We start from the raw sequence: 71,928 nt of genomic DNA, 5'->3' as shown, positions 1-71,928 counted from the left end.
CCAGTTTCTTCAGTATCATTGCCATTTGAAGGTTTTGGCAAGGGGCATGCACATGCTGTGCTGTGTTAGATTTAGAAATAAAATCTGACCAGAAGCTGTGGAATCCTTCTAAAACGTCCTGAGCAGAATCGCTCTGTGAAGCAGCTTGCAACTTGTCCCGAGTTTCATGAGGACAGGAATCCATGTTCAAACAGAATGTGCCCACAGGCAATGCACAGAGCAAGGGGACATTAAGGGTCCCATCCCTTCTCACGGCAGGCCACGGAGGGACCAGGGCAGGAGGGACCTGGACTTTTAGGAGCTGATGGAGAAAACAACCACATGGCCAGAGGCTGATATGAGAGGATGTGGAGCTCCCCAGGGGTGAAGTAGGAGCCTGTGTGGGCAGGTGCTCCCCAGGGTGAAGTAGGAACCAGACACAGGCAGGTGCTCCCCAGGGGTGAAGTAGGAACCAGACACAGGCAGGTGCTCTCCAGGGGTGAAGTAGGAACCAGACACAGGCAGGTGCTCCCCAGGGGTCAAGTAGGAACCAGACACAGGCAGGTGCTCCCCAGGGTGAGGTAGGAACCAGACACAGGCAGGTGCTCCCCAGGGGTGAAGTAGGAACCAGACACAGGCAGGTGCTCACCAGGTATGTACTAAGGTTTGGACAAAGTCTAGGGACCTTCTCTCATGCAGCAGAACCTCTGCTGAAGTGCTGTCTCCCACCTCTGAGAACTGGGAGGACCCCCAGCCCCCACCCCATGGGGTGCGGGGAGCCCTCACTGCTTGTCTCTCTGGGGGAGTGGGGCCTGGCAGCCACCGAGGGGTGCTGGACTGTCTCGGGACCATTTTCCCCTCTTGGTGGCTGGTTCTTTCTCTCCTCTGAGCAGTGTCTAGACCTCTTGGTTTGTAGCTCAGGCTTTTCCGTGTGAATCAATATATGCTTTTGACCCAAATTAAATGTAATTTACCTTGTTTCAGAGCCAAAAGGAGCAGCGTGGGATATACCTGCAATGTAGCAAAGGCAGTTATCTGACTCAGAAATTACATGGCGATTAGGCCTGCCTGGGAACGGGACGGCTTGGCCTCTCAACCCCCTGGGATCTGCTAACTCTGCCTGGCCCTTGAAATATTGCATCATCTTTGGATAGGAAGCCTGGACCTCTCTTCTCTCAGCTTCCCCTTGGCAGCGCAGTTTCCTCTGCCTGAGCCACAGTCCTGCTGATGGAACAGTCCCGACAAGGCTGCCCCTCCCACCTGCTGAGCCCTTGATGGGTCCCGGTCAGTTCCCCTTATTTGCTCCCTGACAGCCCGAGGGATTCCCGCACACCCTCACAGCTGTGTGTTCCAGGGAAATTAAGAGTCCACCAAAAAGCTCCCTGTGACCACGTCCACATCAAATGCCTCTCGTAGTTCCATGGAAATGGCCCATCGAGCCATTATCCACTGAGTTTATAAGATACGCCAGCACTTCACCAGGTCTTAAATGGAAGAGGAAAGTGTGCAGGGGGGCGAGGGTCCTTGGGGGGCTTCCACCTGCAATGGGGAGGCAGCGTCCTGGGTGAGCACAGGGGTGTGGATCCCCGTGTGTGATGCAGTCAGAGGGAGGTGAGCAGTGTCCATCTAGGAAGAGTTTAAGATGTGAAGCCAGTGGGCAGGGTGGAGAACCCAGGCTGCAGCCACCACGGAGCCCCCAGCTTGCCCTGAAATCCCTGCTGCCCCCGTGCGCCCGGGGAGGCCGCCCTGCTGCCCCCACCCCCCTGACGCTTTTCCATGACAGCTTCTCTGCAGTTGCTTCTGCTCCTGGGACGGGACACATGTGTGTCCGTCTACCTCCTACCCGGGGGGCTCAGGGCACATTCCGGGCGTGCGGGTCCTCCTCCTCCTGATGACCCAGCTCTTGAGAAGGACGGGGGAGAGGAGAGAGGGGTGGAAGTGAGAAGAACCCCGTGTTTTGTGAGGATAGTGCCCAGGCAGACTGTAAAGGAGGACAGGACCGGAGAGCTGCCACGCTGAAGGGCTGAGCCTGCTCGAGCACCTGGCCTGTAGATCTGGGCCCTGCAGCAGAAGCCGGTCGGCCCCACTAGCCCTGCTGACTCTCATCTGGCCTAAAAACATTCCTTTGTCTTGTGCTCTTGAGCTTGGTGAGAACGGGCTCAATAGTGGACCAGTTGTTCATTCAAAACACGTTGGTCAAACTCCCACAAGGTTTCGGGGTCTAGTGTAAGCAGCTGGGGAGACGATGGGACCAAGTCCCCTCCTGCTGGAGCTCAGGGTCCAGGATAGGGGATGTGTGGTGGACGTGGTGCAGACAGATGGCTCGTGTGACAGCAGAGAAGGATGTCTGTGGGGCTCTGAGTGCAGCCAGCCTCCGCCGAGAGGGGCCTCCGCATCGAAGCCTGACAGGGAGTGAGTGGCTTAGTTCTCAAGAATTCCATGAGGTCAGGCTTTTTGTTCATTCATTCGCTTCTCTATGCCCTGCACCCGAGACAGTGCCTGGGGGCATAGCTAATACTCAAGAAATAGTAGTTGGACGAACGAACGAGTACATAGAGAAGGGGGGGAGGCGTGCCCGCAGGCGGGAAGAGTTGACAAAAGGCGCAGAAGCACCTGTGTTTGGTAGCGGCGTCCGAGGGAGCAGGGACAGCCGAGGCCAGGGGCCGGTCGGAGGCCACAGGGAGCGATGGGAGGTTACTGAGCAGGAGATGGGAAAGACCAGAGCTGTGTTGGGGGTGACACAGGAGGTCAGAGTACCTGCCTCTGCGCTGCTGTCCCGGTCTGGTTAGAACTAGGGTGCCGGCTGCCGCGATGGAAAATTAGAACCTCCAAGTCCTGCCGCACAACGACCACCGCACCCTTCACCTGTATCTCGTCCAGCTGAATATTCACTGAACTCCCACGAGATGCGGGTCGCTAGTGCCCAAGGGGGTCCACTGGGTGTCCTTTCAGACCCCTGGGGGTGCAAGGCAGGTACCTCGCTGCTCAGGTGTGCCGCTCACCTGGAACAAAGGACCAGGGCATCTTATACTTTTGAAGGCGGGTAAGTGCTGAGACCAGGTGGGGTTGTATTTTCTTGCGTGCTCACAGTATTCTAAAACAGGACTTACCTGTTTAAGTGTTTGCGGGGCACCAATTTGCACACAGCACTCTATTTAGATTTTGCTGACGAGAGGTGGGGAAAAAAAAAAAATCTCTCCCGTTTCAGAAAGACCCAAAGGGCAACCATTTATGTAGCCTTCAGCTTCAATCGGGAGCTTTCTGGCCCCTGGCACCAGCGGTCACACACTCCCCAATAATCTCACCAAGATGAGTGGCTGACATTTATACACACGCTTACAGTATTATTGCTGCCAGGGAGCGAGGCGTCCTGAGTTCTTGGTGAGAAGTGCCCCGTACACCGTCTCCCTCCTTGTGGTCCACGGTGACGGAGGCGCCCCATTCCGCTCCTCAGCATTTTACTCGTTTGGAAAAACTTGGTGGCTCTCAAAATTATGGGGTAAAATCCCGTTATAGCACCGCACGCCCGCCACTCAGCTCACACGCCTGGGTTATTTTGGGCTCCCCAACTGCACAAGAAGCCACGGCGGCATTTTCTTCAGCGTCTGCCAAGTGTAATTAGGCGTAATTAGGTGGGGCTCTGGTTACCGCTTTTATGGGTCAATCATATTGAATCACCGCACGAGAGGCAGTGAGGAGCCTGGGGAGTGTGCCCACTATGCCGAGGTACGGAAATAATGATAGTAACAATGAATCTAATATACGTGAAATCCCTAAGCACAGGCATGACAGCTATGATCTCCTTAATCGCAAAAGCGATGGGGGGAGCTCAGGCTGGAGGGGTCGATGGGGGGGAAACGGGCTGGCATGAGGGAAAGCTCCCTTCGCTTTGTCTTTTCTCTTTTAGTGAGTTTAAATCCCAATGCAGGGGCTTCCAGAATGGTCCTCTAACCACAGCACCATGGTGACGAGAACCAGAACACCCGGGCGCCCTCTCAGGCAGGACTTGGAGCCACTGGCCGGTGTCTCCTGGGACGACGGAGCCGTTCCGAGGTCTGAGCCCGCTGTCGGTGTCCTGTCCGTGGCACAGATAGATCAGCTCTCGCGGCTCCAGTACGGGAATAATCAGCATTTTGTATGAATAAGAAAAATCACAAAATCAACTTGCCTTTATGTAACCACTTTAAAAATAATGATGGTCCACGCCTGCGAAGCTCGAGCTAAGTGCCAGGCACGTTTCGAAATGCTATTTTACATAAAAATAACTCTAGTCCGAGGAATAGTGTGCCCTGCAAAGACCCACGTCCACCTGGAGCCTCAGAAGGGGACCCTATTTGGAAATTTGGCCTTTGCAGACATAATGAGCTAGGATGAGGTTGCACTGGGTTAGTGTGGCCCTAACCCAGTGCCTGATGTCCCTGTATGAAGAGAGAAGACACGGAGGGGCCACAAGAAGACAGGCAGAGAGCGGGGCGAGGATGCGTCACCAGAAACCGCAGGACGCAGGAAGGGTCCCACCCGGACTCTCGGAGGGAACATGGCCCCGTGATGCCTTGATTTTTGGCTTCCGGCCTCCAGACCTGGGGGAGAGCACAAGTCTGCGGCCTCAGCCCCTATCCGTGGTGCTGTGTTCCGGCAGCCACAGAAGACCGGGAGGGTAACGCTGATCTTCACAACCGCCCTGGGAGGGAGTGACCATTATTCCCCTCGCGAGTGCTTTCCTGTTCTTTACCCAGTCGGACGTTCGCCGGTTCTGTGAGCGTGGTCCAGAGGGTCTTACCTGCTTCGTCTGGAAATGGACCTGAGCAGCCTCAGAGAGGCTCAGTGCTCAGCTCCGCGTTATGCAGCTTGGCCCCGGCCAGAGGCTGCCGTGAGGGAGCTGTTTGGGTCTTCCCACCCATCTGTGCAGACCGCTGTTGCCGGCAGTGAGCCCCCCCCCCCGCCCCCCACACCGTTGTCAGAGACCACAGGCCAGGCAGGACTGCAGAACGTGTTGTGGCTAGGCTTGGCTTTAAATGGAATTATTCACATAGACCAGATCTCATGGTAGCAAATAACAGTCCACGTTGCCTGGATGTTGGTACAATTTACCCCGAGGCAGGGCGGGGAGGAACGGGGGTGGGGGTGGGGTGAGCGGGTGGGGGTGGGGGTTGGGGGGCAGCTGCTTCCCTTCCCCAAGCATTTAAACAGCACCCACCTCTGCTGGAGTGTGAGCTTTGCTGGGTCGCAGAAAGCCTGTAATTATCATTAAAATAGTATTGTGTATTTGGTAAGGAGACCAGGCCCTTGTTCTAAGGGGAGCACTGCTAAGAAAACAATGCTGTTTGTGTAGATTAAGTAAGTGGAGAGAAGAAAGCATTTGCTTGCACAACCCGTGAGGCTTCTCCATCTCTGGCCTTTTGTGTCTGTCCAAAGGTGACCCGAAACGTGAAGGCTAAGAGGAGAATAAAGAACTTTTAATTCTCAGGGTCAGAGTCTGTCTCCCCAGGAAACCTAACTGGACATCTAGTCACACAGGGCAGAGGACACTGGCGGACAAAGGCAGATCGAGGGGTCTAGCCGAAAGTCCCGGGTCTAAGGGATGCATTCAAACAAGGCTGGAAGGCTGGATGGGCTGGCAGGCTCCTTTCTGCCTGCAGACTCAGAAGGAAGGATTTTCCTGAGCCGTCTTGCTGTGCCAGCCCGGGCAGAGATCAACAGAAAGTGACGAGGGTCTGCTGATCCCCTCTGGCCCTGCCTGCTCCCTTGTCCCCCCCCGCCCCCATTTTTGGCCTGCTGGCTTCCACATCACCAGATCCTTCCAGGTGACCTCCCATCCACCTGCAACACTCTCCTGTCCTCTCCACCTGTGATACCTGCCTTTCTCCTCTTGCGGCTCTTACAACAAACCCAAACTCCTCACCACCATCTGCAAGCGCTTGGACCATGGTCACCAGGATGAGCAGCATCAGCTCCCCCAGGGCTGGGAGAAATGCAGATTCTCACGCCCCTCCTAGCCTTCTGAGCTAGAACCTGAGCTTTCTCGTGGCCCGCCGTGATCCTGGTTGATGTTTGAGGACACTGCATGCTCGTGACCTGCTCCTCCAGCCCTGTCCCCCCGTGCTTGCCTCTCTCAAGCCACTCTGGGCCCCCTGACTCTTTTGGAAGCACACCAGCCTTCCTCCTGCCTCTGGCCTTTTTATTTACAGCTCACCCTTCTGTCCAGAGCGCCCCTGCCCCCTCTCCCCATGTCCCTGCCTCCAGGACCCTCATCCACTCAACAATGCTGGTGAAGATCCGGTCCAGGCACTGAGGACGCAGCAGGGTAGATAGACAGAGGGGGTTGTCATATCCCCCTTTACCCCCCAGCTAAATTTCTAGCATAAGAAATGCTTGGTAAATGTTGAAAAGCTGATCCGCTAGTGGGTTTCTCCATATCTGTTCTTAGACACACTCCGAAAGGAAAGCACATGGAAGTCCTATCCTTATCCCACCACGAGATTTCCAGGGCTGGACAGGACTTCCCTGACCTGGGGCAAAGCTGCCAGGGCCCGTGGCCGAGAGTGTGGGTCTGTGCGGTTGGCACTGGGGGGCCCTGAAGCAGGGCCCCACCCGGAGCACTTTTGTCCGCAGGCCGAAGCTAGGCTTCCTTTCTCTCAGGTTCCAGTTTGGGTTCATTTGATCATTTCGTTTAATTGGATTAATCGTGTGGTTTAGCCTGGTCTACTCAGACTTGCCTTTGTCAGAGCATCGAGTCAATTCTAAGTAATTATATTTCCCTGACTTCATTTCCCATGGAAATTTCAGCAAGATTTTCTCGTCGGATGCTGGCCTCGGAGTGAGGCATCTCACACAGTGGCTCCACTGGGTCCCACTCTGCTCTGCGAGGGCCTGGCATGGGGTCTCTTCATGCAGCCCCACGTCAGGCCACTCTGGGGTGATGCTGGACCTCTATCCCTCAGGGCTCGCTTTCTCCATCCCTGAATGGGGGTCCCGGTTCCTGCCTGCTTCCTCTCCCTCCTTCTGGGAAGTAGACCCTGCTCTGAGCCTCCCACCCCTTTCCTGGGACTGGGGGCTCCAGCCTGTCCTGCACCCCTCACGTTCTACTCTCAGCTCTGTTTGCTGAGCTGTGTTAATTCAGAGACACCATCCCGGTGGCATGATGCTCCTTGCTACGGATGAAGTCGTGTCCCCCAAACTCATAGGTTGAAGCCCCAACCCCCAATATGACTATTTTAGGAGATAGGGTCCATGGGAAGGCAATTGGGTAAAATGAGGTCATGCAGGTGGGCCGTGATCCTATAGGATCGTGTCCTTATAAGAGAGGGCTCTTTCTTCCCACCAGGTGAGGACACCGGGAGAAGGCGGTCATCCGTGGGCCAGGAAGAGAGTCCTCACCGGAAACTGCATCGGCTGGCAACTTGTTGTGGGACTTCGTGCCTCCAGAACCCTGAGAAATCACTGTCTGTTGCTTAAACCCCTGGTGTGTGGTGCTTTGTCAGGGACGCCCCAGAAATTAGAAGCTCTGCTCTGCAGCCGCCCAGGGAACCCCAGAGGAAGTCTGCTCTGTAACACCGGCCTTTCTGCTGTCATTGGTGCACAGGGGGACTTCTGTTCCAAAGTGAACCCCACAGTACAGGTGACGGGTGGACATAAGCCATCTGGAGCTGCCATTGGCACAAAAGCAGTGATAACCCCGGGTGTCCTGTCCCCCCCGGGGGCCTCCCGGGGTCACCCACGGAGCCGCGGTGCTGCTGGCCAGGGCGTGCAGACCCGTCTGGGGCACTCTGGTTAAATTAACTCTCTTTTTCTGTGCACACGAGACATCACCTTGAGTGCCTACCAGACAGAAAGCACATCTTCCTTTCCTTCCGGCATATGGTATTTTGTAAGGCGACAGGTCTGCCAAGGCATCACAGATCCCTCCACGGGCGAGGCAGCTTTCCCCGAGACTGGGGATGCCGCTCGCCGCCTAGGCCTGTTAACAGATGGCCTGGGGAGAGGCAGGCATTGTGAACCAAGCTCCGGTGGTTGAAGCGTAGCCGAGGCCTCATGTTCCTTTTCAAGTTGATGCTGATTTGCACGGAGCGGGGAGAGCTGCTCAGGCTGTGGTTGTTGCAGTTCTGGAACCTTCCTCCATCCATGGAGAAAGGGCTGCAAGGAGGACCGTGTGGGTGCTGGCGGGGAGGTGTGTGACGTGCTCTGCAGGGGAGGTTTGACTTTGCAAACACCTCCAGAGCCGGGTTTCAGCTGCTCATCCCAGTCCTTGGCCACGTGGCACCACAGACGGTCAGAAGCCTGGCACAGCAGACCGGGGATGCTCTGGTCTGGGGCAGTGCACTGCAGGAAAGGCTCCTGCTCAGGGAGTGGCGTATCCAGGTTTGGATGGCTCTGGTTTTGCCATATTGAGACATCATTTAAGAAGACAAATTCAGAGAGAGACCTGCTGGGCTACAGTGAAAATCCAGGTGGGAGGTGATGCAATTCTGAGCTGGGTGAGGATGGAGACAGGGGAATGAGAGGATTACTTATGAAGCTAAGCCAGCAGGTGGTAAGGATGCACATGGGGTGGTGAGCAGCGGGGCGGCAAGGGTGGCTCCTGGTTTCTGGCTGAGGTCCCTGACAGGTGGGACGGGGCCGGGGGAATTGACAGATAACAGAGGCAGGACAGAGGAAGCTAGCGGGATTGGCCCTGTCTGTCTCTGCAGCCCAGACCAGACTGTCTGGTGTTAAAGCCCTCCTTCAATCTGGGGTCAGCTGAGAAGGGTTGTCTCCCTCAGGGGAGCTAGGGAGGGTGTGTCATCAGGAGAGGACCAAGGTGCCAAAGAATTTATACCTGTCCTTCTGGGGGTTATTCAGTGATGTCCCAAAGGAGCAAAGAGATGTTATCAGGTGGAAACAGGTGTGCCTCTGGGAACACAGGGTAAGTCCCATGAAAGAATGGGGGGTAGATAAAAAGAGGTACATGGAGAGGGTTCAGGGAAGCCTTCCTAGAGGAAGTAATCCTGCCCCCACCTCCCAGTTCTCTCTGGCTGGGTATGTAAGGGTTGGAAGGGAAGGAAGAGAATTTCTTGCAGATGGGATGCTGTGCGTAGACAGTACAGTGTGTTTGTACGGGTGGGAAGGCAATAAGGGGTCACACTTGTTCTGTCCTCTCTGCAACTCTCAGGGCCCTTGTGGAAAGGGCTTCTGATTGGGCTGGGCTTCCCCACCCCAGGTCAAGTACAGACTGCTGAGCCCTCCTCTTTGGGCTGAGACACACCCTATTGTTGGGGATAATGGCTCTTTTTCTTTCTCAGCTTCTGAAGGCCCTTAACAATATCTGCTTCCAACCCTGTAATCAGAAATGAACTGTAGGCAACTTTCAGAGGAATTTTTCCAGCCTTGCAGACAAGCTAATTTATGGTGGAGCAAATGTCATGGATACACCTTAGACTTTCCATTTCTACGCTTCGAAGGCTGGGCTCAGAGACCTGGGGCTTAAGAGCAGGTGTGTGGAGGACAGCAGGGTAATGGGAGGGGATGATTAGGATGGTGTCTGAGAGGACAGAGGACAGAGGAGGACTCCTGTCTCATTTTCCCTCTAAAACGGTGATGGCACGGTCAGAGAGGAGAGCAGAGAGATTTCTGAAAAGTCAAAGTTACAAAAACAACAGAGCCTAATTCAGGGCTTTTGCTGTTTCTAGAACATATGTAGAAATCAAGAAGGGAAGTCTCCTGCCACTCTGGAGTCCTTTAGAACAAAGAAGCTGGGGCGCCTGGGTGGCTCAGGTGGTTAAGTGTCTGCCTTCGGCTCAGGTCATGATCCCAGGGTCCTGGGATCGAGCCTCACATCAGGCTCCTGGCTCAGTGGGGAGCCTGCTTCTCCCTCTCCCTCTGCCTCTCTCCCTGCTCATGCTCTCTCTGTCTCTATCTCTGTGTCTCAAATGAATAAATAAAATCTTAGAAAAAAATAAAAAAATAAAAAAAATAGAACAAAGAAGCTGGTGGTTACTTTTGGTGCCCACTTGTTCCTTTGTTCAGTTATTTTTCCATCAGGAGGCGGCCTTGTGTGGTGGTGTGACTTACGGGCTGGCCACTAACCATATGGCTCCTTAAAGTCCCAGTTTCCTTAGTTTTTCAACTGAGCTGATGGACTGGTTAACATTTTTTGAGCACTCACTGCTCACCAAGAGCCATGCTAACTGTTTCCTATGGACCATCTCTTGGAATCCTTATAAGTAACTCTTTGAAGTGAACACTATTGTTTATTCCAATTTTACAGGTGAGGAAACTGAGAAATATTGAGGTTAACTAACTTACCCCTAATGACACAAAGGGGTAATTGGCAGAGCCAGACAGCCTGATTCTGGATTTTAAGCAGCTAATCTCTCAGCTAATGAGATATTGTAAGATTAGGGCAATAATCAGAGATATGTGGGTGGATTATAGGAAATGATGTGTGTTAAGTACCCAGAAGAGGGCCTCGAATAAAGTTAATACTCAGTGAATGGTGGTGATGATGGTGATGATGACTGATGATAATGATGGTGACAATGATGATGGTGATGGTGGTGGTGGTGATGGTGATGATGATGGTGGTGATGGTGATGATGATGGTGATGAAGATGGTGATGATGGTGGTGATGATGGTGATGATGGTGGTGATGGTGATGAGGGTGATGATAATGATGGTGACAATGATGATGATGATGGTGATGATGGTGGTGGTGATGATGATGGTGATGATGATGATGATGATGGTGATGGTGATGATGGTGATGGTGGTGATGGTGATGATGGTGATGATGATGATGGTGGTGGTGGTGATGATGATGATGATGGTGATGGTGATGATGGTGATGATGATGGTGGTGGTGGTGATGATGATGGTGGTGATGATGGTGGTGGTGATGATGATGATGGTGATGGTGATGATGGTGATGATGATGGTGATGATGATGATGGTGATGATGATGGTGATGATGATGTTGATGGTGGTGATGATGATGGTGGTGATGGTGGTGATGGTGATGATGATGGTGATGATGATGATGGTGATGATGTTGATGGTGGTGATGGTGATGATGATGGTGGTGGTGATGATGATGATGGTGGTGGTGATGATGATGATGATGATTGTGATGATGGTGTTGGTGGTGGTGATGATGATATTGATGGTGGTGATGGTGATAGTGATGGTGGTGATAAAGATGGTGATAATGAAGTAGTGATAATGGTGATGACAATGATAGTACACATGAATAAGTATCAAATCCTCTGATCGTTGCCTGGGACACAGAAAAGGAAAATATAACCCTTGATGACAGGAGTTAAGGCCTAGTGAAAAAGAAAGAAAATTCGGTGTCCAAATGGCCTGTTGCAATAACCAAATGAGAGAGAGTGTCAGTCTGTACCAGGTTGGTGGCCATGGATGCGGAGAGAAGTTGTGAGATTGGGGTTTATGTCAGAAGCAAACAAATGGTGTATGTTGATGGACTAGGTCTCTCAAACTTGGCACTATAACAATTTGGGCTGGTCATTCTTTGTTGTGTGTGAGGGCTATCCTGTGTACTGTAAGGTTTTAGCAGCATCCGTGACCTCTACATACTAGACACCAGTAGCAGCCCTTTCCAGTATGACAACCAAACTGTCCCCAGATCTTGCCTAATGTCCCCCAGGGGAGAAATCACACAGTTAAAAGTCATTGGTGTAGAGAAAGAAAAGACATGAGGATGGCTTCTAGTCTTTTGGCTTGAGGAACTGGGTATGTGGTGTTGCCATTTTCTAGAAGGAATTATTGTCTTTTATTAAGTGTAGTATCCTCAGCACCTAGAAGAGTGCCTGCTCATAGTAGGCACTCAGTAGACGTTTACTGAATGAATGAATGATTGAATGGGGAAGGCTGGAGAAATAATAGTTTTTGTTTTGGTTTGGTTTGGTTTTCTTTGTGTGTATTTGGGGTGTGGGTGGAACTGAATGGTTTTGTTTTAGGCAAAGAAGTTTGAGATCTATCAGCCATCCCAGTGCAAATATTTAGTTGTCAGTTAAATGTACAAGCCTTGAGCTCCTGGGATAAGTCAGGAGATAAATGCTGGAAGTCATTAGCACATCTGTGGTATTTAAAGCCATGGGATGGTCTGAGGTCTCCTAGGGCAAGAGGGAAAACAGAGAAAAAAAGAGGTTGTACTAGCTCTGGGTAGTCAAACACTTAGAATTCAGGGGGACAGTGAGGAACATGCTTGGGAGACTGAGGTGGAGTGGCCAGGGAGATAGAGGAAGGACACAGATAGGGGGTTGTCCCAGGAGTTGAGACAATGTAATGTTGAAAAGCATGCATGCAACACCATGTTCAGTGCTGCTGAGTGAAGTGGCCCATGGAGTTGGTGACACGGAGTCTGGGGTGACTCAGGCAGAAGCCAGCTCAGCAGGACAGTGAAGACAGTTGCAATGAGTTCAAGAGACACCAGGGAGAGGTGCTAGAGAGGGCTTGTGGATTTTGCTATGAAGTTTGCTGAAAAGATGGGGTAATAAATGGAGGAAAATGGCGGGGGGGGAGAAAATACCCTGACCCTTGTTAAAATGGAAAGGAAGATTTTACTTGAGACTATTGCACCAGGGGAGAGAGATTGGGTTCAACTCTGAATACAGCAAGGGTGAGTGGGGTCTTCAGCCAAGGAGCAGCATGAGGAGCCATGGACAGAAAACTGTGAAGAGGGGCCATCAAGAGTGGTTTCTTGCTAAGCTGGTCCATGTGGATTCTTGCTAACAGCAAGCCACGGACTTAGATGTCAATGGTGGGGGGATTCTCACTAAACTGACTTGGTAGGATTCTGGCTAAAGGCAGGCCGAGGTCAAGGCCTATTGAGAAGAGGGATCAGAGGAGCCTAATTGAAGTTTGGTCGAGGAGGGAGTCTATGCCAGGTGTCACACCCATGCTTCTAAAGAAGGGAGACACTGCAGCATGTTGGTATGCCATTTGGCTCTGGAGAGAGACCTCTGCTGCTGTTGGTACTAGTCCCCAGTGGGCAGGGTGTCCAAGCACCTGGGAACATGCTCCAGGCTTTGGGCTATTGCTCTGTCCTGCTCTCAAGGTCACAGAGCTCTCGGCTCTGCCACAAGGGAGGTCACAGATGGGCTCTACTCCCTGCTAATCCCCTAATCATAAATTTGGCTTTTGGGACAAGCTGTGCTAATTACCACATTGCTCTGCCTTGGCTCCCCATGAGCCCAAGGCAGGGCTGTTGAGGGGTTTGCTAATCAGGCACAATAAATTGACCATGAACACTATGGCACAGGCCCAAATAAGAAAACAGGAGCTCCTGTCCCTTGTTAACATCTCTGCACCCTCCTCCTTCCAGCATGGTGGGTTGTATCTGGTTTCTTCTCTAAGGTGGTGAGTGGCCCCTAGCTGAGAAACATCTCTTGACTCATCCTCAGGTAAGGAGAGAAGGGCCTTAGGTGACCTTCCTCACAGTCAGGTCCGGACACCTGCAGGATCAATAGTCACAAGATTGAATTGACCCAAAAGTTGAGTCATCCCTTTGCCAAAGTTTCTAATAAAAACGTGCAGTTGGGAGGCTGCTTCTCGTCTGGTGTCTGGGGTGAGTGTGAAGCCCTTAGTGAGGTGTCTGGCATGTGACCAGTGCTTAATACACATCTGCTGCTGTTCCTAATTTTGTTTTTGTTGTTTCTGTGAGTCCATCAGCTGACTCCAATGGCATGAGATGGGTCATTTGTCAGCATGGTTTCCTAATATTCTGTAGCCAATAGCTTCAGTCTTTTTTTTTTTTTTTTTAAGATTTTATTTATTTATTTGAGAGAGAGAGAATGAGAGACAGAGAGCACGAGAGGGAAGAGGGTCAGAGGGAGAAGCAGACCCCCCATTGAGCAGGGAGCCTGATGTGGGACTCGATCCCGGGACTCCAGGATCACGACCTGAGCCAAAGGCAGTCGCTTAACCAACTGAGCCACCCAGGCGCCCGCCAATAGCTTCAGTCTTAATGCATTTTTTTTCTAGAACTCTAGAAGCCATGGTTAGGACAGTGGTGGGTGAAGTGGGGAGAGGGCATTGTTGGAAAGGAACCAAATAAGAAGAGGTATTTAGGGGAGGCTAGTGTAATGGTGGAGGTTGGGATAGGTTAACACAGGAAGGGAATGAAGCGGGAGGCTCTTCTGTTCCTGTCTGACCATTTCAAAGAATGACTTGGCTGAGACCTCTGTGTATTTAAGGAGTCCCACTCAAGAGGGACCATATCAAGGTGGATGTGCAAGGAGGATGTCACCGTGTCCTCTGTGGCACATGCACTTAGATTCAGTTCAGTCTCACCACTCCCATCTGTTCATTCATCCACCCACCCACCCACCCATCCATGCACCCCCTCCATCTACCATCCCATCCATTTATCCACCCATCCACCCACCCTCTTATCCATCCATCCATGCACTTACCTTACTATCTTTCAAACCACTCCCCTATCTTTCCACCCACCCCTCCATCTAGCCATCTAACCCCCCATCCATTTATCAATCTACCCATCCACCCATTAATCTACCCATCTACCCATCCACCCATCCATCTACCCATCTACCCCCATCTATCCACCCACTTCCTACCCACCCATCCACTCATCCCCTATCCCTCCACCTACCCCTCCATATACCCATCTACCCCCTATCTATCAACCCACCTCCTACCCACCCAACCACCCACCCCCATCTATCCACCCACCCAACCATCTACCCATCCACTTCGCTATCTATACACCCACCCATCCACTTTTCCATCCATCTATCCCAACCATCCCTCCATCTACCCATCCAACCCCTTTATCTCTCCACCTAACCCCCATCCACCCACTCACTCATCCATCCATCCACCCATTTGGCAACAATTATTGAGTCCATTTTGTGTGCTTGTTAGAAAGAGAAATGATAAGACATTTCCCTGCTCAGGAAAGGGCGCTCAAAAGATCTACTCAAAAGCTCACAGCAATGTACAAAGTGCCAAATCAGAAGTATGCACAATGCATTATGCAATGTGCAGTGCAGCCCAGAGTGGTGAGTGATTCAATGTGAGAAAGTCAAGAAAGGTGTCTGGGAGGAGACTTAACCCTGAAAGAGTAGCAATTAGTCAAGCAGACATGGAGGGGAGGAGCTTATGAGCATAGGGAGGGACATTTACACCTGTACTAGGGGGAGAGCCCAGGTCATGGGGCAGTGGGTGGTTGCAGGCATTTGGCTGCATGCTAGACCACAGGATTTGTGTGAATTTGTTGGGGCAATGAGCTGGAAAAAAGCACACATCAGATCACAGAGGGCAATGCCACTGTGTCTAGAATTCACCCTGAAGATTGTGGGGGCCACTGTTGGACTTACTGAAGGGGATATCATGATCAGTCTTATGTCATAAAAACAGCAGCTGGGTGAGGTCTCTGCCATCATCAGGACTAGGGCTGGAGTAGAAAGACGGGGGATAGGCTGTAATACAGGCGTAAAGTATAGGCGCTGCTGTCCTTGTCATCTTCACCGTAGTCACCGCATCAAGGCTAACATCTGCCTCTTGTATGCCCTGTGCTGTTCTACTCACTGGGTGTTTGCTCTCTCTCTCTGGATCGTCCCAACACCCATGAGGAGGGTGCTATATTCATCCTATTTCACAGCCAGGGAAACAAAGGCACAATTAACTCAAGTGACCTGCCCAAGGTCACCCAACCAGTAAGAGGTGGGGCCGGTTCTGGCCGGTCAGTGGGACCTTGGCCCAACCTCTGAGTTTGGATGGGGTGCAGTGAGGTGGGTGGAGAGGAATGGGGAGGGGTGGGACCCCTGGGCACTGGTTTCACTCCTGACACCTTCTCAGAGGGAGGTATGTCTACAGCCAAGAGCTTTAATTAGTCTTGACTGGAAGATGGACTGAATCCTGAATGGAAGCTGACAGAAAGAGAGCCCCACATTCTTGGCTCACCTTGTAGTAAGAATCTGAAAGCCCATTGATCTGTTTGTGGTTTGTCAGTCTCTTGCCCACTTCTGTGGTCTTTAAGACAACAAGACCCTGATGGGGCATGTCAGCCTTTACCAAACCCACAGGTTTCCTAGTGGGATGGTTGCCCAGTGTCCCCCTCACGGGGGCTTGTCGGTGTCACACAGGGAGCGTGGGAGCCTCAGCTGCTGCTGGGGGCAGGGTGGAAAGTACCACCACTCCAGAAAACCACAGGGTAGGTTTTATAAAGTCCACGTGCATCTTGTCTATGACCTAGCAACCCCACAACTAGGCATTTATCCAGGAGAATGAAAACATGCATCCATCCAAAGGTGCGCGTGAGTGTTCATAGCAACTGTATTCACAGTTGCCTCAAATGGGGACAACCCAAATGCCCATCAAGCAGGCGAGGGGACAAGCAGATGGTGCACACATGCACGCACGGGATATTCCTCAGCCATAAAAGAACAGCCGACAACTCACACGACAGGAACGAATCGCAAAAGCATGGTGAGCTGAAGAAGCCAGCGTAGAAGATTACATAGCATCTGATCCCATTTACAAGAAATTCTAGAAGAGCGAAAACTGATTCGTGGCGTCAGAAAGCAGAGCAGTGGTTGCCCAGGGTGGGGGTTGCTAGGCGGTACTGGGTGGAAGGATAATGCAGGAATTTTCTGGGGTGCTGGGAATGCTCAGTATCTTGATGGGGGTGATATTTACATGGTGTGTTTTTCAAGATTTATAAACACTGCCCTTAGAACCTTTGCATTTCAACTTCACTCTATGTAAACTATACTTTGAAGAACAAAACATAAAGGAAAAAGAAAACAGAGAGAGGAAAGGAAAAGGGGGGGGGGGAGGGGGGAGGGAGGGAGGAGGGGAAGAAATAGACCCAAGGCAGCTCTGAGTCTCAGGACAGCTCTGGGACCACCTTGGGTTGGTGTGAGACCTGTCTGCCCCCAGCTGACCCAGGAGTTCCTGTGCTGTTTCTCCAGGCCCGCCTCGGAATCACACTCAGGGGAGAGCCATTCCTGAGTGTCTGCAGCTGCTTGGGATAGACAGCCGGGAGAGAAAAGTGGTTCTGTCAGAGGGAGGCTTCTGTGACCTGAGGGTGCAGCCAGGACATGGGGAGCTGCAGCCCCCTCTCTGCAAGCCCATTGTGCTGTGCAGATGTCCTGGGCTATGTTTATACCCCGGACAAACAGGCAGGCACTGCTGGCTCTATGTTAAGCCCTTTCCCCATTGCCCTGTACCTTCCCCATGCACACCTGAGCCAGGTAAGGAGTGAGTCCTCAGTGGGCTGATTCCTTTGCCATCAGGAAGTGGGTACCCTGGACAGGCATTTAGAGGGGACAGCTGGGGTGATGGCTGGGGCAGTTCATGTCTGCTAGGAGCTGCTCTGCAGTGTAATTTTGAAAACTTTGTGTGTATTATCTCTTTTGACCCTGAAGGATAAGTCTAGGCATCCTCATCCCCTGACGCGGAGGCTGTGGATTCACAAGGTCAGGTGACCACTCAGGGTCACAGCAAGGTCCACACCACGGTCATGGTCTGTAAGGCCACGATGACTCTGGTCCGAGATGTGGGTGTGAGCAGCCATGTGGGTGGGGATGGTGTGGGGTTCTTGGTGGCTTGGAGTGTTCTCCCTGCACCCAGAGGTGGCCTTTTTTCCTTCCGGTGAAAGTGGTTACCCTGCAGGAAAACCTGCTCTTCTGAGAGCACTCGCTGACCTGGAGAGCACATTGGAGGTCTGGCCAGGCAGAGCCTCCCAGGAACCCGACAGCAACTCCTTGCTTCCTGAGCAGGGACAGAGCTGTTTGCCCAGAAGCACAAACACAGAGCCTTGCCATCTGAGGCCATGGGAGAGCGAGAACAGGTCCCCACTGTGCGCACAGCCAAAGGGACGAAGACAAAAGAGGGAAATAAGACATCCAGCAGACTAGTTGCTGAGCCGGTAACCAAACTCTTGATTCAGGTATTAACAGAGACTGGAAACACTCGGATTCTTCCAATTTTACTTAGAAGCCAAGTATGTTTGCATTGGGGAACAAACATAAATCTTTCTTCTGATAAAGGAGGAAATTAGCCAGTGCAAAAAGAAAACGTTTTCCCTTATCTTGGATCACACTTGGAGAGACTCTGACGAGACAAGAATGAAGGGGCTCCCACACCCAGAGCTGCATCCAGGCGAGAGCCAATGGGGCCCCAAGACAGAGGGCGCAGTGGGGACTCGTGAGAAGTAGACCCCACAGGCAGATCCCTTCACAGGACCTTGGGAGGTCACATTGCCTGTGTTGGAGGCATCATAATGACATTGCTAAGTCTGGTTCTTCATACCATTCCCGGATATAAATGATTATTTCAGAAGCTATTGTGAAATTTCCTCAGCAAAACTGGTTTCACTTTGCTCTAATTTCAGAAACGAGGGCCCTGTGTTTCAGTGGGGTTGGCCTGCCTTGTGTTGCTCACAGCAAATCCACATGCCTTCCTGCTTACTTGATCAGTGATCTGGCCTTGTGAGCCAGGCACCCAACAGCGTCCACCTCTCAGCCACTCCCACTCGGGGGACAGTCCTGCTGGACCCATCAGAGATGCAAATAAAGTTTCAAGCATAAATATGCGAATGGCATTGTTACTTAAAATAAGGAACAAGAGGAGGAACCTCGTTCCTATAAATAGAGGAAACACTGACTGTGGCTCATTCACAAGACGGATTGTTGGGGAGCTGCAGAAATGATGTTGGAGGAATTATTTTTATCACAAGAGAGAGACATTCTCACAACACGATTTTTAGTGACAAGTACATACACGGATTGTCTACACTGAGCATCACACCCAAACAGGCCCGTTGTCTTCGGGTGGGTTCATGAGAAATCTTACCTCCATGCCTGATCTTCACACTCTGTCCCAGTTGTCTGAAGTCATTGTCTGTTACTTTCATGATCAGAAACACGACGTGGTGAAGACAGACTCGGTCCGTTGGCCAAATGCCCTTCTTTACTTTGGCCCCTCCTGTCTCTCCCCGACCCCCCTCTTTGGTGGGGTTGAAAACAATGTCACGAATGGCATTTTGGAATCGACGTTATAAGCCTCCCACCTCCAGTGCTCCGAACTATTGATAGGCAATTTCTTTTCTCTTTCCCCCTTGCCCCCTCCTCTGGATGGTCATTCGATCTGGGATGCGGTGATTCCATTGCGGGCCTCCCTCCGGGACCTGGCTCAGTGGGCTGCCCACCTTCACCTCTGATCGTCAGGTGTTAGTCAAAAGGCAAACACCAGGGCTGGCTTAGGGGCCCTGACTGGTGATTCCGCATTTCCTAGACCAACAGGAAGCAAAGCCGACCACTCTGGACGGGGCTCCGGGCACACAGCGGGAGGTGGTGCCTCCGCGTTGGATTCCTCTTGCATTCGCGCTCCTCTGTGGTCTCTGTCAGAACCCCAAGCTCATAGCCTTCTAACTGTGTGGGGTGTTTGCTTTGTGTGCGGTTTCCCTTGGGAGAGTCTCGTCTAGACCCACTGCGTCAGTGTGCGAGGGCTGCCGTGGTGAGTACCGCCAACTGGGAGCTTGAACAGCAGACGTTTGTTTTCCCGCCCACGGTCCTGGAGGCTGGAGGTCTGAGATCAAGGTGTTGGCGGGTTGATTTGTTCTGAGACCACTCTCCTTGGCTTGAGAAGAAGCATTTAACTTCTGTGTCAGACTGACCCCCTCATTTCACACACATTCATCTGTGTGTATATTTAACAAACAGTTTTCAAGACCTGCCCAAGTCAGGGACACCAGCAGCCAGGCATCCATGCCAACTGGGATGAGGCATGGCCCAACCCCTCAGATTTCAGATTTTCAAAATATTTATATGTTTCTGTCACCCAGCCTAGACTCACTGAACAGTCTATTAATATATATTATAGTGTATTTTATTTTGAATCATGTAACTCCATCCACAGAACCTGTCCTAACCCAAATTGGAGGAGGGGATTCTCTGATGGGTAAATTTGGGAGCAGGCTCAGCTTCTTGTCTTTGCTTTTGCATTTGCCTGCCCACAAAGGGGGTTTGTTGAGATATGCTCCATTGAGTGTGAGTTTCCCTGGGGCATTTGAGAGGGGCAAATTCAATCTGGGGAGCTCATTATGGTTGTCCATGGACAGCAGCCCACTAACGAGCATTGCCTGGGATGACCAATCATCCCTTTGTGTATTTTTGCTTTGGAAGTATGAAACTTAGGATGGTTTTGACTGCAAGTAACAGAAGATCTGACCAAGGGAGTGTACACAGTAAGATGTTTGTTATCCCATAAAACAAGAAGTCAAGGGGGTGGGTGGCGCCAGAGTCTGCTAATGCAGCATCATGGTGACATTATGAAAGCCCAGAATGTTTGCAGTTTCCACCCTGCTATCAGCAGCAGAGCAGGCATGTTGCGCTCCAGGGATGGAGAATGGCCAGAGAGATTCTGGGCCTCACGGGCAAACATGGGCCCCCAGCCATGATTCTGTTTTTTCTTAAATGCTTATTCTCTCAACTCTACCAGCCACACCTCAGCACCTAAACCAGTCCTTGACAAGAGAAAGGACTGGCTCAGACCAACCACATTTCAATTCTAGGGGAGAGAAAGCCTCCCTACCCTCTGAGCAAGTGGCTGTGGAGAGCTTTGTCGCAGGAAGAAGTGGAAGTGACCATTGGGAAGGAAACCACCAGTGTCGCCCAAGGAGAAACCCGGTGTCGTGCTCTGGCCTCAGAAACAACGTAGAAACAGGTGAGTGGGTGAAGCAAAAGCCTTCAGGGTTGAGTTTTTCCTTTAGGATTTGGGTCTGGGATTATGGCCTGAGCTTTTAAGGGTTTGACTCTGACCAAAGGCTCGTCTGTTTCAGAAGGCACATGCAGTAATCAGGTTTCCGTCATTTTCAACCCAAAGACTCTAGCTCACAACAATGTGATCAAAAGGGGCACCTGCGTGGATGTCATGGAGTCCGAGGAGCAGTCTTGGGCTTGTCCCTGGGGTGGTGGGGACTAGAAACAGGGTTTTGTTGCCATCCAGCTAATCTTTTGTTTCCTGCTTGCATTCTTCTTGACTTCATTCTCTCCTGTGTGAGATGAGTTTCATCGTGGTCCAAGGAACAGAAGAGCCTGTGGCCTGTGAACCCATTCTTTCAGCAACTTCCCCAGATGCAGGAGGTTCTCGCTGCACAAGTGTCCCTGGGTTGCTGTGATGAAGCGTGGCAGACTGGGTGGCTCAGAGCAACACCATCTATTCTCCCCCGGTCCTGGAGGCTGAAGCCTGAGGTCAAGGTGCTGGCAGCTTTGTTCCTTCTGAGGTCTGTGAGAGAGAATCTTTCTCAACCTATGAAGGTTTGCCAGAAGTCTTTGGAATTCCTTTGCTTGTGGACATATCTCCTGGATCTTGCTTCATCTTTACATGGCATTCTCCTTGTGTGTGTCTCTATGTCCCAAATTTCCCCTTTTGTTAGGACACCCAGTGGATTGGATTAAGGGTTCACCGTACTCCAGTATGACCTCATTTGACTTATTACATCCGCAATGACCCCATTTTCAAATAAGGCCATGTTCTGAGGTGCTGGGGGTTAGGACTCCAACACAGGATTTTGGCGGACACAGTTTGGCCCATAACACACTCCAACAGGAACATTCCCCAAAAGAACTCTTACTGGCATTGTGTGCTCACTCTCATCATCAGGGGATCAGGGTCTTTAATAGGGGGTTCAGGGGCAGTGTTCAGGGAAAAATAAAGCACCAGATATTGGTGGACCCCTGGAGGCTATCCATCCACAGAGAGAAACTTTCCCACCACCTTTGTGAGAGCAACCAGAATTCCATGTAGACCACGACCCTCGCCCTTTTCTTGGCTGATGTAGAGAGGGTCACCTCGCCTGTCACTCTTGGCAACACCAGGAACCTGGGCGGGGGCGCAGCTGGAGTCGGAGCCGGAATTGACAAGCCCACCACATCATTTAACTGGTGACGTCCTAGCACGAGGGTGGAAACCCAGGGCCAGACCCCTTCGCAGGCAGGGGGACAGCCTTATCATCGAGCCTAAGAGGAGAGTGGAGGGTCTCACCAGCAGGCAATGAGCCAGGAATGGTGCAGAGTCTCCTCTACGTTGGTCTGGGAGTCTGCTTCACCTGAATTGCTCTTTAAAAGTACAGGTGTTTGGACCTATCTGCAAAGGTTTGCATTTAGTACCCAAGGCCCAGACGATGGTAGCTTTTGAACCCCTCCAGGTGATCCTGGAGCTCAGCCAGGTTTGGGACCTGCTGATATCCCAGAACAGGCATGGGCTTTGGGGTCAGGAGGCCCGGGAGGACATGCACTCTTCCTCTTCCTAGTTTTCTGATCAGCAGGCCAGCAGCAGGCCTTCTGTGGCTTCTACCATTTGCTGATTCCCTTGTATGCCTCAAGCCCTTTACCCCCTCCCAGCAATGCTGCAGAGAAGGTATTGTTGACAGGCCAAAGGACACAGTGATTGAAAATGTGGTCCGGACTTGCACGCTGGCTCAGTGTGTGACCTTGGGCAAGTTCTCTTAACCCTCGTGCTTTGTTTTTCTCATTTGTAAAATGGGAATCATAATAGTGTTTGAAACATTGGGTCATTTTGAAGATTAAATGCATCTGTATTTCATTTGGGATAGAGCCTCAGTTAATTTCTGCTATTCCACATTTATTTATTCCATGTTTTGTATGTGTGCATGTGTGTACCCTCCACCTGCCAAGCTCTGTTCCTGGTGCAAAAGATAGTCATGAACAAGAGACAAAAATTCCTGCTTTATGAGGTTTATGTTCTTTTAAGGGGAGGCAGAAGATAAACAATGTAAAGGAAAAATACACAGTGTTGTAAATGTTACCAGTGCTGCAGGAAAATCACACGTGGAGGGACACAGACACTCCAGTGCAGGTGGGGCTGGGCACAGAGCTGCAAATGCATGGGGTGGTCAGGGGTCGGGGCAGGGTACATTATGCTAAATGACAACACCCAACACCACAGAGATTTATTTCTTATTTGCTCTATGTGTCCACCCATGTGGGTCCTGCTCTGTGTCATCATCCCTCCAGATCCAGAATCATGTTGTTTTCTTTCTCTGGGACATTTTTGGAATCATGGCAGTGAGAAAAGGAAAGAGCACTTGGTATGCTGGCTTTGAAAGCCCCCTCTCAGACAGAAAATGAGTTGCTACAGCTCTCGCTTCTTTGGGCAGACAGACATGAGGCTACCCTGGTATTAGAGAGGGCAGGGAAACCCCCTCCTTGCCCAGGGAGAGGCAGCTAGTCCTGTGGACCATGACGCAGTCCATCGGGGCTGTTTGAAGACAGTTCTAAAGGAGGTGGAGTCATGAGCTATTTTATAATTGTAGAAACTGAGGCACGCTGAGGTTGAGTGACTTGCTCAGGGTCTCTTGGCTATGATTGTTGGTGACGGAGCCTCAGGGAGAACCTGTGTCTTCTGCCTCTGGAGCTGGGTCGTTAGCTTTCATGGTACCCTGAACATCCTGAGCCTCGGTGTCCTTATGCGTAAGATGGGCTAGCCACGATGACCCTGTGGGGCCGTGGTGAGGATGGAAGGCACGGTCACACAGGGCACCGCCTGGAAATTTCCTCTTATTTTTTTAAAGTGTTCCCTTCAACATGGATCTTGTCTCTGAGAATGCCAGGGTTTGGTATGGTTGGCCCAGTTGTCTCCACCTCCTGCCCAGCCACCACACAGGCCACATGGAAGCTTTTCACTCCTCCACACCAGCTGGTCCTTCCTCTGCACCCAGGCTGAGCTGGGTTCTCAGCACAGCCCGCACACAGCACTGGTTGACAAGAAGAGCCAGTGGACTGGCTTCCTGGAAGGGGCCACATGGTGCCGACCGCTGGCATGCCTGCGGAAGTCTGGTGGGCTTTGGGCTCCAGGCATGGGGCAGGCAAAACAGAGGAAGTAGAGGTGTCTTCCCCTCCACTCATATTCCCGAAATAGTTGTAGCTGTCAGGCGTCCAGAGCAGCTATCCCAGAGCCTGGCTCACTGATGGGTCTCCTGTTCTCGCCCGTACTCCCTCTCCCACCCTCCACAATTATAATTTGCCTGGGAAACTCTCCATCCTAACCTTGCTTTTCCAGCTCTGTGGTCAGCTAGAATGAATGACTCCCTGGGGTTAATTGAGAGTGATTTTGCTGCTTGTCTCCTCCCCTCCTTTCCCAAAGTGCATCTGTGCAGGGGCAGAGTACCTGCTCTAGGGAAATGGCAGAAGGTGGGGTACTCAGCTATTTACAAAACCCCCTTTCAGAAAGGAGGAAACAATCCTGGAGAGTATTGTCACTTGCCAAGGGTTGGGAGTGAAGTGTCCCAGATTTGACCCCAGGCTGCATGACTTCTGACTGTGTTCCTGGCCACTCCTGCTAAGATTCTCAAAGAATGCTTTTCTGGGGTGCCTCAGGCCATGTTAGCAATTTGACGGGACCCCATGACTTTTTTTCCCATCTCAATAAAAATCTCATTTTGCCGCTCCTGTTGATTGGTTTTGCTGTCACATCCTCATCCATTCCCCACATTTGCTTAATCCCTGAGAATTCCTCCATATTAGGTACAAGCCCAGGGGATGCAGAGATGGCAGTGAGTGGATGCAGTCTGCCCTGGTAACTTGGCCCATGTGTCCATCTTATTAGCACCTCTCAGCCAGTAGCCTCTGCATCCTGGCTGGCCCTCTAGATGAGACTGAGGGTGCTGGTGACTGGAAATAGACCATGCTCCTTCTTGCTCTTCGCCTGGTGGATGTGCTAAGCCCTGACATCTCCTCCCTCCCTCTGAGCACACTTTCCTGCACCCACCTCAGAGGTGCCAAAGTCCTTCTGGGGTTGAGCTGCCTGGGCCCACACCAGGAACCACCTGTTACCTTCAACCTTCTGAGAGCCTGTCAGTTTTGTTTCCTCTCTGCCTTGCTTAGCACCCCCATGAGCCAGGACTGAGGGTCTCCTCTAAAACCACAGGGTCCAACTTCTATACTTGCTAATCAGCCAAAGCAAATCAGATGGCTGATCATCACCTCCCCCCGAACACCTCTGTGCAGCTCCACCTCATTGGTTCCTCATGCGCCAATGATCTGCAGAAAGTCCTCACTCTAGAATTGTCCCAAGATCAGGAACAAGGCAGTAATGTCCCCTCCCATCACTCCTTTCAACCTTGTACTAGAAGTTCTAGCTAATGTAATAAGACAAGAAAAGGAAATAAAAGGTATATAGATTGAAAAGGAAGAAATAAAACTGTCTTTGTTGGCAAATGACATAATAGTCTATGTAGAAAAGCTGAAAGAATGAACAAAAAACCCTCCTGGAACTATTAAGTGATTATAGTGAGGTTGCAGAGCACAAGGTTAATACACAAATGCCAATCATTTTCCTATATCCCAATAGTGAAATTAAAAACACATGACCATGTGTTTAGACATTTGTCACATTTTTTAAATTCCCCTTGTTCTTAAACTCTCAATACAATATATTTTGACCTTACCATGACTCCAGAGAATTCAGTATTGAAAGAAAGAAAGAAGAAAGAAAAAAAAGGAAAGAACATTGTGGCACTGGCATTTAACAATATAATATATTGTAAACACAATAAAATAGGGACTATAATGTATGGACTTTCAGCATTGGCTTGAAGCAATATAATATATTGTAAACAAAACACAGCTCTTACATAATGAACATTTTATACTGTTTGTATAAAATAAAGGTGCTGCTTTAGTTTTCAAAAAAAAAAAAACAAAACACATGACCATTGCCATTAGCACTCTAAAAATGAGATACTTAGGCATTAATGTATCAAAACTTGTATAAGATCCACACAAAGAAAGCTACAAAACTCTGATGAATGAAATCAAAGAATTTTGTAAAGAAATGGAGAGATAGTCCATGTTCACAGATAGGGAGACTTAATATTGTCAAGATGTCAGTTCTTCTCACCTTGATCTATAGATCCAATGTAATCCCAACCTAAATCCCAGCAAGTTATTTTGTGGATAGCAACAAAGTGATTCTAAAGTTTACACAGAGAGGCAAAAGACCCAGAATAGCTGAGTCAATACTGAATGACAAGAACAGAGTCAGAGGAAGGACACTACCCAACTTCAAGACTTACTATAAAGCTATAGTAATCGAGACAATGTGGTATTGTTGAAACAGACAAATAAATCAATGGAAAAGAACAGAAAGCCCAGAAATAGACCCACATGAATACAGTCAACTCATTTCTGACAAAGGAGCAAAGACAGTCTTTTCAACAAATGGGTGTTGGAACACCTGGACATCCACAGGCACCAAAAAAAAAAAAAAAAAAGGAATCTAGATCTACATCTTTCACAAAAATCAAGTAAAAATGGATCCAGACCTAAATGTAAAATGCAAAACTATAAAACCCCTGGAAGATAACACAGGAGAAAACCTAGCGGGCCTTGGGCGTAGCGTTACTACACCAAAGGCAGGATCCATGACAGAAATAACTGATAAGCTGGACTTAATAAAAATTAAAAATCTCTGCCCTGTGAAAGACAAAGTCAAGAGAATGACTGGGAGAAAATACTTGCAAAAGCACATCTCATAAAGGATTGTTGTCCAACGTACACAGAAAACTCTTCACACTCAACCATAAGAAAGCAAACAACCTGATTAAATGGGCCAAAGACTTTAACAGACCAAAGAGATACAGACGGCAAACGAGCATGTGAAAAGAGTCTCCATGTATCTGTCTTCAGGGAAATTAAAACAACAATGAGATAACCACAACATATCTATTAGAACAGCCGACATCCAGAACACCAACACCACCAAATGCTGGGAGGATGTGGAGCAACAGGGACTCTCACTCATTGCTGGTGGGAATGCAAAATGGTGCAGCCACTTTGGAAGACAGGTAAGTGGTTTCTTACTGAACTACACATGCTCTTACCATATGATTCTGCAATCATGTTTCTTTGTATTTACACTTTGTCCACAAAAAACCCAGCACATTGTGGTTTAGCAGCTTTATTCATAATTGCTAAAACTTGGAAGTGATCAAAATGTCCTTCGGTAGGTGAGTGGATAAATTGTGGTCCATCCAGACAAGGGAGTATTATTTGGCACTAAAACAAAAACATCCATCGTGTCATGAAAAGACGTGGAGGAACCTAAAATACATATCACCAAGTGAAAGGAGCCAGTCTGAAAAAGCTACGTACTATGTGATTCCAAGTATATGACATTCTGGAAAAGGCAAAACTATGGAGACAGTAAGATCAGTGGTTGCCAGGGTTTTGGGAGGAGGGTGGGAGGATGAATCAGCAGAGCATAGAGGATTTTTAAGGCAGTGAAACTGTTCTCTATTATAGTGCCATATGATGGAGACATGTCATTATACATTTGTCGGTACCAACAGAATAATCAACACCAAGAATGAAGCCTAAGGTAAACTGTGGGCTTTGGGTGATAATGATGTGTCAGTGTAGGCCAGTCGATTGGAAAAAGTGTACCAGTAGGGGATGTCAGTGGTGGGGGAGGCTGCTCATGCATGGGGGGCAGGGCTCTATGGGGGATCTTTGTACTTGCTGCTGAATTATGTTGTGAACTTCAACTGCCCTTTTAAAAAGTTTTTCAATTAACAAATGTAGTCAGGACTTCTTGGAGTGATGGAAATATTCTGTATCTTGATTGTGATGGTCTAAGCATTTGTCAAAACTCATTGAAATGATGGACTTTATTTAATACAAGTTATCTCTCAATAAGGTTGATTTTTAAAAATAGAATTGTCCCTCGAGACTGCTTCCCTGCCAAGAGCCGATATTTTATGAGCAACATGTCCTGTGGCTTTGGCCACAGCCAGCTGGTTTTGGGACAAGATGGGATTGACACCGCTTCTGTCATAGCTCCGAACTTGGAGTCTGTTTATATTTTAGCACACAGCCAATCAGAATCCGAAGGCTCCCAGGTGCCAACTGGAGTTCATCACGCAGGAGGGGTGTGTGTGTGTGTGTGTGCGTGCGCGTGTGCGTGCGTGTGTGTACGTGTACGTGTGTGCATGTGCGTGCGTGTGCGTGCGCATGTGCGTGTGCGCGTGCGTGCGTGTGTGTACGTGTACGTGTGTGTGCGCGTGTGCGTGCGTGTGCGTGTGTGCGCGCGCGTGTGCGTGTGTGCGTGCGTGTGCATGTGCGTGTGTGTGTGTTGCACCCTCCCAGAAACTGCACCTAGAGGACAGGGAGAGGGGAAGGTGGGTACCAATCTCAAGGCCAAAGAGCAGGGACCAGATGGAGATCACTCCAATTTAGCTCCGTTTGGCCAGGCTTGCTGAGCGGGTGGCAGTCCCTGAGCCCAGAGCCTGTGAGGGAAGTGGGGAGGGCGAGCACAGCGTCCTGAAGGCACAGACAAATCCCAGCAGCAACAGTTTGTCCTTGGGGTGTGGAGCACGGGATCTAGAAATCTCTAACCAGGTATATTTGAGACGGTTTTGTGGCGATGGTAGGGGCTTGGCACGGCGCAGGGTTTAGCAGGTGGCAGCACAGGAAGGGCCCCTAGGAGGGGGGCGACGGCAGCGTGGGTGGCGGGGGCAGCATCACCTCTGCGTGTGTGCAACTGCCCCTGCAGCTGTAAGGGATGGGTGGGGCCAGGACCCACTGAGCACCCCCTAAGGGCAGCGGCAGGGGCTTTGCCTTTGCTAGTTTATTCCGAAGAGCTGACACTTGAGCCTACAGAGCCCACCCACACGTGTGACCATGAGAGTCCCAGAGCTTTGCCTTAGGAAGACTAGCGGGTGGGGCTGCCGCTGCCAGGGCCCATGGAAGCGAGGATCCCTGCACCTGCGCAGTCTGCAGGTTACGGACAAGAAGCAACCCCGAGAGCAGATGAAGGGGGCAGACCCACAGGCCACTTCAGAGGCAGACTACAGGTCAGATGTGAGCTGTGAAGGGGAGGGCAGAAGGAACTTTCTAGAACTCTCAGCCCTGGTGACTTGGTAGAGTAATTAATAATGATAACCATACAGGTGTATTACCGAGTGCCTATGTGAGCCAGAGATGCTGTAGACTAAAGAGTGTTTAACAATTTTTTTAAGGATTTTATTTATTTATTTGAGACCGAGAGATACAGAGAGAGAGAGCATGAGCAGGGGGAGGGGCAGAGGGAGAAGCAGACTCCCCGCTGAGCCAGGAGCCTGATGCGGGGCTCAATCCCAGGACCCCGGGATCATGACCTGAGCCGAAGGCAGATGCTTAACCATCTGAGCCTCCCAGGCGCCCCTAAAGAGTGTTTAGATACAGAATTCTAATTTCAGTCTTCACGAATCTCCCAGGAGGGGGTGATGAAGAAACAAAGTCTCACTGCGGACACATGACCTGCCCAAGGTGTCCAGGCAGGACTGAAGGCCAGAGCTGCCCCCTCACGTCGGTGGGCTCCTGATTCGGTAGGTGGGACGGGGCTGGGTGTGTGGCAAGGTAACTCCACCCAGCGCCTGCATGCAGAGAGCTGTGATAATCCCCAGGAGGCCCCAGCCCGGAGCTTGGGGAAGAGACATGGGGCTCAGGGGCTGGTAGGCGCTGGAACAAGAGGAACGGGGTCATCTGTGTGCAGGCAGGTGGGCGCTGGGTGGATGTGCCCCGGGTGGGGAAAGTCATGAGGAGGGATAGGGGAGGCCTGCAGGGGGAATTTTAAGGAGATATAAAAACACGGATTAATTCCTGGACACTAGGACCCCTCTGTTACCTCCCTGTCCCCCCGTCTCACCACACTGTCCTCTCTTTTCTCTCCTTCTCAAACTGCCAGCCTCCTTAATTTCCTTAAATAAGCTATGGTTTACATAGAAACTTTATCTATGAAGCCTGGGCACAAAAACCACACCTAGATTTTTTCTTTTAAAAACAACCCAAACCCAAGCGAAGTTGGAGCTCTGATTTATAAGCTCACGTCTCCTGGCACACTGGAATGGTACCATTGGGGGTGAGCATACTGGGTGAGTGTGGACCATGCTCCCTAGAGTCTGCTCGGCCACAGCTCACCCCCTGTGTTCAGGGACCATGAGAGGGAAGCCTTCATTTCCTTCCTCAACAAGGACCCAGAGCTGGTGAGTGTAGGGGATCAGGTGGCAGGAGCAGGCCAGGAGGGAGTCGGAAGTTGGGGGAGGTAGTTAGTATCAGTTTTGTTATTCATCTGTTACTCCCCCCAGTGCCAGGACCATCTCAATACTCTTTGGAGTCTTCAACTTTCTTGGCTAGTTAATTCAAGAAATCTGTCCGCACTGAAATTTGGATGGGGCATAAGCAGAAGTCAGATGAGGTTCACAAGGTAAGGAGCACAAGGTGAGAAGCAGCTTAGCTGTAGCCTGCCAATCACCCAACTCCTGGGTCTCCATGGGACCTGGTCTCTCCAGCGCTTGCCCGAGGGGACTCAGAAGCAGTTATGGGGAAAACTGTCTCTGTAAGCTGAGGGCGTTCCTTACTTAGGGTCTGGAGGCCCCTTTGGCTCTCCATTGTTCCCCTTCCAGCAAGATCTCAGGTTCCCCAATGCTGAAAACCTGGAGCCATGCTGGGGCCGGAGGAAGCTGGCAGAGCGTCTTGGCCAGCTCAGCAGCTCGGGCTCCCCAGTCCTTGATTCGATTTCTGTGCAGAGACTGATTACACTTGACTGGTTGCCAAACATCCTATTTTGGTTACTGTGCTCATAAGACTGAGCTGTGATAACAAGGATGCCTTCTTTTCACACCAACTGAGTCATGAATACGGATCTGACACAGATATTTTTGGTGTGGGTCAGAATTTTGCTCTGTTTCTAAACGTTCTCTTTTCTTCCTTTTTAAAACCAGAAGGAGATGTGAATGGCAGCCACTGAAACCTCCCCCAAAGAGGGTCGTGGACAGCTTTGATTTTGGGGTCTGCGTTTCCCACTTCCCCTGTGGGGAGGGGGTCTGGAAAAGCCTTCTCTCCCCTCCTCGTCCCTTGCTCAAACACAAACTTTCCACAGAACTCTTCATGCGCTAAATGTTCCCCGATGCTGTAAATCCCAGTTCTGTGACAGTGATTGAAAAACATGAAATCAATCACAACATTTATTAAGTATGTAAAGTGTTGTACAACACCAGGCTTTCAGCTTACACACTGAGGAGTAAGCTGCATTAAATTAATAACTTCTGAGACCTTGGGACCCCAAAATAGCCAGCAGAGAGGCCCCGGGTGAAGAGCAAATGAGTCAATGTGATCCGTTATTTGTCGTTCACAATTTAAACAAACTGCTTGATAATGTGAACATCTCAGTTAAGATGGGACGAGCCTCTCAATTACAGGTGGAGTTATTAGTTTGCTCCAGGCCTGACCTTGGAATGCTTCAGCAGTTACAGGTGACACTTGGTTCTGGGAAAAGGAAGCTCTGTAAGGGAAGGTGCTAGCCCAGGGAGGGCAGGTCCAGAAGGTGATCCTCTGGCCATGTGCCCACACGAGCCCGGGGCTGGAGCGGCTGCCCCCCAGCGACGAAGCCCTCAAACGTCTGCCTTGGTGGGGGTGGGTGCTCAACACATTCTCGGGGGGACCGAGCAGCTTAGACTGTTCTGGGCAAGTGTTTTGGAAAGTCTTATGTGCCTTTTTTAGTCTTATTTTTACAGAAGCAGGTTGTTATTGGCAACCATCGACAAGATGACTAAATGAATCAATGATGCGGGCGTTGTGCGGCCCGGTCTGGAACAAGGACCCGGTGTGTTTCCATTTCTGTATTTGGCAGTAAACCTCCATGCCCTCAGTGTGTGTGAACGCTGGGGACCGGCCCCCGCCCAACCGGCCGCTGGGATGGAGGAAGGAGGACCGCTCCCACGGACCGTTACTGTGAGGGCTCCGGCATTGAAATGTTAGCTAAATGCACCTTTTCTCGTCCTCTCCCCTCTCCAGTTAAGGACACCAAATGTCAACTGCTCTTACGTGACCTCAAGCTCAGCTTGGCAGCAGTATGTGCTCTGGGCAGAATCGCACGCAGAGGGCCCTCCAAGAGCTTAATAAGCAATCCTTCCTCGGCTTCCAGAGCTCTCTCCCAGCGGAGGGGAGAATAGGCCAGCGCTCACCCTGCAGGAGGAGGGCTGGTGCTCCAACTCCTGGGCTGTCTTTCTCCAGGAGGGGCTGTGGGACCCAAAGACACTCTGTTGCCTCTGGTCCAGATATGGCAGGGATGAGCATCATTCATGCAGGACCCCTGGAGCAGCCCCTCTGGGTCCCCTGGGCCTCTGTCAGGCATCTGGTATCTTCACCAGGAGACAAGACTTTTCCAAAGCTGACTTGTTCTCCTGGGCAAGGGAACATGGCACAAAATGCCAGAATTTGGATTAGCAACTGGGGACGAACAGCTAGGTGTCTCCAAGTGAGGGAAGAAGCCCCTTCCTGCCTGCCTCCAATCGCACGGTATGATAGCCTGATCTAGACTTTCCTTGGTCTTCTTTGGGTCATGAATGCCTTTGCGGAACTGGTGAAAGCCACTGCCTCTGGAGTGCTGCCCCTGGGCAGACTTACGGGAGTCTGCTGCTAAGTCCATAGCACCTCCAGAGCACACCTTGGACTGTTCCGGGACAGCCTGTGTGACGGAACTTTCTGTGCTGTGCAACACGGTAGCCACCAGCCGCATGTGGCTACAAGCCCCGGGAATGTGGCCACCGCAGCTGAGAACTGCACTTTCTAATCCTGTTTAGTTCTAATTAATTTATAGTATTTGACCAGCCACAGGTGCCCAATGGCTACTGCACTGGAGAACAGTCCATTGGAGGACTCTGGGATTCAATTCAGGGATTTTTGGCAAGTCAAAAATTCCAATGGACCTCTTTTGCTTGCATTTATTTGCACATTGACCTTGACTCCTTTCCACTTAGGGTCTGGGAGCAGGTGGGTTCAGCAAAGGTGTCTGGAGAACGTCAGGGCTGGTGCAACCGTGTTTGTGTCCTGTGTGTCAGCTAGCCCTCAGGTGCGCGGCCATCATGTCTGGGCCCTTACAACCTGTTAATGGATTTGTAGAACCAGCTCATGTACATTTTTCATGTACATGACAACAGTCAGACATTCTAGGAAGCCTCAAGTTTTCCCTGATAACAGTGACACTTAATCAAACAGGGCAAGATCTTTTGAGAATGATGCTAATGTTTTTATTCTCCCAGGAGATACCTTTTTGGGGGGCTTCATGGAGGAAGGGAGGGGCTTCTCATGTGAGTTTGCTTAGGAAATATAAATATCTTTGAAGAAAAAAAAATATTTAAGGGGAACACCTCCTGACCATGTCCTGCTCTAGCAGCTTGCTAACTAGACGCCATGAGATGGAAGGCACAGTGGATGGAGCACAGGCACTCCTGGTGGGTCAGGCCTCGCTGGTCATGCCAGACTGTGCATCTGAACCTGGGTAGACAGAGCGCTCAACACAGGGCATTGTTTCCGTGTCTCTGCTCTTGAGCCTGATGCAAAAAGACACCGGCTGTGACCTTCCTTGGGGCCATTCCTGTTGCCTGAGCCCCACCAGCCCTTACACTGCCACCCCCATGCTGAATTCCAATACCTAGACCTTGGGTTCCTCCATGGCCCAGCTGGACCCAAACTGACACCACCAGGGGGCCAGAGCCTTACGCTAGAGTCAGAATACGTCCACCTTTATCACAGATGAGTCTATCTAGGGAAAGAACAGATAGCACCCGATGGCCACCCTCCAAGCACATCCCTGTGTTGCCAGCACCGGGCAGCCCCTTTTCCTGCTCTGGGCTTATTCAGGTTCCTCTGTGCAAGTGACACCTTGATTCTGCCTTCTCTGTATGAAGAAAGGTGGAGTCCTGGCAGACATGGTGAGAAGATGAGTCTTACATGGGAGAGGAGGTTTAGGAGGCATTAGTCAGAGGGGCTTAGAGGGACCTGGGCCCAGTAGGAGCCCCTCCCTCGTGGTTGGGGGAAGGGTTGAGTAACTGACCTATGAAAGTGCTCAGCCCAGCCATGCGTGAAGAAGACACTCATCGGACCTGGGCTGCCATGTTTATCCCTTCTTTCTTCTTCATTCCCCTCACCTTCCGAATCTGCACTGGAACAATCCCTTCACAACAGACACTTGCCCAACACTGGTAGTGAGCTTTCCTCTTGTGCTTATTAGTTTACTTCATCATGGCAAGGTTCCTTGGGTCCTCTTGCCTCTTGTTGCAGGGGAAATATGGGACCCCATTGGCATCCTCTTTGGGAGAAGGGAGCCCTGCTTGAGGAGAAGGTGGACTAGAAGATGGTGGAAGCTGGTGTGACTTAAATTCAAAATTTAATCACCTAATTTTCTGTTATAATAAGCTAGATCTTCTTAGTTCAAGTGACTGACCATTGGTCATTTGTGTGTGGACTTAGTCACCTGTTGCTGATACTCTACTGGGGCATCTAAGAGATGTGAGGTGACGGAGGGGGTACTGTTGACATTGGCAGGATGAGCTTTCTCTCTCCCTTTCCTTTCCCTTGAGGACTCTATAACTTGGCCAGGGAGCCAAGATTTTAGTGCAAGAGACAAATATAAAGTAAGATGCCAACGGTATGGTAGGGGTGGAATCCCCTTTCCCAGCCCATGGTGGGCACCCTGTCCTTGAAGCATCCATGCATGGCTGGAGCATGGCATCAGGAATGACGCCCTCACAGGGAAGTTGCACCCAGCAATGGAGGTCAGCTCTGGTCCCAGCACCAGGACCCCATCCAATGGTTCTGGTTCTTGGGGGTGCTGTATAATTTCTAAGATTCTGGATCTTAAACTGACCTTTCTTTCGCTTTGAAATTTTGTCCAGAGTTTGGTGTTTACATGGCGTGAATGGGATATGAAAATCTCCTGCAATTATAGACTCTAATAAAGAGAAAAAGGAGATTAAAAAAATCCTTCCTCAAAAAGGGGGAGCATAACTCCCCACCCTTGAAGTATGACTGCACATAGTGATTTCCTTCCAAAGAGGATGGAGTGGAGACAGGGACAAAAGAGGAACTTTACAGTGGAGAAGGCTGATGAATACTCCTAAGCCAGGTATCGAGGTTGACATCAACAGGGATAAGTCATGTTGGTTGTAGGGACCCTTGATGTGATGAGAAGGGAACTTCGCCTCTGGGGTCTTCCTTCTAAAACCCATAACCCCAAACGAATCATGAGAAAAACATCAGACAAATCCTATAGAGGAATGCTGCACAAAATACGTGACCACGACTCCTAAAAATTATCAAGATCATCAAAAACAAGGGAGGTCTGAGAAACTGTCACAGCCAAGAGGAGCCTAAGGAGACATGATGCCTAAAAGCCATGTGGTGTCCTGGATGGGGTCCTAGGACAGAGAAAGGACGTTTGGCAAGGAAATTCAAATAGAGTGTATGCTTTAGTTAATAATAATGCATCAATGTGGGTTCATTAATTGTTACAAATGCACACTAAGGTAAGATACTAATAATTGGAGAAACCGGGTGTAGGGTATACGGGAGTTCTCTGAACCATTTTTGCACTTTTTCTGCAAATCTAAAACTGTTCTAAAATGACAAGTTTATTAAAAAACATTTCCCTTCTTCTATCTAGAGTAGTCAAAATCATGGAGATGAAAGTAGAGGGTGAGCACCAACGGCTGGCGCAGGTGGGGAGTTAGTGTTTAATGGGGACAGATGTTTGGTTTGGGAGGATGGAGACATTCTGGAGATGGATGGTGGGGATAGATGCACAACCGTGAACGTACTTACATGAACTGTATGCTTAAAAATGATTAAGAGGCCATATTGTAGGTTATGTGCATTTTACCACAATTAGGAAAAAAATTTAAATTCCCTTCTTCATCTTCTTCCCACAGTGTGTGTTGTGGTGTGGCCTGGAAACCTGCTTACACCTGCTCTCCAGACTCTGGGCTCCTTGTGGATGGTCCAACTCAAGGACAAGACTCTACACACACCACCTCTCCCATGAAGATAGCCTGTGTTGACCAGATGTCTCTGCTCCACCTTCTCTGTGTTCGTGACATCCCCATGGGCTTGGCATGAGCAGGGTTGCTCTCTGGCCAGTTTCACAGACACTCAGTGTCCTGAGGTGCATCCAGTGGGGGGTCTGGAGCCTCCCTTTGAACACAGTCTGGGAGGACTGATCCGGGAGGCCTTTGTGAACATCTAAGATTCCTCCATGAGTGCTTGTTAACTGGAGGGATGTGTGATGGTTGATTAGTCCTGTGTGCTAGGCTTTACCACCCTGGATGGGAGAACTCCCAGACGCCCTCACATCCTTGCCCTTCCCCGCTTTCTCCCGGTGACTTACTTCCACCCGTTAGTGTCCCCCTGCTGCCTTTCCCTCTGGGTGACAGCTATCCACTCTGCTCTGGCAGATTTCCCCTGTGCATGATAAATAGTCGTCATTTTCTTTCCAAGAGTCCCACAGCCAATAAAAAGCAATAAAAAGCGAAATGACACACAAATTGTATCCCCAAAGAGCCATGAAGGTCTAAGATATTGCCGCATGTGATGATCAGATGAGATTCTTTGCTTTTAAACAAATAACCCTCGCTAACAAAGAAGACTATTCAAATGAGGAAGGGGCGGGGTCTTCGGGAAAGGTGGAGAGGGTGGGCTGGTCCGGGCTCACCCCAGGAGCTAGGGTCTCTGAATGCTGTTAGAGTGATCCAGAAAGCTTCCTTCAGCATGATGGCAGATGACTCGGTGACAGCTTTGGGCTGTAGCCAGGGGCAATGTCACGCTCTGGATCTCAGGTTAGCTGGGATGATGTTTCTGCAGCTTTTGGAAGCCTAGAGAAGCACTCATCCCTGGTTTGTGATTTTTGGGAGTGGCCGGCCCCCAGAATCAATCACGGAACGTTAACAAGAACCGATGCCCCGAGATTCTGATTCCACTGGTTGCGGGGTGGGGGGTGTGGGGAATCCCAGCTTCTGTGCTTTTGAAAGCAGGTGGCTCTAATGTGCAGCCAGCGATGCAAGCCCCAGGAGCTCCAGAGCCTGCACCCCACATAGAAGTGGAACTTAGTAATGTTCAAAATTATCTGTTCTGTAAGATGCTGGCTTGCCAGCTACTCTCCATCCTGGGTGTCTCTGCTCAGCATTGTCCCTCAGCACAGGAGTACATGGCCTTTTCTCCTTAACCAGAGAGGAGGAGAGGGTTAGGAGAAAGCAGTGAATTCTGCCCAATGAGAACTACCTGTGCCAGTCTAATTTCTTTCTACTTACCCTTATGTCCAGCACCTTCTCAACCCACCCTTACACCTGCCCTGTGTGCTATTATTATCCCCTGGGTATAGAGGGGAATCAGGTGGCAGCATGAGCCCAGGTCTCCCCCATACCTTGCAGACCATGCCTGGTTTGCAGCCGGGGTCCACAATCGAGCCGTGGATGGGTGCCGGAGCGAGGGTGGGAACAGTCTGTGGAGCTGGGCGTTCACAGGGCGAGCCATGGAGGAGGCTTCAGATGAGTGGCTGGCTTGCAGGGGTCTGAAGGGCTGGCTGTGCATCTAGAGAGGGCCTGGGTGGTGGCACAGCGAGGTATAGGGTGTGGTGCTCCAGGGAACAGGGGGTGCACAGCGGTTGGGACGTGCTGAGCGGGCTCGCCAAGGCTCATTTCAAATGTGAGCAATATTTTGCCTTTGACTCTTCCCAAAATGCTTTTCTAGAATGACTCTGTGTGTTGACGCCAGAGGAGTCACCTCCAGTCTTTTGGTGGGACAGCAAGCAGCAGCTAGGACACAGTGTCAGCCCCCAGATGATCCCCTGAAGCGCAGACGCTCTTGCTGCCTCTGGTGCGCAGGCCCCTCCCCGGAATCTCATTTCCCGTGGCCGTCATCCCCAGAGTGGTGACCGTCACATTTGTGCCATCAGAGTGACCTTGTCCCGAGCCCATCGCTCACGCCTGTGCTCGCATGGACGGCTGGCTGGGTCTCATCCATCAGGGCTGTGGTCCAGGCTGACAAGTCCGGCTTCCCAAGAGCTGCTGAATGAGCTCTTCCTTCTGCCCAGCCGGGCACACGAGGAGCAGGGCCGCAGGAGGGAACCCACTGGGCGTCATTGGGAGGAAAGGCCAATCCTAAACCAAAACCCCAAAGACAAGCACCAGAGCTGCTCATAGGGAACCACAGCCACGGTTCTCTGCCTCCTGCACGTCTGCCTTCCTTCCGGTCCAGGTGTGCGGTCACCTGTGGAGTGAGCCCCGCGTCCGGAGGATCCTTCCGTCCAGGCACATCCACATAACCTCTTAAGTCAGGAAGGGGACCTGGGCCGTTTTAAAATTCCAACCAGGGTTGGAACAGAAAGGCATCCTGGCATTTTGGCCCTAGGGACCCGCTTTGCCAGCCCCCCCGCCCGCCCCCCAAACCCGGCGCTCTTGTTGAAGTGCCCGGAGAGGAGCCAGGAGAAACCGCGCAGCTGTCACTGCCGCGTGGGAAACGTGGTCATCTCTAGTGTTTCTGCCTTAGTTGCAAACCCTGGAATTCCAGACGTGTGTCGGGCCCCCGAGAGCATTCCGGCCCAGAGTGTCAGGGCAGACGTGAGGAGCGTGAGCACAGAGTGAGGGGGGAACAGTGGGAACAGCTGCCAGGTCTGGGCGTGGCTGTGGGGCGGGGGTGGGCACGCGGGAGCAGGCATCAGTGCGGGGGCGGGCACGGGGCCGGGGCGGCCGGCAGGATGGCAGACCAGCTGCGTCTCCCGCCCGCACTGCTCCTTTGTGATACGGGCTCGGCTGCCCTCCCTCTCTCATACTCATTCATTCATTCAACAAATGTGCGCGTATCTCGGTAATGTTTCCTATTTGATTTAAATCACCAGGTACTGTTGTATCACTGGTGGGCGTGTGAGATTAGAACGGAGGCTTTACAGAAGCGGGCAGAATGAGAGGAGGCCATCAGTCCACAAAGGGGCAGAAGTCGACCGTGTATCGAGGGACTGTCGTGTGCCCTGCATTCTCACAGGTACGCGGCGCGCGGTGTGGGGTGTTAGCCTGCACTCTGTGCGGGGCGTGTTATTTCTTCCCATTGGCAGGTGGCGGACGGGAAGATGTGAGAGGCTGAATGACAGGCCCACTGTCAGGACTTGAACCCTGGGCTGTCTGACTCCGGTCCTCAGGCTCCCATTACCAAGAGGCTGTCTCTGCGCCCTGAAACAAGCCGTGCTCCAGGATGTGGGCGGGGCTGAAAGAGCCCCCCTGGAGCTGGACACGGGCTTCGTGGGGCCTTCCTGACTCACACAGTACGAGCCAGAGCCGAGAGGATGGGGCGGGTTTCACCAGCAGGAGAGCAAGTGGGAAGGGAATTGCTGGCGGATAGAGCAGGGCTGGGGAAGTGTTGGCCATCGTCCTGAATAGCAAGTGGCCTGGAGTCCACCCCCATGTGCGGGAAGAACAGAGACTAAGTCGGAAGAGCAGCAGGGGTTCGGATGCCCTCTGGGGAGCCGGCGCTGGCTCAGCAGACAGCGGATTGCACCTGTGCACCCGTGCTATGAATGTTTCTAGGAGGCAGGTGAGGCTCAGGGCTGCACGGTCAGAGAGACCCTGCCGGAGCTGCTGCCCTGTTCTCTGCTCACTCACACACAGAGCTTCCCACGAGGCCAGAGTCCTTCCTGAGCCAGGGCTGTGCGCTGGCTATCTCCCTGCCCCGTGTTCTTCCCCGACTCTTACGTGGCCGGCCCCTTCCCACCTTTCAGGTCCCACCTAAGGACTTCCCTGCCCACCCCAACCTAAGGTCCCGCCTTCCCATTCTCCGCCACAGCAGGCTTTTTACTTCACCTGTGTTGGAGCGGACGGGTACCTCGTTACTGTTTTAACTCCCGTCCCCTGATGCCTAGTGATGCTGAGATTCTGGGCTCGTGTTCATCAGCCGCCTGGGCACCCCCTCCTGCTGGGGCTTGTCTGCTGACAGCCTGGGATCATTTTGCTATTTGGCGACTTTCGCACGATTTGTAGGAGCTCCTCATGTATGATGAAAACCATCCGTTTGACTTACAATCACCCGTATCGCCTCCCAAAAGCCGTTCTTTTCCTTGGGATGTCTTTTGCCTGTGGTCACCTGTTGCACAGAGGTTATAATTTGATAGAGTCAGTGGGTGAATTTCCCTGAGGGACTTCTACTCTGGTGCTGTTTAAGGCATGCTCTCCCGCGCTGCTCAACAAGGGGGTCTGTAATTCCTTCCACTTGCCTTCAAGTTTCCACGTTGGTTTCCAACTCCATGCGGAGTTCACTTCTGTACGTGATGGGAACATCTACTTGTGTTTTCCTTTCCTATAGGTAGACAGTTGTCCCCACACAACTGATGGAGTGTCCCCACTATTTCTAATGCCTCCTCTCTCCGTTAAGGTGAAGACCTTCCGTGAGAAATGCAACGCCCCAAGAGGAGGGGCTGAAGCAAATGGAAGTGTACAGGTTGGGACCCAGCCTTTCCCAGGCTGGTCTGGCGGTCTGGCTCCAAGAACGCAACTCCTCCATCCGTAAGGCATGCTCCTCGCCCTCCTGGTCCTAGATGGAACCTCCACCACCCATCCAGGTTCCAGACGGCATGATGGAAGAAAAGTGGGAAAAGAGGGTAAAGGGAATGCGTCCTGTACTCTAAGCTGCTATCCAGAGTTTCGGTTTTATCCATTGGCCAGACTTCAGGAGTTGGAAATTCCAAGTAGCCACGTTCCCAGACAGAACCTGGGTCTTCTGCGACGGGGTAACCAGATAGTGGAGCCTTTTCTATCTTATGCCAGAATTGCATAGCCGCATACCATACTTCTGGGCTTTTTATTCTGTTCTCTAGATCTCATTGCCTGTCCAAACACGAGAGCCTCTTAATTACCGTGGGTAAATCTTGATACCTGCTAAGGTTTTGTTAATTTCCTGCTGCATCATCATGGTTATTCTCTGACTTTTATTCTTCCAAACAAATGTAAGAATCCATGTATCACGCACAACGGAACTCCCAATTGTGAATTTTATTGGGTTTCATTAAAATTATAGATTAATTTGAGAAAGTGCTGACTTCTTTAGGATATGCTCTTTCTTTCTTTTTTTTTTTTTTTTAAGATTTTATTTATTTATTTGACACAGAGAGAGAGAAAGAAAGAAAGAGCACAAGCAGGGGGAGCGGCAGGCAGAGGGAGAAGCAGGCTTCCCGCATGAGCAGGGAGCCCGATGCGGGGCTCGATCCGAGGACCCTGGGATCATGACCTGAGCTGAGGGCAGTGGTTTAACCACCTGAGCCACCCAGGCGCCCCGAGGATATGCTCTTTCTACCTGTGGCCACAGTGACCTGCTTCATCTACTCAGGCCTTCTGCCAGACGCTTCAGTAATATCGCACAAACGTCTTTTCCAGCTCACCTTTTCTTATATTTATTCCTAGGTACCTTGCAGTTTCTGTGGCTTTGGTAATTTTTTTTTTTCTATTACATTTTCTGATGGGATTTTTCTAACACAGAGAACTACTTTGGGTTTTTGCGTATTGGTTTTGAATCCAGAAAGTACCCTAAATCCCCTTAATAAGTCTCTTCCTCTGCAAACAATGGCAGTTTTGCTGTTTCCTTCCCAATCCTCGTACCTTGATTCTGTTTTTCAAATGCAGTTATGACATAACCTCCTTTTTTTTTTTAAATCATGTAGAGGATGTTTCTTCTGTTCTGGATTTACTAGGAGGTTTCTAGTTTGTTGTTGTTTTGTTTTGCTTTGTTTGTTTTTATACCTGCCCTTGATGCTGAATTCTGCAGGGTGGGGTGGAGGTCGGGGGCGCTGCCTGGCCCTGGCCACTTGTTTCCCTGCTGAGTCAGAACCCCTCCCATCCCTCCCCCCCAGTAACAGTCCTAGACTCTTACCTGAGCTGTGTCTTATTTCCCTGAATAAATCAGCCCACTTGACTGCAAGGTACCCTTTGTTACTACATTGTGAGATTTAATTTTCAAATATTTAATCTAAGATTTTTGCAACTATGTTCTTTGTGAGGCCAGCCTGTAATTTTCTTTTCTCATAATGCCCTTGCTCAGCTTTGATATCGAATTATATTGGTGTCAAAAAAATGAGTCATGTGTTTTATTTGCTTCATGTATTTGCTGGAACAATTTGTGGAACTCTCCCTTAAAAGCCACCAGATCCTGTGTGCGAGTGATTTTTACAGTTTTTATACAGTGAACGCTCCATCTCTCCTAAATGTTCAGATGTGCTGACAAAAGATTACTCACTATAGTCTTACGATTTTAACGCTTCTGTTTATCCACAGTTATTAACTCTTTTCAAGTTCTTTTTTTTTTAAAGATTTATTTATTTATTTGAGAGAGAGAGGCGGGGGGGGAGGGGCAAAGGGAGAGAATCTTCTAGCAGACTCCCTGGTGAGCATGGAGCCTGACTCGGGGCTCGATCTCATGACCCTGAGATCATGACCTGAACGGAAACCAAGACTCGATGCTCAACTGACTGAGCCACCCAGGTGCCCCAAACTCTTTTTAAGATCTTAATTCTATTTATTTGTTTCTTCTGTTTTCTCTTTGACCTTCTGCTCAGTTGACTATTAAACAGTTTCTTTCAAAGAAACTGATTTTGGTTTTATAGATCATCTGTATTTTTTGTCTCCTGTGTTTTATCATTTCCTATCTATTCAATGCTTCCTTTTTTGATCCTCCTTTTATTTTAGTGGGTGCTTGAATGATCAGGTCATTTATTTTATAACTTTGAAAAGTTTAGTAAAAACTATAAATTTACTTTTAAGGACTGCTGTAGCTCTGTCTCATGAGTTCTCATATAAAGTGGTATTTCTGTCAATGAGTTCTAAATATTTTGTTATTTCTATTGTGATTTGTTCTTTAAACTATGGGTTATGTTTTTTTATATACATATATCTTAGTACCTATTTTTGTACTTGTTCATTTTAACCATTTCTCTGTTATTTGGCATTTGGTCTATTTCTTTTAAATAGCATGTAACTGGATTTTTTATGATCCAGTGAGATGGTTTCCAATTTTTGTGGGTAATTTTGATTGTCACATTTATTGTGAGTACTGATACATTTGTTTCTATTTCTCTCCTTACTTGAGTTTGGTTGTATCAATGAGGCTTTTCTTATATTCTTTTCTCCCTCTGGTTTGGAAGGTATTACATCTCTTTACATATATTTTAGCTAATTCCTTTAAGTTGTTAACTGTTTCTCTTCCAACAAAGTCAAGGTTATTTGGTGTTTTTTTCTTCTCCAATTGCACGCCCCCCACACCTTACATTGTTGTCTGGAAGTTTAATTCAATATTCTTAGATTAAAAAATTCTAATTAGAGGTTAAATAGATTCACTGAAATATTTTTTTATCAGTTTCTTTGCTCAGTGCAGTCTTCAACAGGCCACCCTCCTTTAGTTCACTTTTCTTCTTGCTGAAGTATCTCCTTTAGTAGTTTTCTATGAGGATCTGGGTGGTAAATCTTGTTTCTCATTTCACACTGTGATAGTATCTGGGCCTCCTTTGCCTTCAGTCTGGGACAGCAGCTTCGGAGGGCACGTTGAATGCTATGCACCCTTCACCCTTGGAGGCTGTTTATTCTTCATCTTCTAGCATCTGTTGTTGCTAAGGAGACATTTGCTGTCAGTCTAATTACCATTCTTTTGTAATCACATGTGTTACCATTCTTTTGTAATCACATGTGTAATGCGTGTATTTTCTTAGCTTCCAATACTTTCTTTCCCCTTCATATTCCGTAACAGTTTCATTATGGTTTACTTATGTTTACCCTGCTTAGCACTAAGTGTGGCTCATTAGCTGAAAGCTTGTACTTTTTCATCACATTGTGAAAATTTCTAGCCATGCATTCTTCAAATATCGTTTCTTTGCCACCCATCATTTTCTCCTTCATGCATGTTGCAATCTCAGTTTCTCTTCTACATCCCTTAGTGTGTCTTCCACTTGTCTTAATCTCTCTCTACTTTGTGCTGCATTCGGAATGAGCTTCACCGTGCATACGCTTTCTATGACAGGTCCATACTGAAAGAATTCCAATGTCTATATTTTTCACTCCTAGTATCTTTAGTTGAGATTTTTAAAAAAATGGTCTGTTATTAATTCATATCTGATTCCTATTATTTTGTTACCTTCTTGTATATTATTCCTTTCTTAATCTCTTTGAGGCTCTTAAAGGTACTCTAGAGTCATGTTTTGGGGTTTTTCTAATGTTTGCCTTTCACCAGTGGTGAATGCGTTAACTGATTTTGCAGTGTTCTGGCTGTCACAGTTAGTGTGACATCAAATATTCTGGAGAACCTTGCGCTGAGAGTATGGGAGTCTCACTCTCTTCCACCTAACACTGTTTCGTGGTTTTGCAGTTGTTTTTCCTCTGCTCCTGAGAGTCCTGGTCCAGACCAGTGCTGCATTAGAGAATCCCAGCTCCCAGCCCAGGGTGATGCTGGGGAGGGCACAGATACGGCCACGGGTCAATGGCACATCAGCCATGTGGCCGCTCTGCTCCCCAGCTCTCCCTAGCATCCCTCCATTTGCTCCTGGTTTCATCTGTAAACCTATCTGGAGTCTCCCACCACATGGGGTTGCCTGGGTCCCTACTGGCCTCGGGAGTCAAACCCCTCCCACTTCTGATGGACTTTTGGCCTCAGAGCCAGACATGCCCCCAGGTTTGATTCCTTTCCTCCACCGTTTCTGTTTCAGGTCCACAGAGAGCTTTATTTTCTATTCGAGCATTGATAAATACTTAAAACATATACTTAATTAACTTCTGCTGTGTTGGAGCAAGGAGAACAGTTGAAGTTTGAACTGAGATGCAAAGTTGCCTGGAAGTCCAGCCCTACATCCGCCACAGTGGAGGAGCTCATTCAGTGAATGACGCAGTCTGTTTCTCCAATCTCAGGTATTTTAGGGGCTATGAGTTTCCTCCTTTGAGGGTACAGAAAGGGAGCCTTCCAGTGGTGGAAGGCACCAGGGTGCAGTCCGTTTCTTCACCAAAGGCCACCAGGGGCACATAGTCAGGCTCCGAATCTGGGGGGTTTAGAGAGGAGGCTGCAGGAGAAGGAGAGCTGCTTAATGCAAACTGGGTCCCCAGCACAGCCAGTGTGTGAGGCATACGTTGCAGAGGGAGATAATGGGTCTGTCCTCGGATGGGCTGGTGGTGCCGTCTTTCCTAATGGGATGTTAAGTGAAGTTATGTCAGACACAGGCTTACTTATTTGGGAAAAGACAGTCAACACATTCTCATCTCCAATTCCACTTAGCAGCTGCTGCCTGACATGACAAGCAATTGAAAAAGTTGGAGCTGATGTTAGTGGTGATGGTCTTATCAAGACCTGGCTTCATCCAAATGCATCCCTTTGTGCACATGTGCATGCGTGTGCACACACATACATGTGTGCATGTGCAGAACAAGGTGAGAGAGAGAGAGAGAGAGAGAGAGAGAGAGAGAAAGCATTTCCTAGGCTGATCCACATCAGAATGCATTGTATTTGGCATTTCTGGCTCCTGCCCTGAGTCTGTCTGCATCTCCTTCATGAGGTCCTGGAGCTCAGTAAGGTCAGCGACCCTGCATTTGGAATTGTACTGACTTTTCACAGCTAACAGCCAACATGTTGCCAAGAAGAGATTTGATTGTTGAGGGTATCACATCTTGCAGGGAAAAAGAGATGAAATCTTGAAAACCCAGGATATTGCAAGTAATTATTAAAGCAAGTAGTTTATAGATCAATTGCCCCATCCACTCAAATGCAAATAGTCTGGGACCTCAACCACATGGAAATCTCTGAAAATATCTGTGTTAAAGCCCCTTGGTAAATACTCCCTGTGGTGCTTTTGGTGCACAAGGCAATAAAAGATGTTTTGTTTCAGTGCACTCTTCCCATGATTTAAAAAGGAAATGGGAGATGCGTATAGCAGCCCTGCCATCATGCATCCTCAGAAGCTGCTCAGCCACAACGGAACATCTATTCTGTGCGCTTAAGGGGGATCACAAGGACCATAACATACAACACAATTTGTGTTGAAGCAGTAAGTGGTAAACTTTTCTCCTTCTACAAATTCAATTGGTTAATCTCATTTTTAATGTAGCATAAACCCTGACCCATAAAAACGGCATGAAAAATGGAATGATGTGAGACCACACAGAGGTGACGGTGCTGATTGAGAAGGAAACGTGGATGCCGCCATCAGCCAAAGCTGGACCAAACAGCCACAGCAGCCAATGGTCATCAATATTTGCATGTAAAATTTTTCATTCCTGTTTGTGTATAGTCTCTACTGGATTGAAAAGACCTCTCATTTAGTATGAGTCTCATAATTCACACTTTTGTTCATTCTGCAGATAACTGTGAGTGTGGATGATGTGTTTGGAACTTTGTTGGAACTAGGGATGCAGTAGAGGACATGGGGAAAAGCCACCTGCCCTCAGTGAAGGTGCATCTGGTGGGGGTGTGGTGACATTCAAGAAACACCTCAAGAAAGGAGACCGTGGAGATAACCACTGGGAAAGAAATACACAAGGGCGATGAGGTGGCGTCCCAGAGCAGGTCACCTGCTGTTTTGTCTCCTGGTACTAACTGTTCTTTTCATTTGTGATGCTCATGACACTTTTGTGATTCCTTGTGCTCTGTGCAAACAGAAATCTTTTCCATCTTGTTCACTTGGTCATCCTTGGACTTAACACCAAGCCTGTCCTGCAGCAGTTAATGTGTTTGAATCAACCAACCAACCAATCAATCAATCAATCAATCAATGTATCAGTGAAACCTTTGCTGACTGGCCTCAGATAACGTGGGAGTTCTGCTAATCCCCTTGTTTTTCTTTCTTCCCACCATGTTGCTGTGTGCAGTGTGTGTTAAAATTACACACTGGTGGATAAATCGTTAATTGTCTCTACTCATTTCATGGGTCACTGGGAACCTTTTTCCCCAACTAAATTATTTCTCAAGGGCAGATATATGTCTTCACTTTCTTTATTACTCCTCACAATCAATGCATCTGGACGCCTAATGTCTGGGTCCATACCTGCCACCGTGTTAGAATTTGTATTCTTCTGTCCCCCGTTAACTACAGTGTGGTTCTGTCGCTGGAAGGGACGGGAAGAGTGTGTAATTGGAAATTCCCCATCTCAGACATTACTCAGGTTAGGTGAGGCCAAGTCAGTTCAACTTTCATTTCTTGGGGTTTTATACCCTGCTGTTCTTTATGAATATTCTTTCAGAAAATGTGAAAAAAAAAAAAAAGAAGATTCTGGGCCACGGAGAAAACAGGGAGGTGAAGAAAGATTCTCAAAGGCTTTTCTTTAGAAGTCGACTGGTTTTTCTAATCAGTCACAGGAAAAGCCAACAGCAGAGCCCATGGACGGTTAAGAATCTGTTCTGTCCTCAATTTCTTTTCTTACCCGCTCTTCCTCCCTCCCTCTTTCCCTCGCTCTCCTCTTAGAGATAGTCAGCGGTGAGTGGAATAAACCAAGAAAATTATGTTCAGGGTGGATCCACAAACACACCTGTCGCCGTGTGATGCTGGGAATTCAGGACAAACAGGGCCTCGAGGAGTGTGTCCTGCACGCGGGGGTGAAAGTATCTGGAGGGAATACTGGGCAGTCACCCAGAAATGGCAGGCTGGGGTCAGAGTGTCGGGTGCCTTTGAGTTCTAGGGCGCAGACATCCCTTTGCTGGTATTGTCCCGTCCTGTGGCGGCCCCACCTGGACCTTTCTCTAACTCCTGGAGACAGCTGGTCTTACCTTCAGCCTTTTTAGTCCGTATCACATGACCGAAGACTGGCTTATTTGTTCAGAGTGAGACACTGTTACTGAACAGGATGTGCTTGCAATGTGGACCAGGAAGACATGGCCCCGGTATTTACTGGCCATTAGATCTTGACGGAGTTAATCCTTGTCTTTGAGCTTGCATTTCTCCTTCTGTAAGATGGAACAAGTAATAACCACCTGCAGGGTGGGGATGAAGGCCCAGTGGGAGAAGGTTTTACAAAACCACTTTGCAGATTTGAAAGTGCTCTCTGCATGTCAGCCAGATAGGATTACTGTGTTTGGTTGCTATCACCAAGGAGTCTAAAATTTAATTATAGAGGTGCAGCTCCAGTTTGTGCTTCCTTCCTATTCCAGTGACTATGCTATTAGCAGCACAGAACAGGTGGTCATTTCTTGATAGCTGGGTATAGGATATGAATCTATTCCACAAACATTTATTAATCAAACACCTACTATATATTCCCTCTGCTTGGTCCTGTGGACAGCGAAAAAATGAACAAAGCACCATCTCAATAGAGTCTCCTTTTTTCTTCTAAAAAGTTCTATTTTTCTGATGATATTTGTAGAGCCCCTGCCTATGTTTTAATCCTGGTAACTCTGAATGTGACCTTCCAGGGAGAGGAGAATGAAGGTTGCAGATGAGCGGGCCTTGAGATGGGGAGGTCATCCTAGATGGTCTAAGGGGGTCTGATATCATTGCAAGGGTCCTTGGAAGTGGACGAGGGAATCAGAAGGACATTGGACAGTGTGAGACAGACTTGCTTCACTGTTGCTGTCCTTGAAGATGGAGGGAGGTGCCATGAGCCAAGGCAAGGAAATGGATTCTCCCCTGGAGCTTCCAGAAAGGAGCCCAGCCCTGCCCGCACCTTGACTTCAGTCCAATGAGACTTCTGACCTCCAGAACTGTCAGGGAATAAATCTGTGTTGCTTCGCACCACTGTTTTGTGGAAATTTATCTCAACAATAGAAAACTAACCACACATTATTACTCCCTTCTCCTTAAACATTAACCTCATTCAACAAATATTTACTGTGTTCTTTTTTAGAAATCTTTTTTTAAAGGTGTTATTTATTTATTTGACAGTGAGGGAGAGCACAAGCAGGGGGAGTGGCAGGCAGAGGGAGAGGGAGAAGCAGACTCCCCGCTGAGCAGGGAGCCCGACATGGGCTCTCGATCCCAGGACCCTGGGATCATGACCTGAGCCGAAGGCAGATGCTCAACGACCAAGCTACCCAGACGCCCCTATATACTGTGTTCTTCTTACGTGCCAGCCTCTGAATAGGTGCCCGATCTGGGATGGTGGGGAGAACCGGACGTGCTCGGTTCCTGCCCTCATGGAGCTTAGTGTGATCGGGGAGAGGATGCCAATGAAGCATGTTTGGAATGACAGCTGCGATGCGGGCCCAGCACAACAGGTATGTAGCACCTCCTGTGGTCGCAGCAATCTAGCAATCTGTCAGAAAATCACCCTGAGGCTGCCTGGTTGCCCCCCTCCCACCAGGTGCGTCCTCCTCCAAGGAGCAAAGAAAGGCCAGGCCAGAGCTGGGGGTGTAGGCCGCCAAGTCACAAGGTGCTGGGCAGCTGAGCTAGGGAGCTGCTCCTTCAGAGCAAAGCCCTTGGCCAACCAGCCTTGGCATTCCACTCCAGGTGGCTCCCGGGCGGGCCAGGTCAGGGGGGATGTCTCCTCCTGTCTTTCTTCTGCACTGTCAGTCAGTGGAAAAGACATCAGAGACATTTACGGAGCACAGCTAATCAGTTAAGCATTCAATTAATTAGGCAATCATTTCTTTGCACTTGATTTTCATTACAGTGAGTTTATTTTAGTTTCTTGTGTAGGAAAAACAGGTGCTCACATTTAGCTCCATCAGCTTCCTGTTGCTGTTTGATTCACATATTATTTTTAAAATAGGTTTATTTTGGGGGCAAATGTGACCTGAAAAAACCCACTCATATTTACTCACCCATGTTGCTATTTTTGTGGTGCTGGTGGTGGTGGTTTCTCCCCCAGCATTGGGACGGTTTAGGAACGTAAATGAAACTCCATGACATCACACCCACTGGTCCCTCTTGCACAGGAGAGAAACCCAAATGTAAACACTAGGAATCTACAACAGGCAAGGCCCCCGCGTAGACTGAGGCTAACGTCGTTTCCTAAAAGGCGGTTCTTGGTCCAGGTCTGGATGGCTTCCGGGCTCCTCCAGCCGTGTTCAGGCCCTGGGACGTCAGGCCAGTGATGCACCCGAGTGCACACCCAGAATGATGGCCCACTTGCTCGCATCTCACAATGCTGCTGTCAGCGTCGAATGCCCCAGCCCAGGGCCCTGCAGGTGCCCGCCTGGCACGCCAGCCAGTCCGGGGGTAGGCGTCCACAGTCACAGTACAAATGTGAGCAGGCAGAATGAGTGATATACACATTCATTATTCTCTCCCAGTCCCTGCTTCTAGGGGGAGGCCACACACGGTTTGCTTTCTGTCTTCAGATAAAGGTCAGCGTGCTGCCGTTCTTCTACGGTTTTGAAATGAGATGCAAGGATCCTTAAACTGCTCCTTCCCTACTCCCCCCTCCCATCTACGTTTCCTTTGTGTGTGTGATATAAAGGGTTAATATAAAAATAGAAGTTCTCAAGGCATTATAGAGTTCCTCTGAGGTTCCCATGGAAACCAAGCAGTGCAAATATGTGAAGGATTTTTTTTTTTTAAGTTGGCCAAAAATTTCATCCTCCAAAGATTTGGGGTCATTCTGCCTTATGGCCTGGGAAAACTTTTTTTATTTTTAAGATTTTCAAGAAATTAGTAAAATCTCTTCACCTGTCCCCACCCTCCCACATGCACCCAAGCCACAGACTTTTTTTTTTTTTTAAAAGACCATTTCTGTCCCCACCAGAAATGGTCTTTTTGTGCTATTTCCAATAGGACCCCTTGAGGGTTTAAAAAAAATCTTTTTGAAACAAAGTTTCTTCTCTCCAATCTCAGCAAGGGAATAAATATTATTTCTTTCTTTCTGTTTAAAGCAATTTGGAACAAGGCTGGTAACCGACCCCAAGCGGATGGTGACAAAATCCCTTGGGGACATCCAGAACAAACATTTTGAGAGAGCAGAGCCCTGGGTCAGGGCTGCCTTTTGCTTCTCCTTCCCCTGGTCAGGTAGACTGCACTTGGTCAACGGGAACCTCTTCTGGACATCGCTGCTGCGGCTGGAGAGTAGAAAAGACATAAAATGAGGGCTTTGACCCCACTGCTTGATTTCATTAAAGGGTGTTACACAGCGTGGCTCGGGCAGGTTGCAGAAGAGCCCCAGCAGCTCCCATCTGCCGCGAAGCTGGTGCAAGCATGAGTCCCGGAGCATTATTTCTCCTGCTGGGTCCCCCTGCCCAGGCCAGGGACGAGTCCCCAGGCTGTGTTATGGCTCCAGGGGTCTCTCAGACGCCCCCTCCCCAGCAGAACTGCCCTCTGCTGCGGGAAGCCACATGGTAGGGAGGTTACACCCTCTCCAGGACTGATGCGTACAGGGACAAAGGTGGACCCCGAGTCAGGTCAAGACCATGTTCTATCTTCCTGCTCAGACCTACCCACTCCATGTCACTTCCTCCACTCCCTTTCAGGTTTCTCATCCCCACTCTCCTGCTCGAGTCCAGTCCTTGTCTCAGGCTCTGTTTCATGAGGAGCGCCTCCCCTGCTAGACCTTCCCCTGACATGCTTCCCTGCTTTCGGTGTGATAAGTCATCACTGGGCCTTTTTAATGCACTTTTCCACGTGAACAACAATGTTCAACTGGATGTCAGTCATCAGGCAAACATAATTGGATCGGGAAAATGTTATATTGTGAATTAAGTTGACTGACGGGGAAATGTCAGTTTTATTAACATTCTTCCTTCAGATGATAGTTTTGTATCCATAAAGATGAATAACAAAAGAGTTACAGAAGGCGTCAACTTGGAAGATGGAGTCCTTTTAATCCAGTCTGCTTTTCCTTCCTTTCTTCCTTTGGTTTTTAAATATTTGATCTCTCCGTGTGGAACTGTTTCCATGTTGTTGGCCTGGGATTGGAAAGAACATCCCCAGAGCAGACTGTCTGGCCTAAAGCCAGTTCAGTGCACGCTCTCCGGACGCTGTGCGGGGACACTGTGTGGGGGTTGGCACCTGCACGCTCCCGTGCGAGCCCTGAAGGGGGCTGACGATGGTGGAGGGAGTGGTGCTTGGCATCAGCAGCTGGGCTGGCAGGACCCCAGTCCACGCCTCACGAGTGTTATCTTCCAGGGAATGCACTCTCCGTAGTTACAGGACTTGGACACTGGCTTCCAGTTCCCTTTTCCTGTTTTTGTTACCCTGCGGAATATGCTGGAAGGCTCTGGCGTCTCCTCCCACCTGGCTCTTGCACGACTCCTTACTGAGTATTCCCCCACCTGCTCATGCCTCTCTGGGAACACCTTCCCCTCAAAGCGGTTTGGGCCCTGCTTTTAAAGGTGGGACCTTATGACACCCCCCAGCTTCTAGAGGTTTCTAATTCCCCCAGAATTACATCCAAACCTTCCCGGGGCCTACTAGACCCACACGAGTCACCCCTGCCTTCTTCTTTGCTTCATCTCCTCCTACGGCCCAGCCTCTGAGCCTTTGTCCTTTCTGTTCCTTCCTCCTGCAGCTCTGTCCCCTAGAAGGTTCTTGGCTCACTCCCTTGTTTTGTAGATGAGTTTCAAAATGTCACTGATGGACAGGCCTTCCCCGCCACCGTTCTCTCTTCCTCCCTTGTGCTGTTTTCTTACCTGTGCCTAATCGCCACTGAGATCCCTTGTACTGATTTCTTAGGCATTTCAGTCTCTTGCACACGCTCTAGAACATTCCACGAGGGGAGAGACTTCGCCACTGTGTCCAGGGCTGGGGCAGGGGTTGGCACGCAGCCAGAGTAGTTGGCTATAGGTTTCGGTGTTGAATTAATTTATTGTGCCAGAGCTGAAATGATAGATGGTACTTTGCTCTAGAAGTGTTTGTTAGACTGATGAGAAACCTACTCTTTAAGAGGACGTGCTTCTGAGAAAACAACCTTCTGTTTCTCCAGGAAGGTGTGCAGATAATTGTGCCCTCAGGAAATGCGGCCCCTCTGCACGCTGGTTCACGGTCTGTCCTGGAACCATCAGCCCCCAGGACGAGGGCAAGGGATCTGTTCTCTGGGCCCCAACCCCACGAGGCCAGTGCGTCCTCCCTGCAGATCAAAGGGCTTCAGGGATTTGCTGAGAGTGACACATCTTGCATTTGGTGGGGTTCAGATTTAAATGCAGAACAATCTTTCCTTCTGGTGTCCAATCACACAATCGTCCATGAGTGTGTTTGAGAGAATGGATGTGTGTGTGTGTGTGTGAGAGAGAGAGAGAGAGAGAGAGAGAGAGAGAGACCCTGCTAGGCGGGGACTATTAGAACAACTGGGATTCTGTCCCTTCTTGGAAACAAGCAAGTCACAGGAGAATCCCATGCAGGCAGGCACCACTCGGATGAACCCAGAGTGGCATCTCCCTCGGGGGCATCAGAGACAGGGTGTGGGTTTCCAGCAGGCACACGGAACATTTCACCTAGATTGGTGATATTCTGGATTTTAAGATAACTGCTGGGTTCATTACCTTATGCTTTTGCATGTAGGAAGTTTCCCTGTAGAAAGGGCAATCGGGCTATGGTCAGCAAATTGAACTGTCCACAGTGGTCACAGTCCTAATGATTTTGAGAAAAAAATCCAGCCCTTTGGTTGAAGGCACTTACGCTTAGGTTCAAATTTGTCTTTCACCCTCGGTCAGGCGTGCTCCCGTTTCGGTAGAGTCCACAGGTGATGTGCTCTCGGCTCAATGCGGTGCAGTGATTTCTATCTGCTCCTTTAGCACACTGACCTCCTTGCGTGGGCACAGGACTCAGTTGTCGGCGGTGCAGAGAGAGACCTCTGCGGAGGGCTGAGCTCGCACTCTGGCCAGGCAAAGGGAAAAGGAGTCTTTGAAATCCTGTATCCCCAAGTCTGGGGCCTCCAGCTTTTTGGTGTGTAAAGACCCCCAGCAGGAGGAGGTCTGAGCTGATTACCGTGAAGTCCAGATCTCACACATGTAGGACAATGATGGTTTCCTAGCCAGACAACTTAAGCCTCTGCCCTGCAGCCAGACAGCCTGAGGGTAAAAGGTGACCAGCTTTATCTTCTTTTTTATTTTCAGGGGATGCACTAGGTTTACTGCACCTCGGGCGGGATGGCAGACCCCTTGCTCCCTTCCTTTCTGTAGGATCCCACATCCTTGCCCATCAGTGACCCCCTGCGCCCTCTTGAGAGAGGAGTGTTCTCCCCTGTGCCGATATGGGTTGTGGCCAAGTCACACATGTGGCCGAGGGAATCCAAGTAGATTCAGGGGTTATCTTATCAAAGACGCTTTCAGGGGTGCCCAGGTTTCCGGTGCTGGTCCTGCTCTGCCCTTGTGCCAGGGGGACCCATCAGGGAAGGAAAAGACACAGGAGACAAAGCTGTGCTGACCCAGAAAGGGAGAGAAACCTGTCTGCTTTCCGAGCCATGAGACTTGGGTTGTTTGTGACTGCAGCCTTCCTTAGTAAGAGCTGGCTCGGGTGGCCGCCTTGTCCCAAATCCTCATCTGGGACACAAAGTCTGAAAATCCTCCGTGAAGATGCTCTGGACCCATGCAGATCCAGGCAGTGGAGGTTTTTACTGAGAAACAATGACCGGAATCCACAGCCAAAGCCCCCTGCTATTTGCTGAGAGGGGGACGGCTTCAATAATTAGCTGCCCAGTGCACATTGCTCAGTCTGAAATGTTTGTGGAGCGTCACACACCCTATAAAGATACTGTCACAGCCTGTGACATATGTGTTGGAATGTTGGCAGGACAGAATGATCAGAAACCAAGCATAGAAACAACCCCATTTGCTGGCTTTCTTCCTGGCGAGTTCTTGGGGCCAGTCCAACCCCGCGCGTCTTAGTTCAGACGTTGGTGTGCCGAACTGTAACAGACATGCTAGAGTCTCTCTCACCTGTCACCTCACCCCGTCCTCCTCACATCCCTGGCAGGTGGGCAGGACAGATCGCATCCCCCTTTTAGACTCGAGGGACTGGGAATGAGGGAGGATGAGTGGCTTTATACCATCCAGGAGACCATGGAGCTCTGATGGAACTGCGCTTGCTGGTTATAAATTCCACATTATTTATATTATGTCCGTGCTTTTCAACGTGTGTTCTGCAGAAAGCTTCTTACACCGATTATAAAAGATGTTCTCTGAATACAGGACATATGTTTAAAACTACGGGGAATGCTAGGCTCTGTGAAACAAGTTTTCCCACCATGGGGCTGCTCAGAGCCTTGTCATGCTTTTGTGCATCGTGCATCTCAGAAGAGGGGCTGCCACACTCGGGCCGAATGGATTCGGGTCTCCGCTCTTACTCCCCTGCAGTAGTGTCCTATGTCAGTGTGGTGGCTGCCCACGCATGTCCCTTCTGTGGCCATGTGACTTGCTTTGGCCCATGAGCTATTCCAGGACATGAGCAAGTAGGGTTTGCCCTCTTTCACTGCGAGAAAAAAACCACCTTGGGTAGCTGCTAGTCCAAGCAGGATGCAAGACCTGTGGATCATACCAGGACCCAGCCAGCTTGGGATCCAGCCCAGCTGAGGCCAGGCAGACTCTGCCCGACCTGTGGACACACGGTCAGTAGATGCCACTGAGCTTGAGTTCTAGGTGGCAGTAGGCAAGATAAGAATGCAGTGTTTCTCTCTTTTTTGACCATAGAACCCTTTGTTTGTTGAGTGCTTGCAGAATAGGCTTGGAGGAAATCCTGCAATCCTACCTTGCGGCTCTGCCAGAAAACATGCTCAGACCTGCTGGCCACAACGCAGACCGTTTGGAGGGTTTCTCAGCTTGCTGGCATCCTGATGGCGTGGGTTCCAGGGGGTGAGGTGACCCGGCACTAGTGCTCATTTTAGAAATGTTGGGGCACCATGTTATCTCCTGCCACCTCTCCCAGGGGCCTTTCACATCTTCCCGCTACAAGCCTGCCGGGCGTGGATCTCCGTGACGTCCGGACAGCCAGCAGAGAGATGGCCACCCGCATGACAGTGCCTCCCAGTCTTGCTGTGATCTGACCAGGCGGTCGGCATTGCTCAAATTTATGGGAAAGTCTTTATTCCAGCAAAAGGTGAGTATTTTCTTCCTTTAGCCAGGGTAAGAAATCATGGGAGAAGGCCCGATAACTCAGAACAGATGAAGTGTGACCTATCTAAAATTTGTAATCCATCAACCCTGCCACTCCCCTGGCAACCTTTTTCCTTCCAGCTCCGAGGGAGGTCATTTTTCAACCATTTGAAGCACCTTCAGACTTGCCATGTCCCCAGCTTTGGAGAAGGGCAGGTTGGGTTGAAAGACTGAGCAGGAAGAGCAGTAATGTCACTGCTTTTCCGCCCCAGTCCTTAAAGAGGTAGGGAGCATTGGCCCCCCACCTACTGTATCGATCTTTTGTTCTTTTCATGGGGTGGCAGTGGCATGTTGGAAAGAGGGTGGGGAGAACTGGATGCTTTATCCTGAGAACAACGTTGTGATGTAAGCACGGCCAGCTGGCTTCTTCTTGTCCTTATCCCCTTTTAAGATGTGACACAGAGAATGAGGCCCAGAGAGAATAAGAACAGGGACGTGAGGGGCCATGATGGGCACAGAGCATCCACAGAGGCTGGTGAAGAGTCTCGTGTACAAAGAGTCTTAGTAAGGTTTGTTTTTTTGTTTTTATTCTGTTTTCCCTTCAAAATGAATTTGTTTTGTCTTAAGAAGAAGCACCGTAAGGTAAGTCTAACATTTTCTCCATATATTTCCTGGGTAGGATCTGAAATAAACAAACATAAGTTGATTGTTCACCATATCACCAAATTGCTTGAAGCTTGAGGAACCTAAAATAGGAAAATCCAAGGTGCAGAACAGATAAACGTTTGGCACTCAGTACCTTGTGAGGGAATATGTGATAAATACATAAACCAGGGGCTAACAACTGTGGCTCACAGGATAAATCCAGCCCTCTCCCTGTTTGTATAAATAAAGATTTATTGAAACACAGCCACATCTATTCATTTCTGAATCCTGTGTGGCTGCTTTCATGCTACAATAGTGAGTGAGTAGTTGCCACAGAGACCACTTGGTTTACAAAACCTAAAATATTTACCATCTTGCTCCTTCCAGAAAAAGTTGCTGACCCCTGACATAAACAGATTCTTAAATAGAATTCCTGGATCTGAAGTGGGCTTCTAAGATACATGGGTTTCTGAGGGAATGTCAAGAAAGTCAGCTAACCAAATTTTTCACCCTCAGTTCTCCTGAACTGGATATGAGGCTGACCTATGAATGAGGGAGCTGACCTTAGCAGGTGCTGTTGACACCCCACCCTGCGGGCACAGTCTAGCCATGGATAGTGTCCAGAGAACAGGAGCAAGGGGTCATTATACCCCCAGGAGTAACCCTCAACCCATGGCAGTTGAGTGAGTACACATCTGTGGGACGGTCCTGAGGCCAGGTTTCCCAGAGGTCCCTCTGCAGAATGGAGCCCTACAGGAGAAGTCATTCATCACCACACACTTTGTTTGACCCTTCCCCTCCCCAACTCTCCATTTCCCCGCCTGTGCTTCCTGGTTCATCTGGCAGGCAAACTATCTGTTCCTAAGATTTGTCACGGGATAACCAACCTAAGAAGCTAATACTTACCAGATACTTACTCTGTGCCAGGTTGTGGGGAAATTGCTTTCACAGGAATAGTATGTTTTACTTTTTCTCTTCAAACCTTCACCCTGAAAACATCTCGGGGGGAGCCAGTTGTAGGCAGAGGAACAGCCGGCAGTGGGGGCAGATATAGGTTTGTCAAAGCCTGAAACTTGTTCAATTTTCAATACCCTCTTTAGGAAAAAGTATGATGGAACATGCATATTTATTTATGATAAGAAAATTGATCATGAAAAATCACAAAACTTAAAAAGGTGATAAATGCAACAAACATCACAAAACTAGACCAATCATGTAGTTATATAATGTGACCACCTGACCCAGTTCTGGCCTGGTGTCCCCATGTGACAGCTCACTGTGGGGTGTGTTGGCTCAGTGGGCAGTTGAAAGATTCTGGGAGCCCTTGTTCTGTAGGGACACAACTGTTATGGGATGAGTCATGTCCCAAAAATTCATATGTTGAAGTCATTAGGGTAGAGGCTCTTTACAGAGGCAATTAAGGTAAAATGAGGTCATTAGGGTGGGTCTTAATCCAATATAACTGGTGTCCTTATAAGAAGAGATCAAGACCCATGCATAGAAGGATGACCGTATGAGGACATAGGGAGAGGATGGCCGTGCACATGCCAGGGAAGGAATCCTCAAGAAGAACTAGCCCTGCCGACACCTGGATCTTGAACTTCCAGCCCCGGGACTGGGAGAAAACTAATTTCAACTGTTTCAAGCCACTCAGTTTGTGGTACTTTGTTACAGCAGCCTTAGCAAACTAATATTCTAGCAATAACTGAACAATACAGGGAAGGGAGTGCTCTGTGGATCTGGTCACTGGAAGGAACTACAGGTTTTCCCAGTGCAACTCCTCCTTGCTGGATCCCTAGTCATGGCAACGCCATCAAGACCTGAGCCAGGGTCAAGGGTGTGACCAGGAACTTGGGTGCAAAGAGGCAGCCAAGAGGGGCCTGAAACTTCATCTTCCCTGGCTTCCTGGAAAATCCATCAACCATCTCAGCTCAGAGGCCACCACATTTTCAAGAGACCCTGGTCCTTGAAGGACTAGTTCCAAGCAGAACACCACAGTGGGATGCTCTGCCTCCTTCCCAAGGTATCACCCAGGCAGATGCCGAACATAATGCAGCATCCTCCCCAGTTCTGGACGCTGTCTCAGACCCAGACAGCTCTAACCACATACCCACTTAAGATCTTCAGGGGTCCCCTGGAGAACATTTTAATTTTGTCTGATAGTCACACAATTTATGGGATCCCCCAAAGATGACAGATGCTAGAAAATCTATAGTAGAATTACAAAAGGACGCACTGTCACCTCTACAAAACGAGGGGAAAGAATAACTTTTAAAAATGAGTGAAAAAAAGGTCAGAAATCCAAAAGCACAGGAATAAAAATAATAATAGCCCTACATATTAGCATTCTACAAAGCACTTTCCCATGCTAAGGGCATAAACAGATTTCAGAAGGCTTTGCTTAAATTCACTGGGCTTGGGAGACTATTATAATAACCTTATACTGTAATCTCCATTCTACAGGCTCAGAGAGATCAGATAACTGCTCATCATTGGACATAGCTCGTCGAGAGACAGGCTTTTTACTCTAAATGTTCACTCCACATTCCTGCTGCAGGCTCAGTGGGGGATCCATGGGACAGGGGAACAAAGGGAAAAGGCAGGTAGGACAGATGTCATCCAGAAACAGGCCATTGTGGGCAGAGGGCTGACTCCAAGGAGGATGTGCCCAGATGTGCCCAGAACATGGGAGTTGAGGGAAGTGCATTGAATGGGAGCCCACTATGGTGGGCTTCAACATATGAATCTTGGGGGCAATACAATCATTCAGTCTATACAGTGGACTATATGTGTTCCCCCCAAATTCATATGTTGAAACCCTAACACTCATTTTGGCTATATTTGGAGATGGGGTCTCTAAGGAAGTAATTAAGGTTAAATGAGGTCATAGGGGTGGGGCCTGATTGTAGGTTAGTGTCCTATCCTACCCTACTCTATACTATCCTACCTTATCCTACCCTACACTATCCTGTCCTATCCCATCCCACCATACCCTACCCTATCTTACCCTACCCTGTCTTATCCTACCCTACCCTGTCCTATCCTATCCCATCCTACCCTACCCTATCCTACTCTACTCTATCTTATCCTATTCTATCCTATCCTATCCTATCCTATCCTATCCTATCCTATCCTATCTTATCCTATCTTGTTCTATCCCATCCTACTCTATGCTCTCCTATCCTACCCTACTCTATCCTACCTTACCCTATCTTATTCTACTCTATTCTATACTATCCTACCTTATCCTATCCTACACTATCCTATCCTGTCCTATCCCATCCCACCCTACCCTACCCTGTCCTATCCTATCCCATCCTATCCTATCCTATCCTATCCTATCCTATCCTATCCTATCTTGTTTTGTTTTTTCCCATCCTACGTTATGCTATCCTACCCTACACTATCTTATCCTATCCTATCCTATCATATCCCATCCCAGCCTAGCCTATCCCATTCTACCCTTACCCTAACTCTATCCTACTCTACCCTACCCTGGCTTAGCCTAGTCTACCCTGTCCTATTCTATCCTATCCCATTCTGTTCTATTCCATTCTCTTTCATTAATATTTTCACCAAAAAGGATCTCACAACACTAAAATGCATGACAATCCATAGTTTAAAAACAAGGACATTGCTTTAGAAGGTTTATAGGATCAGGAAATTCTCTTCTACTTGTAGGGAATTTATTTCATTTTGTTACTTAATCATGAATAAGGTTGGGTGTGAAGTATGAGACAGAAAGGGGTTAAGGATGACCCCAGGGATCTGGACCTGAGTCACTGGAGAAGAGGCCTTGTCACCTCCTGAGATGGGCGCTGGGAGGGGTGTGTGCTGGGGGAGACAGGAGGTCAGCAGTGTGACATGCCCGTCAGACCCCAAGGTAGGGGGTTGAGGCAGCTGGATACAGGAACCTAGGGTGTGGGGACACAGTTCCTAGTTCTTCCCTGGGCCTCTGTCCCTTTATATGTTTCCATTATGTTAACCACACTTGGGTTTCCCAGCAGGCTGTAGGCCCGTCCCACAAGCTCTCGTGTGCTCTGACCCGTTTATAGCAGGATGAGCCTTCAAGGGTCCTGGGTATTTGAATTGTCTTCATCACAGTTTCGTATTTCCTTTGCAGGTCCTCTGGATGGTGGGGGAGGCTCCCTCCAGGGCAGGATTGGGTTTGCTGATGTCAAACGTCACAAAGGCATCACTAGACCATGTTGATAAGATAAGCCTTAACACCTGAACACAGCTCTGAGTAATTTTTTGCTCCACACAGATTTTTTTTTTCTCATCCCAAATCCAGGCAGAGGCATCTGAACTTCCTCATATCTCCTCATACAAATGGGAGTTCATACCGTCTCTGAGGTTGCAACAATGAACAGTTGCACTTTATTTGGGGTCTTGGTTCTGGCTCCCCCAATTTGGGTGGGTTTTCAGCCTCATCTGCTGCTGGCCTCTTGATGTTAAAGCTCAAGTTCATATTTACAAATCCACCTGTCCCCCTCACCTGTCCCCCTCACCTGCCCACCTCACCTGTCCCCCTCACCTGCCCACCTCACCTGTCCCCTTCACCTGCCTGCTTCATCCAGGAGCAGGAGCCTTAGCTAAAGGCTTGTCACTCTGGCTCTCGGTTCTCTTGTAATGCCCGAAACCGAGGGTGTTTCTTTTCTTGGAAGCTTAGATGTGCACTTACATTTTGTTATATTTTATCCAGTATAACTGGGGTTATTACTTGGGTTATTTTACTAAGGTCTGGAGGTTTGTGTCCCTCTGTGTGGAGGTCTGGCCTTTGGGAGGTGATTCGGCCATGGAGGTGGAACCCTCATGAATGGGATTAGTGCCCTTATAAGAAAAGACCCCAAAGAGCTCCCTCACCCCTTCGGCCACGTGAGGACACAGTGAGAACACAGCCTTCATTAGACACCACATCTGCTGGTGCTTTAATCTTAGACGTCCAGCCTCCAGGACTGTAAGAAAGAAATCTCTGTGCTTTATAAGCCAGCCGGCTTAGGTTCTGTCATAGCAGCTCAAATGGACTAAGGCATATCTGGTCTGCCATCTTGCCAGGATCCCAAGTCCTCCAGAACAATCTTGCCAAACACACATGACTACATACAAAGGTTTTCCTTTGCCCTTAGGATAAAGTCCCGAATCTTCACATGGGACCCGCCCTTGCCTCCCACTCTCCTTCAACCTTCTCATTCTTCCTGCTTCCCTAAATGCCCATGGACCCTTCTCATCTCCAGCTTCTCACACCTGCTCTTCTCTCCACATCTGGCTCTAACCTCACCTCCCGCACCTGGTCCTTCACCTGGTTAAGCCTGTTCATTCCTTAGATCTCGTCTGAATGTCATTTCCTCAGGAGAACCATGCATGTCCCCCAAGACTGACATGGCTCCAGTTTCTCCTGTTATTACAGATTGGCACTGGACCTTGTGCCATTCTCAGAGCACTTACACAAATGATTATTTAACAGTAATTTATATATGTAGTAGTTAGTGTCTTGACATGTGTCTGTGATAAGTCTAGGATAATCAGTGATTTAAAGTCTGTCTCACCCACCAGACCCCAAACCCCAGAAAGGGCATCTCCTTCTTTGCTGGATCACCATGCCAGGCATTGTGGCTGGTACTTTGGAGATTGGCAACAAATTGCATGTGTTTGTGCACAAGGGAATGAATGAAATGCAAAGCTGAGTGAGGTTTTTTTTTGCATAAAAGCTTTCCTCTGCATCACCATCCACAGGATCCAGCCTAGGACACTTGACACAGCATGTAGATCAAAGCTTCACTGAGATATAATTCACATACCATAAAGCAAAATTCAGTACATCCAGTGTTTTTTAGTGAATTTATAGAGTTGTGCAACCATCACCACTATTTCATTACCCCAAAAGGAGCTATGTACCCATCAGCAACCATTCCCCAATCTCCAACTCCCACCAGCCTACTTTCTTTTCTTATGGATTTGCCAGTTGCGGACATTTCACATAAATGGAATCATACAATATATGCTTTTATGTGTGTCTGGGTGTCTTCTTTTTTCACTTAGCATAATGTTTTCAAGGTTCATCCATGTCGGATCATTTCATTTCTTTTTATGGTTAAATAATAGTTCACTGTGTGGATGTAAGACATTTTGTTTGTCCATTCATCAGTGGATGGACATTTGGGTTGTTTCCATTTTGGGGTTATTTTGATTAGTTTTCTATGGACAGTAGAAAGCTATGCATTTGAATCTGGATTCTGCCACCCATCACTTGCTTCACCCTTCACCCTCTTTCAGAATTGTTTGTGGTGCATAGGACAGCGACACCCACAAGCTCTCTTCAAATAACACAATAAAGCAGATCACCACAAGAAGGTAATGGAGTGTATGAGGTTCCTCCTGTTTCATTTTGTGAGGTTGTTTGTCAGTGTTGTGTGAGTAAATTAATGGTTTCTGTCTGCCTGCTCAGTTATAGCCTTATTCACTGCAAGATGAAGAGTTAACAGAGGCTTGTAATTAGATATTAAACCACTAACAAATTAAGTGCAAATTATGAGATCTATTATTAATAAAGGAGAATCCAGGATAGTGTGAAGGAAGTGTTTTATACTAGAGAAGTGGATGTGTGTGTTTGTGTGTGTGTGTGTGTGTGTGTGTGTGTGTGTGTATTTATTTATTTATTTTTACTGAAAGATCTGTGCTTTCCAACAGCACTAGAATGTAGGCAATGTAAGGTTACCTCTGGAACCTTAACATTGTCATCCTCACTGCTGGAAGGCTGCACTTTGAATTCTTCCTTTCTTGACTAACTCCTCTGCTTATTCTAAGATTTTGTCCAGATGCCTCTTCCTCCAGGAAGCCTTCTCTGCTTGCTTTCATGGCACTGGAATTTCTGCTGCCATGATGCTTGTGTTTCTGCCTGCCTCGCCCTCCCGGTCAGGGCTACATGATGTAAGGGTCACGCATATATATACTGGTATGCAATATGATATATATATAATATATGCGTTGTGTGTGTAAATATATTATATTGCATATACATTGTGTGTATTTATATATACTTCTAAAAAGTATTGTATACTCATTGTGTATGTATATGTATAATATTATATACATTGTGCACAGACATATATATACAGTGTATGTACAATATACATTTATGTTACTGATTTTGTCCCTCTGGGGCCTGATACTATGCTGACCCATAGGAGGCCTTCACTGCTTCAGTGTATGCTAAGTGTATGAATGACTGACCCCCTCACTGCATAGTGATGGGGTGGAAACATTGTTCATCATCCAGATCAGGTCTGTTGAGAGTAAATACGGTGCTATCACTGACCATGCTCAGAACCACAGGCCTGTCTTGAGGCTGTCCCCGGCAATTTGAGATGCACAGCACCCTATGTAACAATGAGAAGCCCAGAGGGAAAGAGAGGTAAGATGGTGTGGGGCTGTCCGTGGTGATGTTGGCTGGCAGGAGTCAGATATGGGATGGAGGTTAGCCAGAAAGACACACCTTAGGGGAAACTTTTAAATAATTTGTTCAGGCCCATGGAGATGGAAATACAGAGTTTTATCATATTGTTCACTCAAAATTTGCTATGATCCACTGGATGCTCCTATCTCTGAGCACTCTCACCGTATAGATGAGAGGTTAGGAAACTATTGTCCATGGGCCAAATCCATCATTTGGCACCAATACTTGTTTTTTGAATAAAGTTTTATTGAAACACAGCCATACATAACATACATTTCTTTACATATTATCTATGTCTGCTTTGAAACCATAATGGCAGAGTTGAATTGTGGTGACAGGGACCTGGATGGCTTTCAAACCAAAAATATTTATTATCTGGCCCTTTATAGGGAAAGATTGCTGATTATACAAACCTCTCTAGATGGTACAAACCTCTAGAAACACAGAATGCACTCTTCATATAATACCAGCTTACAGTAGCTGATCCCAAGGCAATTGGGGGCTGGCAGACACTGCCAGGGTCTGGCCTTTGCAGGGGACAAAACCCTTTTCGTCCACCTTGTTAGGTTGGCTTAGGGCTGAGGCCCATGAATCAAACTGATAAGACAGACGAACGGGGGAAAGTTTATTACCCTGCACACAAGGGCCTCATAGAAAAGGAACTAAGGACCCAATGAGGCAGTTAGATACAGGGGCTTACGTACCATTTTAATCAGGGTGACAAATTGTGGAGAAGTGACAAGGCAAAGGAAAAGGGGTGCAGGCTTCCAGGGGTGGCGAATTGTGGTTCAGTACGGGGGAAAGTAAGGGGGGACAAGGGTTATTTTAGCAAGGTTGGTTTGCACAGGCTCATCTTGGTGACATGTTCGTCTTTGGTGATAAAGGTTGTCCTTCCCTTCCAGGTAGGAGAGAGGAAGGCATCTTACGAGGGAAATTTATGTCCCGCTTTTAGGCAGGTGGGGGAGGGCAGAGGGTTTCTCCTGCATCTGCTCTTTCTTAATTGCCTTCAGCTCAAAATACCCTTTTTTGCCAAAGTGGCATATTTTCAGGTGGCATATTCTGCTCCCCTTCATCCTATGACTTCCTGGCTATAAGAGGTACCAATGTCTGCTGTGACCAAAGCAAATTACCTGTCCCTCCCTGCCTCAGTTTCTTCCTGTGCCAACACAGGCAGGGCCACCCGCCCTGTCTACCAGGACGCCTGCTGGGGCAGTCACAGCAGGCGAGGCCAGAAACAGCTTTGTAAAATGTGTTGCACAAATGCAGTGGAATGCTGGCCCTGGGTGGGCCCCAGGGAGGGGGCGGTGGCAGGCCTCCCAGAGCTCAGTCCAAATGAGTAACTGCTCACTGCACTTACGAGCCCCCTTGTCCCCGCTGAAGATAAAAGGAAAGTTTCCAGGGATCCTTTGTTCATGCAGTGGGTTTGAATTTGCCAATGGCTGAATTTCCCTGCGGGACACGGGGCTAATTGTGAAATGGCTTTGGAGTTAAATGTTCAGTTATTCTTGAAGATTGCGGCGGGATTTGCATTTGAAATGCATTGCCTGGCTGTGAATGTGAATGCTTGGAGGGGTTGGTTTTAAGAGTTCTGGGCTTTTAGTACAGTCTCTGGTAATTTTCCATTCCTGCGATGCCCCTCACCCGGGGCTGGGGAGAACTGTCTCCAGCAGCCTGGACTCACTGGTGGGTCTACAGAGAATTCTTGATTTGGAAACAGGAGAAAGAGAGCCAGACTAAAAATAAAGCTGCGTCGTTAAGTGCACACGGACTATTTGTGAAGAAGTCCGAGTCTTTTGAGGTAAAAATCAATTTATGAAGAAAAAGAAAGTTCACACCCCAGAAAGTTGCTTGCTCTGCTCACTCTGGGATTATATTTGCATGGAAGCAAACTCCCCAGTAGCGCTTCATGAAGAGTGGGGATTACCATTGGATTTGCATGCTTTTTGTACATTCAATTTCCAGAGACATTTAAATAAATTGCCTGATTAAACCTTAGTCAATTTATTTTTTTTTTAATTAATTTTTTTAAGTCACTATTTTTAAGGTGGAAAGCATCTAAGACTTGGCATGGAATAGTAGCTGATGATGGCACTTCACCTATTGTCTTTTCCATGGGTATCAATTTCCCCTATGAAAGGAAAATTAAAATGGATATTATAGATGTTTTAAAACTATGTATGAGAAATTATTTGCAAATCATACATTTGGTAAGGGCTTAATATCCAAAATATATAAAGAACTCATACAACTCCATAGCAAAACATAATTCAATTAAAAATGAACAGAAGAGTAAATACCCAGTAGTGCAATTGCTGGGTTGTATGGTAGCTCTATTTTCAACTTTTTGAGGAAAAAAAAAAGCAGAAGAACTGAATAGACATTTTTCCAAAGAAGACAACCAGATGGCCAACAAATACATGAAAAAATTCACAACATCACTCATCATCAGGGAAATACAAATCAAAACCATAGTAAAATACCACCTCACATCTATTAGAACAACTATCAGCAAGAAGACAAGAGATAACAAGGCTTGGCGAGGATGTGGAACAAAAGGAACTCTTGCCCACTGTTGGTAGAAATATAAATTATTGCAGCCACTGTGGATAACAGTATGGAGGCTCCTCACAAAATTGAAAACAGAATCCAGCAATCTCTCTTCTGGGGTATTTAGCTGAAGGAAATGAAAACAGGATATTGAAGAGATACCTGCACTCCCATGTTCATTGTGTCATTGTTCACAATAGCCAAGTTATGGAAGCCACCTAAGTGTCCATCAATGAATGAGTGCATAAAGAAGATGTAACACACACACACACACACACACACACACACACACTGGAATATTATTCAGTCATGAGAAAGATGGTAATCCTGCTGTTTGTGACAATGTGGATGGATCTTGAGGACTTTATGCTAAGTGAGATAAGTCAGACAAAGAAAGACACACGCTGTATAATATTACTTATACATGGATCTAAAAAAGCCAAACTCAAAGGCACAGAGAGTAGGGTGGTGGTTAGCAGGGGCTGGGGGCAGGGGTGGAAAAATGGGGGAGATATTGGCCAAAGGGTATAAGCCTGCAATTATAAAATTATTAAGATCCAGGGATCTAATGCACAACATAGTGATTATCATTAACCATACTGTATCATGTACTTGAAAGTTGCTAAAAGAGTAGATCTTAACTATTCTAATCACAGGAAAGAAATGGTAATTATGTAATATATTGCAGGCATTAGTTAACACTGTGGTAATAATCATTTTGCAGTATATAAGTGTATCAAATCAGTACATTGTATAGCTTAAACTTACACAATGTTATATGTCAATTATAAAGCTGAAAAAAAATTTTAAAAATATGCATTATTACTCTATCTCTTGAAGGCTGGCCCCACTGAGAGGCCAGCTGGCCCCAGCGTACAGTGGAGTCTATAGGTTTGTGCCAACTTGGGGATGCAATGCCTGGATTCAATTCCACTTCCTGGAAGCAAGACTGCTAGAGACTGAATGTTTGTGTCTCCACCAAATTCACATGTTGAAATCCTAACCCCCGATGGGTTAGTACTATGACGTAGCAACTGTGGGAGGTGATTAGGTCACGAGTGTGAGCTCTCATGACTGGGGTTAGTGCCCCATCAAAGGGGCCCCAGAGAACTTCCCTCCCCTTCTACCACGTGAAGACACAGCAACAAGACAGTTGTCCATGAACCCAGACAGGGGTTCTCGCTAGATACAAGATCTGCTGGAGATTTGATCTTGGGCTTCCAGCCTCCAGAGAAAGAAATGTTTGTTGGTTTAAGCCACTCAGTCTGTGGTGTTTTTGTTATAGCAGCCTGAATGGACTAAGAGCATGACCTTTGCCGGGTACCCAACTTCTCTGTGCCTCAGTTTCCCTTTTCATACATTGTGACAGAATGCACTCACCTCATAAATTTTTGTGGCAACGGAATGGGGAGATCCACCTAAAAATGCTAAGCAAGAGACCTACTATGCACCGGGTACTGTGCTCAGCTTATCTTTATTGCTCCTTGATTCCATTTACCACCACCCCCATCCCCAATCCCATGATGGAGGAGACTTGAGGAGGACCTGTGCTGTGTTGATCCCTGTAACCCTGAAGCCTGGCACACAGTAGACCTTCATAAACCCTGTGAGGTTGAAGTGCACAGGGCGCTTTGTTGGTGGTCTCCCTCCATGGTCTCTTAGGACCTTTGCATCCAGGCTACAGTTAACCCAAGTCTCGTTGGGATTAAAGGTCACTTGGGGAGCCATTGGTTGGTCCTTGCAAAGCTAGGTGGCATTAATTCTGACCCCTGACTGCCTGGAATAGGCTTAGAAATCATAAATTGGGCTTTGCTTAGGCCTGTTTTCTTGAGTCAGTTAGCTCTGTCCTGGTGCTGTCGATGATCGGGACTGAGAGCCTTTGCAGATGCTTAGGCTGTGAGTGCCTCAAAGGAAAGACGTGGCCTTCTTGTCTTCTGTTTGCGTGCCTTTTGGTGACATTAGAACTTGTCTAACAGTGGGGCTGGGCACGGAGCACATGGTGGCAACATGATTATTAATTGAATTCAGGCCCATCAACAGGTAGAAGAAGAGGGTGGAGGATTTGGGGATGGTTATGGGCAGGTGATGGGGACTTCCCCCAGGTTAGTGCAGAGCTGGAGGCCCCACTAATCTCTGCAGCATGCCATGGTACCATGATGAGTCCAACAAGGTGTCTGGAACATGTGGGCTGTGCTGGGGCACCAGGTTGGATCTGTAGCCTCTGCCCTCCCAGCCCAGGTAAGCCTGAGGTCTCTGCACACAAGTTGGGGCACACTCCCAGGGCTCCCTGTGGATCTCTTGCCAGTCCTCCTTCTCAGTCTTGCACAGCTTGGTAAATGCCAGGGTTCCTCAGGAACTGGGCCTCTGGACTCTGCTCTTCTCATAGCACGTGCTGCCCGCAGTAACCTGTCCACTTCCAGCCTTCAATTACACAACTGACCGAAGTGTACCTTGTGAAAACCACCCAGATGAGAACAAGCAGATTCTATTTACTCAGGGTCTGCTATAACAAGGGGGTCAGCTTCTGTCACTTGTGTTTGCCAGAGACTCAAAGCCGGGCAGGTGAGGGGGAGAGCTTTGTGGAGGAGCAGGGGAGCTGGGGGCCTGGAGAAGCTGGAGGCATCCAGGTAGAGAGGATGAGTGTCCCATATGATTGGTTAGGGGAGCACCTGCAGCTTCCTCCTGTTGGCCCTGAGTTGGGAGAGGGAGCAAAGCTTAGGGAAGCTGGCAGTTACTGACCACATCCTGGCCATCTGGGGCTGATTGCACTGTTGCTGCACGTTGTGGGCCAGAGTTCTGTGTCCATCCATGATCTGGTTGTTGTCTGTTTTCAGTCTCACTGCCCACAGATTTGGATACCTGTACCACCTGGCCTCCCGGGCTTCAGAGGGGGTCTCTACTGACCTGCAGACAGCTCTACCTGGATGCCCTCAGGTACCTTAAACTCAGCATCTTCTTCCATCTTTCCAAACCTGACCCCCTCCATGTCCCGATCTTAACAAAAGTCCCTTGTCCATCACTGTCCAAGCCTGACATTCTGCTCCTGCCTCCTCCCCCCTTGCTCTTCTCAACCAAGCCTTCCACATCAGCTCCTGCTGCTGAACTCTCCCCCCACATCTCTCCTGACCCTAGCCCTCTCTCCTAGCTTTCTGTCTTCAACATCACCCAGGAACCTGTTACCTTTCACCTGGACACCCAGGCCAGGTCTCCTTAACACAATCTATCTCCCCTCTGCCCCCAAATCTAGTCTCCTAGTTGCAGGTGGGGCAACTCCCAAAGTGCAGACCCAATGTGTTATTGTCCTGCTCCACCTCCCACGTAGTACATTAGCCCTCACATGTCAGGGTGGCAGGGGGCACTCTTCCTGCTCAGGAACTTCCCCTGCATGGGGGCTGGGAGTGGGGGAGGGGTTCCTGTACCTTCCCTTCCCCACCTACCTGGGTGTGGGTGATGTGGATGACAACTCCTACTCCTTTAAGAAGCAGCTTGGAGGGTCACCCTCTGAGACTTCTCCTTCCCATCTTGTTGGGCCCCAGCCCCCTGCTCTGCTCTCAGAGTATTCAAGATGTTACATTACAATGGGCTCATTAGGAAGCTTGCCTCTGGGGTTGGACTGTGAGCTCCCGGGGGCTCCAGGTAAGACCTGTTCACCACTGAAGCCCCAGCACCCAGCATGGGGTCTGCACAGGTATCCATAGTGGGCATTTAATAATTATCTGTTGAAGGAATGGGGCCAGTTACCAACACTACACACTGGAATGGCACCACCCACCAGTCTGGGTTATAGCTATATGGGTGAGGAGCATTTAGAGTACTGGGCACCTTTCTAACAATTGGTGAGGGCCTGGTGCCATGCATTTGACTCCTGGTACCGGAAGCTGCTTACCCAGGCCACCGCCAGATGCCACTCTCCCTCCACAGAGCCATGAGCAGCCACTGGTGTGCCAACAAGGACCGTGCCCCTGAGTGAGGATGGGCAGCTGTCTGGTGGAAGGAAGAGCATCAGATTAGGAGCCTAGTGACTTGGGGTCTGTCCCTGGCAGATAAACTCCAGAGAGAGGGCAGCATGTGTCTTTCAGATGGGTGGGGAGGCTGACACACGTGTTGTAGAAAGTAAAATGCTCTGCTGATTGCTATGCGTGGGTTAGGTGAACATTATTCCCCTTCTGGGTGTAAATGTTACCATTATTTTATTTGGGGCTTTTTTGTTAAGCTAAAATTCACATAGCATAAAATTAATCATTTTAAAGTGGACCATTCCACATTTAAATGGAACAATTACATTTAGTGCATTCACAATGTTGTACAACCACTGTCGATTTCCAAAACATTCTTACTGCCCCAAAAGGAAACCTATACCCATTAGCTATCACCCCACACTCTCCTCTACCCCTAGTCTCTGGCAACCACCAATCTTGTTTCTGTCTCTAAGGACTAGCCTGACCTATTCTGGATGTTTCGTATACGTGCTTGGCCTTTTGAGACTGGTTTCTTTCATTTAGCGTAATGCTTTCAGGTTTGTCCACGTTGTAGCGTGTGCTAGTGTTTCATTTCTTTTATGACTGCGTAATCCATTGCATGGGCATGCGTCAACTTGTTTGTCCACTTGCTCATCAATGGGGTTCAGGTTGTTCCCACCTTTGGCTGTTGTGCAGGGTGCTGCAGGTATTAATTTTATGGTTGAATGAAGATGAGGTGCAGCTGGGTCCTGCAGAGGGAAGAGAAGCAGGGATGTCCTGGATCCCCTCCTCCCTTATCTTGGCTATGGCATCTTTCCTTGTTTATTCAGCACATTTGCCTTCCGTATCAGATGGCGTTTAAATAGAGGGGTACCCTGCTTTAAAAGGATGCTTGAGACCCCTACTTCTCCTCGTATCTCTTTTCTCAGCCAAGGACGCTGAAACCTTGGGAACAGATCAACTGATTCTTTAATGGCAGAGCTGGGGCTGATTTTCTGAGTATTTCTTGGTTTCTGACTTGACATCAGAACTTGCACTTGACGTTTCCACAAGTTTTACCATTTGGACCCTGTTTTGGGGCTCTGTTCATCTCCCTTTCCATAATAACCAAGACTCCTAATGATGGCTCCAGGAACAACTGACATGGATTTTCTGGGGATCCAGAAAAGAAGCCTAACCCCCACAACAACGTATACATCAATTGCCCACCACCCTTTTATTGGTCATAACAATGAAAACACAAGTTCCAACCTGGAGAATGTAACTTTCAAGATGGTTTCCATCCACTCAATGAGTAGTTTGTGGTTAGAGTTACTACAGTTATGGACAGGAGAGTATGGGAGGTGGTGAGGGCCCTATTCATCTGAGGCATCCAAACAGAGATTGAAGAACCACCTGCCAGGTGTACTGTGCCGAAGGAAGGGGAGGAAATTTTACTTGGACTCCCTCCCTCACATTTTGCAAAAGAGGAAAGTGAGGCACAAAAGTTAAGTGTCTTGCCCAAGGTCATGGCAGAACCAAGATTCAAATCTTTCCATTTCTAGAGCCCATACTCTTCCTGGGTAGTTGCACTTCCTCCACAAACTAAGACTA

The 71,928-nt window shown here is 48.9% G+C and overlaps 1 long non-coding RNA gene across 1 annotated transcript; it reads left to right on the top strand.

Moving 5' to 3' along the window:
• Positions 1-27,238: 27,238 nt before the first annotated feature.
• LOC116626011 lies at positions 27,239-36,305 on the top strand. Its single transcript, XR_004298155.1, has 4 exons — positions 27,239-27,343; positions 29,220-29,330; positions 31,798-32,775; positions 35,712-36,305. It is a non-coding gene; the product is annotated as an uncharacterized LOC116626011 (long non-coding RNA).
• Positions 36,306-71,928: the final 35,623 nt, after the last annotated feature.

Source organism: Phoca vitulina, unplaced genomic scaffold, assembly GCF_004348235.1.
Source record: "Phoca vitulina isolate PV1807 unplaced genomic scaffold, GSC_HSeal_1.0 scaffold2, whole genome shotgun sequence".
Classification (NCBI taxonomy): domain Eukaryota; kingdom Metazoa; phylum Chordata; class Mammalia; order Carnivora; family Phocidae; genus Phoca; species Phoca vitulina.
Note: the sequence above shows the minus strand (reverse complement) of the source record. Positions and strands in the feature narration are given on the sequence as shown.